Consider the following 72,089-nt stretch of genomic DNA (forward strand, 5'->3'; position numbering starts at 1 on the left):
AATTGATCGACTCTTTGAATATGGAGACTGTAGTACCTTTTGTAAGGGAATACTTCTTTATTTAGGATCTAAACAATGTCATCTCAAACTATATACATCTACCTACAAGTAAAAATACTATACGACTCTGCAGAACACTAAATATCATTATCTCAAATTACTACTGCCACCAGTAAACCATATAAGTTTATCTCGAACATTACAGCTTTCACATCAATACAATAAAAATATCAAGAAGCCATGAATTATTACATGTGGGAAGCAGATACCATAACCCAAAGACTTTTTTGTACATTGTGCTTAGTAGATACTTTCATCTATAATATGTGCGGAAGACCAAAATACATCGTCTTTTAGAGCTATCCATATTTAAGTATTTTTAAACATATATGCAAAAAAAAAAAAAAAAAAAAATTGTATGTTCAAGCACATATCACAACTACACCCAATTCATCATTCCCACTAAGCATGAGTTGTAACCCCACGCTTAGTAGTCAGCCATTTCCATTCCAAACCACATTATATGGAGAGGATTCGAGGTACCTTCACAAAGCAAGTGAACACCAACCAACTAAAGAAACTGATATTGAGAGGAGCGCAAATATAGGTATTAGCGGGTCATAAAGTAGGAGTTAAGAGCTGTTCCAAAACATCTCATATATAATTTTTCCAGAGAGAATAAGATCAAGATTTAGCTAATTGTCTCATCTGGTATTTGGATGAGTCGAGTTTCCGTAATCTTCACTATATGCACTCTATCAACGGCCTAGTTTGTCTATGGAATTACAAGGGAGATGTTGCTATTTGTAATCCTTTCATAAAAGAACATGTCTTTCTTCTTTAAGTACAACCTGGGGCAAAAGTTTCCAATTTAATGCCCAATAACTATTCTGCACAATTTGTTTTCTGTTTTCAGGATCCTTTTTAGGAGTGAAATCCAATAAATCTGGAAAACATACTTGGTTAAAAAGGACTCTCCGTAACATATTCAGAAGAACCATGCCAAAATATAAATACAAACCACAGTTGGTGCTCCACATTTTTTTCACGCAAAAGATAGAATGAAGAATTGTAGCAGTATAGTGTGTTCTCCCATTATTAATATTGCACTGAATTGAAAGAATCAAAAGAACAAATTAAGAATTTCTTAAGACAAAAGTAGACATAACATCTATGGAGCATCATGCACTGACTTTTTTTTAGATAACATCTTTTGTCCCACTTTTCATTTGAACGGTTTTTTTTATATTTTAGCATTAGGGTAATAAGTTCTTCCTCAGCATAGAAATGTAGGTTACTATAGCATGACACAAATACATGCTAGTACCGGGGGGGGGGGGGGGGGGTAGAAATCATTTTCTTTAATACAGGAAAGAAGGTCATTTTTTTCCTTTGTCCACACAATGAAAATAACTTATTTTTCAATAAAGCAAAGAGAAAATATTCTTAGAACATAAAAAAAAAAAAAACAGTAGTTACTACTTGTTAAATGATAAAATCATCGTCATATTCTTGAATTAGAAATAGAGAAAATCCTAAAAACTATTCTAAGAACCTCAACCATATCCTTGAGATATGAGCATTAGAAAAATTTAAGCAATATAAACTTCAAACTCTAGAGAGTTGCACAAGGAAATAACTTCAAAGTTAAGATTCCCTGTCAAGAAATAGATCTTCAACTTTATATGATCACAAAAAACTCAACAGTTACGAAATAGCAGTACGGTCAATCAGAAAACGAATAGGAGAGATAATATATCTGGCCTTATATGCTTCAGAAGCCTACCCAACGTAAACTGTTTTGCCTCCGGAAAGCCTGTATGATCTGTCGAACAGCGCAAATGCTTCACTGCTCTGCTGATGAATTGAAGCTGCCACAGTCCATCTCTGGATAGACATGGTAGCTTTTGTATTGAGAAGAATGCTGAGACACTGTCACAAAATACATAAAGTTTAAGCTCATTTCATATATTTAACACTGTTAATTAAGTGATCTATTCTTATGCACATTACTTGTCTAGTCCACTTGTCGGTTCATCAAGAAAGAGTAATCTAGTCCTCGTTAGAATCTCAAGTTCAATACTAACCCTCTTCTTTTCTCCTCAGTGATACCACGCAAGTGCCAATTCCCAATACACGTATCAGTACAATCTTGTAAGCCCATTTAAACAATTGTGTTCTCAACCAGTGTCTGTTTCCCTGATAATGACATCCTATTGGGGAGACACAATTGAGCCGAATAGTAAGTCGACTCCCGAACTGTTAGCTTCCAATCAACACATCACGACGTGTTACATATGCCTGTGTATATCAGTTTAATAGTTGTACTCTCTCTGTTTTCAAAGAAAGGAAGTATAAGAGTAGAATTAACTACTTACTGCAGTTCCAATTTTATTTAAAATTTATGATGATATATGATTAATTCATAGAATTAAGCTTAGAGTATGTCACGACCCAACCCGCCATAAATGGCAGCCAACTAAATCCTAGTGGGCGAACCAACACTCAAGGCATCTATTCCTTCCAATCCGATTTTATATTAACCAAGCTAATCAGTTATTACTCATTCAAACATCAAACGAACAAAATAAATCATGCCATAAAATACTGAAATAAGTGCGGAAGTTCTAACTATTACAAAATTCCCAAAATCCGAAAGTCATCATACAAGACTCTAATCTAAAACATGTCTATGGAATGAAGTCTGACTAATAAATCCATAATGTCCAGAATAAGAAAAGACATCATAAGAAGAAGATCTTCGGGCGGCCTGGCATGGAAGAAACTCACCTTAAATCTATCAGCAAACGTCCTCCACGCTAGATGTGGGGGCGGGTAGCAGTTTCTGTGTCACAATCTGCACTCAAAAGAATGGAGCAAGGTAGTATCAGTACAAACACTATGTACAGGTAGATATCATAGGCCGACTAAGCCAGTCGACAGACATGAATATCGATAACCACAACAAGTCAACCCAGGATAATCATAATCAAAATCACGAAGAATGTCAAGAATCACAATCACGTAAGCCACAACATAGATAAGTTACCACAATGACCACACTCACTGTACACACATGCTAACTGATTTCATTGCTCAGTAGTCATGACCTGCAGGGGACCCATGGTTTTCATGTACCACTCGTTCCGGAACACTCCTCGGCGAGCACAAACCTCCACTCCGGAACGAACCTCGGACGCGGGACATATCAATGTATCTCTCGTTTTCGAAACTAACCTCTGACCACGAGCCCATAATCTAGGTCACATAAGTGCCTTTCCATACCTCTTACAGAACAGTGTTACTTACCTTCTCAATATCAATACTCAAATCATCATTCCATGTCACAATACCGCAGAGAAGATCATATTAGTTTCTCATCAAAATACATTCACTGCAGAATCAACACACAGGAATAGTGGCACGAAGCCCACACAATCACTTATTCACAATCACATAGGAGTTCAGTCACACAATATCATGCATGAAAACTAGACATGCTTTCTCCTAAAAAAATTCACAAACATACAATCAATTAACCAAAGTCTAACTCAAGAGATCGTAACCTACCTCAATGTAGAGCTGGGACAACGCAAGTCACTTCTACAACCTTTCCTATCCTTAAAGCCTCAGACCGCTCAAAGTCTAGAAATATAAGGCTCAATGAGTCATAATTACTCAAAGCACAAGCATCAATGCAACAATCCCCTTCCCTTTAACCCATTCCAAGGGGTGAATGATTTTCTAGGTGTTAAGCAACCTACCAAAGTCCTTAGTAATCATTACTCATCAAATATAAACAACATTCTATCAATATCCCCATTACAAGCAATTCTTATGGTCAAAACACCATTTTTATAGAACCCTATGTCTCCATTCACTTAGTTTATGACTCTAAGTATGCAATTCATGATTACGAGAACTACCCAAGCCTTTAGATGATAACCATGTGATAATAACCATAACCCATCAAGTTTAGAAGGTTTATTAATATATCTAGGGTTTCTATTTCACTTTAACCATTAAGGACCCACTAAGGGGATAACAATCATGAGGGAGAATGGAATAGATGAGACTTACCTCTCAAGAGTTTCTTGCCTTAGCTTGAAATTTCACCATAGGTGCTTATTGGGAAGTGTGTTGGTGTTTTGTGAATAGAGAATATAAGACTAAAGTGTAAAAATCCCGGGCCACTGTTTTCCGTCGACCGCTGCACGGGTCATAACGTCGCTACAACGGTCAAGTGACCACTATGCCGATCCCAAAGGAATCTGCCTGGCTGCTATGGCGATCTGTCCACCGCTATAGCGGTGACGCCATAGCGGTCCACCGCCCGCCACAACGGCCATAGAGGACATGAATGGCTACTAGCAGCGGTCAAGCCGCCACTATAGCGGTACTTCCACCACCGCAGAGGTCAATTTTTTTCCAGTGAGCCCGACTTTTGTCCAGTTTTTCCCCCACTCACCCAACATTTCATCCGAGGCCTCAAAAGCACAAAACAAACATGTACATACACATAAAAACGCCCTACGAATCCACGCACGGCCTCGGAATTCCCAACGGAGTTCTAATTTCCCACGTCACCCCCGGACGAACTCAATACTATAAAACAATAATCACAAGTAAGTCGAATTTCAGCTCTGAAGCTTACAAAATTGAGTTTATACTGCATCGTTCTACCCTTGAAAAAGGTTCTATTTGGTGGGGTGACCTTATATTTTTTATAACGACCGAAAGGGTCGTTACACCAGGTACAAATTAAAACACCTTTCATCCCCGAACGGACAAAGATGAGAAATCTAGGCAGGGGTTACCTGTCTTGGCGAAAAGCTGAGGGTACTTGCTACGCATATCTGATTCTGTTTCCCAAGTAGCTTCTTTCACCAGACGATTCTTCCACCAAACTTTCACAGAGGCTATTTCCTTAGACCTCAACTTCTGAACAACCCTGTCTAAGATAGCAATGGGTTCTTCTTCATACGACAAATTCTCATCTAGCAAAATCGAATCCCAATGGATTATATAGGAACCATCACTGTGGTACCTCTTCAACAGCGACACATGGAACACCGGATGAACGCCTGATAGACCCGGAGGTAAAGCCAACTTGTAAGCCACTTCTCCCACACGTTTGAGGATCTCAAATGGCCCAATATACTTCAGGCTAAGCTTGCCCTTCTTCTCAAACCTCATCATACCCTTCATGGGTGAGACCTTCAACAACACTTGTTCTCCTTCTGCAAACTCAAGATCTCGGACCTTGCGGTCTGCATACTCCTTATGCAGGACTCTCTCAGAAGCTTGGCTGGAATTACCTTTACCTTCTCTAGGGACTCTCTCAGAAGGTCGGTAACCCACAGCCTCACCTCGAACGCATCAACCCATCCAATAAGAGACCTACACCTCCTTCCATACAACGCCTCAAATTGGGCCATATCAGTACTCGAGTGATGGCTATTATTATAGGCGAACTTGGTCAAAGGCAAAAATTGATCCCAATGCCCCCCAAAATCTATCACACATACACGAAGCATATCCTCAAGAACCCGAATAGTGTATTAAGATCTAACTTCATACCCAACTCCTCGTGCGAACACTTCCAAAACCTGGATGTGAAAGTGGTGCCACTGTCGGACAGGATAGAGATAGGAACCCCGTGAAGTCTAAGCACATCACGAATGTAGACTTTAGCCAATATTTTCACATCATAAGTTATCTTCACCGGAATGACGTGAGCAGACTTAGTCAACCTGTCAACAATAACCCAGATAGAGTCAAACTTTCCTAGCATCTTCGGAAAACCCACCACGAAATCCATGGCTATCCTTTCCCACTTCCACTTAGGAATGGGCATCCTCTGCAGTGTATCTCCAGGTTTATGATGTTCATACTTCACCTGTTGGCACTTCAGACACGGAGCAATGAACTTTACTATATCACGCTTCATCCCAGTCCACCAGTAATGTTGCCTCAAATCACGATACATCTTAGTGACATCAGGATGGATAGAATACCTCCAAGTATAAGCCTCTGTCAGAATGATCTTAATCAAGTCGCCTACACGTGGCACACATACTCACCCTTTGATTCGCAGCATGCCTTCCTCGTCAATCACAGCTTCTTTAGCCTCACCACGCAACACCTTATCACGTATTTTGCAGAACTTTGCATCCTCAAACTGCTTAGCCTTAATCTGCTCCAAGAATGACGATCGAGCCTCAACACAAGACAACACCTTGCATGTGTTTGAAATATCCAGCCTCACAAAACTGTTAGCCAGAGTCTGAACCTCTCTAGCTAACGGATGCTCCGAAGAAATCAAACGAGCCAAACTTCCCATACTAGCCGACTTCCTGCTCAAAGCGTCAGTTACGACATTTGCCTTACCAGGATGATACAGGATGGTGATATCATAGTCTTTCAACAGTTCCATCTATCTTTGTTGCCTAGAGTTCAGATCCCTCTAAGTGAACACATGTTGTAAACTGCGATTGTCTGTGTACACCTCACAATAGACACCATACAAGTAGTGCCTCCAGATTTTCAATGCAAACACCACCACTGGCAACTCTAGATCATGAGTAGGATAGTTCTTCTCATGCACCTTCAACGGCAGAGAAGCATAAGCGATCACATTTTTGTCCTGCATCAAAACAGCACCCAAACCAGAACATAAGCATCACAATAAACAACAAAATCCTTGCCCTCCACGGGCAATGCTATAATCGGTGTTGTAGTCAGTAATGTTTTGAGCTTTTGAAAGCTCTCCTCACACTCGTCAAACCACTGAAACGGTGCCTATTTCTGAGTCAAACGGGTCAAATGAGAAGCAATAAAGGCAAACCCTTTCACAAACCGACGATACTAGCTAGCCAGACCCACAAAACTACGGATCTCAGTCACTGATGTGGGCCTAGCCCATTCCCTGACTGCCTGAATTTTCTGAAGATCTACTATAATACCCTCTTTCGAAATAACATGCCCCAAGAAATGCACAGAAGACAACCAGAATTCACACTTGGAGAATTTAGCGTGTAGCTTCTTCTCTCACAATACCCCAAGATCAATTCTCAAATGTTTCTCATGCTCTTCCTTACTTCTAGAGTATACTGGGATATCATCAATGAACACTATTACGAATGAGTCTAAATAAGGCTTAAAGACACTGTTCATTAAATCCATCAATGCAGCTGGGGCATTTGTAAGCCCAAAAGACATAACCAAAAACGCATAGTGCCCATACCTGGTCCGAAAAGCGGTTTTAGGAACATCCTCTGCTCGAATCTTCAACTGATGGTGCCCTGACCTTAAGTCAATTTTTGAGAACACAGAAGCTCCATGTAACTGATTAAACAAGTCATCAATATGGGGAATGGGATACTTGTTTCGGATAGTTACCTTATTCAATTGACGGCAATCAATACACATACGCATAAACCCATCATTCTTCTTAACAAACAACACAGGAGCACCTCACGGAGAGGCACTCGGGCAAATAAATCCCTTACTCAGAAGATCTTGCAACTGCTCTTTCAATTCCTTGAGTTCTGCAGGCGCCATCCTGTAAGGTGGGATAGAAATAGGACGAGTCCCTAGGTCTAAGTCAATCCTGAAGCCAAAGTCACGATCCGGTGGCATACCAGACAAGTCCGTGGGGAACACATCCGCAAATTCGCATACCACTGGAACTGAATCAAGGGATGAAATATCTGCACTGGTGTCCCGAATATGTGCCAGATAAGCTAGACAACCCTTCTCTACTAGCTTCCTAGCACGAACAAAGGATATTACTTTCTTAGGGAAGGGACTAAGGTTATCCTTCCACTCGAGTCTAGGTGCCCCGGGCATGGCTAGTGTAACAGTTTTAGAATGGTAATCTAGTATAGCATAATGCGGGGACAACTAACTCATACCCAATATAACATCGAAATCTACCATGTCTAAGATCATCAAATCCGCCCAAGTACTATACCCCATAAAAGTAATTGCACACGAAGGGTAGACGCTATCCACCACCACAGAGTCCCCAATAGGAGTAGATACATAAATAGAGGCATCAAAGGTATCACACATCATATCCATAACCACAGCAAAATAGGTAAATACATAAGAAAAAGTAGAGCCCAGATCAAACAAAACAGAAGCCATCTGATCATAGGCTGAGATAGTACCTGTAATAACTGCATCGAAGGCCTCAGTCTCTGGTCTACCTAGGAAAGCGTAAAAATGATTGCGCCCTCCCGTCGCTTGTGAACCACCGCGATTACCAGTACCAGTCTGAGCCCTGCCCATGTCGGGCTGCCGTCCGCCTCTACTTGCCTGAGGACCGCCTCGGTTAGGCTGGGCACCACCCTTACCCGTGGTGTGGCCGCCCCGCCCTGCCGATGCGCGATCCTTACCCCCTCAGTCTGGTGCAAACAGATTTCGGGGAGCCTGATTGAGTCCCCTGCCCACTCTGTCTAAGTCTGGGATAATACCTCTTGAGATGCCCTATCTCACCACACTCGATGGAAGCACGGTCTAGCGTAGGCCGCTGAACATAAGCTGATAAAGCAGTGTAGCCTCCATGCTGACCGGAAGCCTAATAATTTTCCCCTGATGGGCCCTCAGCTGGCACCTGCATCGCGGATTGAATCGGACTCCCTGAATACACCTGTGAATGATACGCTCAAATTACACCTATTAATGGTATAACACGGACGTTGTCAAATATAGTAACCTAACAAGGTTGGGGTCGAATCCCACAGAGAACAATATGTAGGTGATTTAAGCAGATTAGGAATTATCACTAACAATAGCTATGCCCGAACGCATCAATGGTGGTTTTTGATAAGGTTTTGATAAAATATGAAAATATAAATTCTAATCTAGAAAGCAAGTAAATTGATCAATGACAACAAGAATGGAATAAAGGAAACTACTTCTCAAGTAACGATTCAATCTATTTCACGAATTATAAATAATAGCAAGTTTATGTTATTTAGCCTCGGATAATGACTCTAAATTAACTTCTTCCGAAGATTAACTAGACTACCCAATTGAAGATCCCTCAAGCAATTAGGAGCATTAAGAACACCCGAATATGGCTACAAGTGGTATTGCCTATTCCTAGGTCAATTTCCATTAGATGAGGGTTAACGCCCCAAATTCATGTTAATTATTCTATCCCAACTTCGTTCTTCCTCTTCCGAGTTTCAAACAAAGTAAATGGGCGAGTTCAAGGGTTAGTTAATCCATTGAAAACATTCAAGAACAAGAATAATTAAAATAGCAAAAACTTACTTGATTAAGAATAATGCAAATGAATAAATAAGCACAACAAGAGTGTCAATCTTAATTGTCACCAAGAGATTTCCATCAACAAGGATTAAATAGAAGAGAGAACATTTATGTAGGAACCCTAGCCTCCAACTTGTGAAAGCTGCCAAAGATATCTAATGTTTTGCCCTAGTTTTCTATTTATAGGAACTAGAATATCAAAAATCGTAAAAATCCGAGTTCTGTTCGGTCTGGCCCGAAATTCCTTCAACGCGATCGCGCCATGTTTCTGCGCGATCGCGTGGATGACGTCAGCTCCACTCGCCTTACTTCAGCGCGAACGCGTGTGTTCACTGAGCGTTCGCGCAGAGTCACGACGCGCGTGACCGCGAACGCGTGATATTCATGCGCGAACGCGCAGAGCAATATTTCGCCAATAATTTCCAGAACCTCCAGTTGTTTCCAGTTTTGCAGTTTTTTTGCTTGTTTTCCACACTTTGGCTCTAGAGACCCCGTATTACCTGAAACATACTAAAAACCACGTAAAATAACATAGACTTGCTTAAAAACAAGTAAAACTTATAGTTAAAAAGCATCGATTGTGGCGTAAAATCACGCCACATCAACACCCCCAACTTAAAGTATTTGCTTGTCCTCAAGCAAGCCATACAAAACCACGACTCAATCTAACACCTAGATATTATAGAATAACAATGTCTACATTGGTTTTGACTCTGAACTACCGGTATGTATGTTTTTCTTCCAAGGACCACCCCAATTTCTGTTTTAAAGCAATATACACAACTCAAGAACACTACGACTAACAATGAAGCTTCAATGAATGACATTACATTATCGAACATATTATGGTGCACACAAACGCTACTTTAGGCGGTCACTTTATTTTGTTCAATTCTCATCCTTATGCCCTCACATAGACCAAAGAATGTCCCAACACACATATATACGACAAGAATGGGACGAAGACGAAAGAGAAGAGTAAAACACTCACACTCACAAACAAATTCATATTTACACATGCAAATACCATAGGCTTGCCCTTATTTTCTATGTTCTCATCCTAAGATCGTTCGGTTGTGATCACATTAGGACTTGTTTCGGCTTGTAATGTAGGTTTAGGGACGGGTCGGATACTTTTTGGATACTAGTGACTCACCCTCCTTGAACACTACAACATCTTGTCACCTTAATTAGCCTCTTTTCTTTCCACCCCTTTATTTTCTTTCAGTTTTCGACCTCGATGTGGTTTTACTTCTAACCAACTTACAATTCTTTTTGCGTTACAATTTTCTGATTTTTTTTTTTTATGTATATATATATATGCAACTACCACATCGAATCTCCACTAGCAAACTCCACCACCCCCAACTTATGTTTTTAACATGTACTCCACATTTAATTCACCCCCAACTTAGGCATTTTGCCTCATCTAACTAGTAGCATCAAGGAGGGAACGAGTGCGAAGATGGATTAATTGCACAAAGGGTAAGGTTTCATAATTGGCTAGCCAAGAAAAAGGTCAAAAAGGCTCAAAATGGAAACTAGGGGTATTTAACACTTTTGGTAAGGCTTATTTAGGCAAAGTGACTATTTCAACAAAGAAAGCCTAAGATCATCTCACAACCAAACTAACTTTCGGATTTCATACAAGACCAACCGGGCAAGTTCTAAATTATACCTGCATAAACAGAATCAAACTAACAGCTCACATACACATTGGCATAAGGACAATTATTTTTGCACTTGTGACCTCCTAAGTAGTCATTTATCACATACAATACCCCAATAATAATAATGTCATATAAAGAATCAATCATGTTAATCAATCCTGTTCTAAGTATGCATTTTTCAAAATTTCGAGGGGTCCAAAATTTCCAACAAACAAAACAAACCACAATACATGCCATTAGTTACCAAGTAATACCAAATAAGCCAAAATTACTCTACTCAGCCTAAGCAACATCCTAAACATGCCAGTTTTAACAAAATAAAACCCCCCTCAGGAAAAGAACTCTGGCAAAGAAAAGTCGAGGAGGTTCCTACCCCCAACTAAAAAACTTGCAGTGTCCTCACTGCATGACATCAACATAGATTTTTTTTTTTTTTAAACATACCTCCTAGCACTGAGTGCTATGGTCATCTCTGCTCACCCTCGGAACTGGAGCTGCTGGGCTCTGGCAGGACAAAATCTTCCTCATTTTCCTCCTCTTCATGCTGTGCTCCGCATACACTCCTCAGAATACTCATCATCTTGTTCAGAAATTTGCTTTGCTTCTTGGCGTGCTCTCTTGACTTTTTCTGCCTCCTCTCTATCTTTCCCTGCTTTTCTTTTATATGCTTCATGTCCTCCACCACACCTGTTAATGTCAGACCACTAGGACCAGAGGGAGTTGTAGATGTGCCTTCTCCATGTGGGCTCGAAGGGAGACTAGCCACTAGCTGCTGAAGCCGATTGTCCACCCCATGGACCTGGGTGGAGATATATTGGAAAGTCCTGGCGGCTTCTTGCAGTGGTGGCAAGATTGGTATACCCATGGGAGGAGCAGGTGCCCCACCAATCGAATCTGATGCAGTAGAGGTAAACTGCCCAAATGACGGGGCTGCTATATCAATCCTCCTTTTCTTCTGCACATTTCCGGGCCCTCTCTTCTTCAACGGATGAATCGGTCCACCGGGGCCCTTTTCTTTGTCACCTGGCCTTGTGGGCACCCCATCAGTGGCGCACAAATACGTGATCAACGACCGGAAGAATAGACTCTTAGTCCTTTCATGCACCACCTCCCGTATTTCTTGCATAATCAGCCTCCCTTCCATCACAACACAAATTAATTTAGCCCTCTCAACAGGCACCTCTGAATCATGTTTGGAAGGTAGCACCCTCGATGTGACAATATCAAGCCAAGTTTTGGCCTCGGCAGTGAACTCTGCGGAGTCAATCTTTCTCTGCATTGTGGTTGTTATACCCCATTTTAACCGGGTTAAAGCGGAGTACAACATATTGGAGATTCCTATTTTTTTTTATTTTAAGGAGTCGCCACCTAATTAATTTAACGGTGAATTAGGACACCTAGATATTAACTAAGGTAAATCTAGCTAAACCTCCGTTAATAGTCTGCTTAATCAGTATGATTCTAGGTAAGGGTTCTATATTATCCTAAAGGGAAGGAGTTAGGCATCCTCTAGAATCCGTTAACTACGGTTGTCCGGTCAAACTTAGGTTAATAAATTAATGCTAAATAAGATGCTTTAAATTTTAAGAAAAAGGGTTAGGAAATGTTGCTAAGGTTTTTTTAGAAAAATATAAGAATGTTGTTTAAAATAAGACTTAAGAAATATGCTAAAACTTTAAATAAAAATGTTATTTAAAACAAAACTTGTAGGATAATTTGCACAAAAAAAGAGACCTCGAATGCCATTTAAAATAAACTATAAATGTTGCTAAGATTTAAAATAAAGAATGCTATTTTACCATGAAGCTTGCAAGAAATACGACATTTGCATATAAGTGATAACTTTTAAGAAAGGACTTAGCACATTTAAACTTTGAATAAAATCATGTGACATGCATATGGCAATGTAAAAAATCTAAACTTATTTTTTCTTTAAATGTGATGGAAAGGGTATGAGTTTTTCTTCTTCTTTTTCATTATCTTTTATTACATTGCTTTATAAATAAATAAATAAATAAATAAGTAAGAAAAATACATAATTGATCCAAACTTGAAAAGTTAAGGGAAATATGCTTGAATTTATATTCGCGTATTAGTGATGTTTTGAAATTAAGATAATAAGAAATAAATATGATTCCTTTAACTCAACAATATAAATTTATGCTATCAATTATTCTAGAAGTAATTATTATAGATACCGTAAATAGCTTTAATATAAAAGGGAAAAGAAATGAAATTTATGGGAGATTAATTGTGAGTTCCTCCCCTAAATTCACTACCCGTTATACTAGAGTTAACCCGCTAAATTCGCTAAGGGTTCATCTAAATCAGAAAATAAAACAAAGTAAAAGGTTAGTTGCATATACAAATCAAATGCATGAAAATGAGATAAAAGAGGCAAATCATATCAAATGGACCCGACCCATTTTGGGATAGCTGGATCTATTTGATGTTGGGCTTCGGCCCAACAACTTTTATATTGCTGCGGACTGGGCTGCTGCTGCTGGGAATGGGCTCGGCCCATTTCTAATACTATTCAGAACTGTTTGGGCTTGGCCCAGAATCTGTTTTCCATTATTTTTTGCCGCGGACACGAGCTGGACAGAGAATGACTCGGAGGATTTCGTTGGGCTTTTAGCCCAACTTCGAATGCGGGCGAAGAACGAGTCCCTCGGACTCATGTGCGATGGTCATGCATAAAATGAAAGGAAAAAGATTAGTGTGCAATCGATGAATTATGTTAAAACATGTAAAAATATAAACTCAAGCAAACTAACAGATTGTGTATATTCTATGTATATTTTAAGTATACACAGATCTATCTCCGAATCAGCTGGCACCAATCAAGCAAATTAACTAAAATCTTTACATCTTATGATATGCCCCAAATGGGGAGAATTAGATACTGCCTAACCATGGGAAATCAAAACAGGGAAAACGGTGATACCATGCACCCACATTAAACATGCTATACAAAGAAAAGGATTTGGACATAACAACCAGCCATGAAGAAACAAACAGGGGAAGTGATAAATCACAAACAGCAATGCAAAATTCAAGAAGTAAAACAGGACAAGGATGAAGTTTGATATTCATGATCAATAAGATATCCAAAATGAGATGCAATACCACAGAATTCACCAGGGAGAAACCAACTATGCAAGACTACTGAGAATGAAGTCTTAATACAGAATTCAGGCAATCCAAAAAAATCAAACTCAAGGTGCTGATGGTTTTAGTTATAGACTCAAATACCAAAGGTTAAAGACAGTAGCAGCTAGCTAATTAATGGATATTGTTTCGAAAATATGTATGTAGACATGTAATACTCATTAATGTTAAAGGTTAAAGACTGTAGCAGCTAGCCAATGGATTGATATGGCTTTGAAAACATGTGTGAACATATACAAGGAAATCCAATGCACTGCAGCAACAAAAGTAGAACTCCTCATCATCAAAGCATGACGATAAACTAACACCGAGTGCGAAAAATAGAACCATGTCCGAATAAACATTATAGATAATCCAAATTAACCAGAAACCTAACAAACTCCAAAAGATAAGAGCCATAAAGGACTCAAATCACCAACTGATGCGTTCTATATTACAATGATTTAAACCTTAGTCAAAAACATTGACAAACTAAATTAATGCATGAAGGTGTTTGACTGGTTGGACATGAACATGCTTACGGAACCGACGCATAAATAGTTTGAACTAGAAAGGGATCAGATAGATCGTTTAGAACCAATTCAGCCTGGCATATTCGATTACATGGAAGGGAGTTTAACGATGCTTGCAAGAAAGCTACTGTTTGAGTAATTGGGAAATCTAATGGGCTTGATAAGGGTTAAGTTGATATCCTATTCTTTAGCACAGATCGACAGTCCATAAAAAACTAAATCCCAAATGTCTTAGCCAAGCACAGATCAACTAGACAGGTAAACAATTTTACTGCTTCAACTGCATTAAAATATTTATAGCATACTAAGGCACGCAATTCGCACAGTAGCGACAGTAGACATCACAAGAAGAGCTACACCATATACTAAGGTAAATGACATTTACATAGAGATGACCGTTCGTTCCACAAAATTAACTAACTGCAGCGTATACTAAAATATAGAGATCTACCTAGCAAAGGCAGTGAAGTTCATAAAATTAACTGAAATCATGCTAAGACAATAGGATCTGCGAAGCAGGGGGCAATGGACTTCACAGAAAATGATAAAAAAAAAAAAAGAAACATGCCTAAGACACAAAAAATCTGAATGGCAAGGGCAGTAACAGGGGTCTGTAAGTTATGGGTGATTCATGAATCATGTAAGATGTTCTATTCCTTGAAGATTCACTAACCAGCTTCAAGAACAAAACTCCTACATTTGCTAAAAGGGTGGATTCATATAGATTCAGATTTCCAGGGAAAAACACAAGCTTTTACAGCCATGATTGAGAAGAGAAAAAGTTGACACACACACACTGGTTTAGAAAGAACCAGCTACGCAGTTCCAGTTTTAGCTTCAAAGAAAAAAAAACAAACCTTCACACAAAACTCAGACCAAGCATCACTATTGTAAACACACAGTTATCATCTTCTCAGGGAAATGAATCTCTAAACACAGATCTAAAGAGAAAGGGGAAGGGATAGTGTATTTTCAGACCTGTAACTAAACAAAATCAAGTGAAAATCTCTAATCATAGTAACACACCAACAACTATCCCCATAGACAAGATTCAGACCACATAGGGGAATTGACTTGGACTATGACCGATTGACACAGAAATTCAGTTAGACTAACAATCTCCGCTGAACTTAGCAAAATGGCTCAACAGGCATAAAATCAAACATTTTAATGTTAAAGCCTATGTGTGGATCTAAACACATAACCATATGAACATGCTTGTCGATCAACAAAAGGGTAAGGAAGGGACAAGCCTACATGAGCAGATTCAAAATGTAAGAAGAGGAAAAGAAAGTTCATGGGCACCTCATACACTCCAAACCAAAAACAAACACACCAACATATGCTTGAGTTTCAAATGCCTCTTTTCCGTCTATAGCATCAGAATCAATTTTAATGACACAATTTCCTTTTCATTTTTTTAGAAAAAAAAAGAATAAATTGTTCAGCAATAAGCTAATTAACGGTGACTGAAACAACACAACAAAGAACAAGCATCGGAAGAAACCACCACAGAACTAAACTTAACTAAGCACCTATACACAAATTCTACAAATCTAAACAGAAACTAGAAACTAAAAATTAGAGAGGAAAGAAAAGAAAATCAGGAATTTTACCTTTTTGTCGTGCAGCGAACGGGATTTTAAGTCTTTGATCTACCTCCGAACACTACCAAATCTAGCTTGCATATGCGCGGATTCGAAGCGATACCGAAGGCAACCGAAACAAAATCGATTTAATATTTGACTTGATAAAAAGATTATGACTACTAAAGGACTGATATTTAAGGAATTCTAGGCGGCTTATGCTTTGTTTAGGAGGATTTTGCGGCTCGAAAAAAAACTTGATTCTTAGGGGATTTCATGAATCGAAAACCCCCCGCCCCTCTTTCGAATCTCTCCCCTTTCTTTATAGTTGTTGAAGGAAGCGGGAGAGGGAAGAGCGTGGGGAACAGGAAGGTGTGGGGTGTCAGACGCGTGGGGAGACACGGTGAAGTGGGGGTGGCAGAGATCACGTGGGGGAGATGAAGGAGAGGAGAGAAGGGAGACGATGAAAGAAAGGAGTGGGGAACAGGAAAGTGTGGGGTGTCAGACGCGGTGGTGGTGACAGAGGGAGGTGGTGGCGACAGAGGGAGGTGGTGGCGACAGGGAAAAAGAGAAGGGGAGGTGCGGCGGAGGAGGGTTTGGGAAAGGGAAGAGGAGGCGGAGAGAAAAGAAGATGAAGAAATGAAGGGTAGGTTTCCCTTATTTTGAAAATGGTGCGGGTCGGACCCGTCAATTTTTAGACTGAGTAATAAAAGGATGGGCCAGTGAATTAAAACATAGACTGATCTAAAAATTGAGATAAAAGATATGGGCTAGCCCAAAAAATATTAGGAGTTAATCGGACTTTGATTTGAAGTCCGATAAATTAAAAATACGGACTGAGTGCACGAAATAGTTTGGCTTCTAAATTTAAATAAAAGGCCTGTTTAAACAACTTGTGTTAAAATATTGCTCAATATGAAATATGCAATCCTTAATGCTCAGATAAAAAAAATGGCGTTGCAATAGCCGTGCAATAATATTTCGAAAAATCCGCAATAAAATAAACACTATTATTTAATTATGCAAAGATACATGCGATGCGTGTGCCTGAGCTGGTAAAATGCCAAAATGATAAAAATTGTGAATTATAATAATAGTAATAAATAATAGTAATAATAATAATAATAATAATAATAATAATAATAATAATAATAATAATAATAATAATAATAATAATAATAATAATAATAAAATGATGGCTAGTGACTGTAATAGAAAAAATGAACACCGGTATTGATAAGAGGCTAGTAATTATAGTAAAATACAATATATATTTTTTTAATTTTTTCCAAAAATATTAGAAGCGTAAATAGGTATTTCGGAGGAGAGGCGGGACAAAATTGGGTGTCAACAGTGGTCAGCCACTTTGGTTGCTCCCCACCGTGGAGGTGGGTCACAAACCATTGTTGCCGCATTTGTTCGTACATCTGGGCCATCTCACTGTTATCACCATCCTGCAGATTGTAGTAGGCATTGATTCTAGAGGAATTGCACAGGACATCCACACCTCTGACTTTGACAATTGCCCTATGTGTAATGTCTACCTCTGCAACATTTGCATAGAATTCCCGCACAAGGGTATGATTTGCCCTGATTGGTTCATCCGCAAAGCGTATCCAGCCGCTTGTTACCAACCTTCCATAGAACTCGGGCATCTTTTTCCTCCAAATTTTCTGTTACAATGCCCTTCTCTTCGATGAAGCTCTTTCCCAGCAGTCTATCATATAGCTTCGAACATTTTGCTGACTGGAAGGTGGTGGTGTCATAGTATTCAATCAAGGGTACTTGGGCAGCATTGGATGATGAAGCCATTTTTTAAGTTTAAGTACCTACAAAACAAACACAATGCATATGAACACCTACAATGATGTATAATGAGGCAATTAGGTTAAGGAAATTGGCCACCCAAGTTTTGAGCAGCTCTGTGCGAGCATTCTGTTTGTGCACTGGCAATTTTCCTTCAGTGCGATCGCGCAAAGAACTGGCGCGACCGCGCCATTCTAAGCATTTTCTTCACCGCGATCGCGTAAGAACATGACGCGTTCGCGCATTTTTGACCCATTATTCAACGCGTTCGCGTCTATTATCGGCGCGATCGCGCTGAGTCGTTTCAGATTCTCAGAAACATTTTCACAAACAGGTTATGGGCATCATTTTTGGGGCTTCAATTCAATGATTTTTAGCACGTATTTTGCCCCATTTTTTTCTTTTCATATCAACACCCAACTCTCAACTCACATCACTCAACAACTAACAACAATTTTCATGACATAAAATTCAACAATTGTATCAAGTTTTTATGGTTAAACAAGTGAAAGTCAAGTTTCTTTCACAAATTCTAACATTAAAAGAGGATAAAAACAACCCTATGAACAAGAGAATGAGAGAATTACATACCTTGTGGTTGCAAGTTGAAGAATTTATCAAAAATTTGAAGTTGGGTTTGAGAGAGAATTTAGGGAAATGGGAGGAAAATGGGGGTTTATACCCCCTGGTCTTCTATTTTGTACCTGAAAAACGCGCGTCTGTGCGTTCGCGTGGACATACGGCGCGTTCGCGCAGAGTTATTTTATTTTTTATTTTTAACGCGTTCGCGTCAGTTTATCGCGCGATCGCGCAGAGGTAAATCAGGCCCCATTTTTCCAGAGTCAGAAATTAAGTACAGAAACCAGACTAACAACTTATAACTCATGTTTCAGCAGCAACTACTGACTTGTGGCTGTTCTGAAAACCCAACCTGCTCAAAACAATTCCAAAAATTTTAAAACTTTTCAGATTAGTCACAAATCATAAACTAAACTGTTCTAAAAAAAATCAAATTTCAAAAATGATTTAAAAATTTTAAAACGATGGGTTGCCTCCCACCAAGCGCTTAAGTTAATGTCGCGGCACGACGGATACCAACTTTACCGCTTTTCTCGCCATTTGGAGCTTATGAATTGGGCACCTAACTTGGAATCAAGTTTGTGACCACGAGCAGCGGGGGGTGGTAAATATCTGATCACGCCAAGTAAAATATTGTTCATCCTACACTTCTTGGCTTTCAAGTGAGGAATGTCATTTTGCCTTGTTGAATTTTCAAATTGCAAAATATAAAGCTCTTGAACTTTTTGAATTATGACATCCTATTTTTCCCCCGGATTGGGGTCAACACCAACCATATTGTTCAGAACAATGGTTGACTCCAATTCATTTTTTTGTTTGGCATTCCCAATTAACTCATCTTCATGATTTACCCTTTCATCTTGAGCATTGGGGAGTTCATAATGATTTGCCCATGAAGGATTTTCTTCATCTGTCATCAAACCAAGTTGGAGACTAGTTTCCAAGTATTCTTCCAAGGCTTTTTGATTTTCATTACCCTCACCTAGCAGGCACTCCATCATGAGTTTGAACTCACCAATTTGGCCATGCTCACAATAAAAGTCATTACTAAACAAGTTTTCATAGAAGGATGCCATTTTTTTATATATATAAAATAAGATAAAACACAGAAAATAACTACACAAATATTTACGGGTTCGGTTCAAAGCAAGTTAGCTTATTTCCTAGATTAGCCAAAATACGCCAATTGTTCCCCGGCAACGGCGCCAAAATTTGATACGCTCAAATTACACCTATTAATGGTATAACGCGGACGTTGTCAAATATAGTAACCCAACAAGGTTGGGGTCGAATCCCACAGAGAACAATATGTAGGTGATTTAAGCAGATTAGGAATTATCACTAACAATAGCTATGCCCGAACGCATCAATGGTGGTTTTTGATAAGGTTTTGATAAAATATGAAAATATAAATTCTAATCTAGAAAGCAAGTAAATTGATCAATGGCAACAAGAATGGAATAAAGGAAACTACTTCTCAAGTAACGATTCAATCTATTTCACGAATTATAAATAATAGCAAGTTTATGTTATTTAGCCTCGGATAATGACTCTAAATTAACTTCTTCCGAAGATTAACTAGACTACCCAATTGAAGATCCCTCAAGCAATTAGGAGCATTAAGAACACCCGAATATGGCTACAAGTGGTATTGCCTATTCCTAGGTCAATTTCCATTAGATGAGGGTTAACGCCCCAAATTCATGTTAATTATTCTATCCCAACTCCGTTCTTCCTCTTCCGAGTTTCAAACAAAGTAAATGGGCGAGTTCAAGGGTTAGCTAATCCATTGAAAACATTCAAGAACAAGAATAATTAAAATAGCAAAAACTTACTTGATTAAGAATAATGCAAATGAATAAATAAGCACAACAAGAGTGTCAATCTTAATTGTCACCAAGAGATTTCCATCAACAAGGATTAAATAGAAGAGAGAACATTTATGTAGGAACCCTAGCCTCCAACTTGTGAAAGCTGCCAAAGATATCTAATGTTTTGCCCTAGTTTTCTATTTATAGGAACTAGAATATCAAAAATCGTAAAAATCCGAGTTCTGTTCGGTCTGGCCCGAAATTCCTTCAACGCGATCGCGCCATGTTTCTGCGCGATCGCGTGGATGACGTCAGCTCCACTCGCCTTACTTCAGCGCGAACGCGTGTGTTCACTGAGCGTTCGCGCAGAGTCACGACGCGCGTGACCGCGAACGCGTGATATTCATGCGCGAACGCGCAGAGCAATATTTCGCCAATAATTTCCAGAACCTCCAGTTGTTTCCAGTTTTGCAGTTTTTTTGCTTGTTTTCCACACTTTGGCTCTAGAGACCCCGTATTACCTGAAACATACTAAAAACCACGTAAAATAACATAGACTTGCTTAAAAACAAGTAAAACTTATAGTTAAAAAGCATCGATTGTGGCGTAAAATCACGCCACATCAGTGAACTCTGACCCCTCTAGAAGGAATTGCTGAACATCACACCCCCTATGGGCCTTCTTCTCTACCCGCTGCCTCGTTAGGAACCAGTGGAGGCATGGGGTCAACCACTGGGACGCCGCCCCCAGCTAGGGCCGCCCCTCTGCCAACTTCTCTGCCTCCACCTCTAGCTCTAGCTGCTGCCGTGCGTGTTCTCGCCATCTGCGAGAGAATGAAGGATAGTCAGATACCATTTTGAATCAGCAGATACCAATTGAAATCAAGTTGCACGAAAGAAAGAAAGAAAAGGGAGTTTTTCTAGTGTCCGACAGCCTCTCAAAGATAAGTACAGACGTCTCCATACCGATCCGCAAGACTCTACTGTACATGTCCTTGTACGATGAGATCGACGAACCTAAAGCTCTGATACTAACTCTGTCATGACCCAACCTGCCATGACTGGCACCCAACTAAATCCTAGTGGGCAAACCAAGCTAATCAGTTATTACTCATTCAAACATCAAATAAACAAAATAAATCATGCCATAAAATACATAAATAAGTGCGAAAGTTCTAACTATTATAAAATTCCCAAAATTCGAAAGTCATCGTATATGACTCTAATCTAAAACATGTCTATGGAATGAAGTCTGACTAATAAATCCATAATGTCCAGAATAAGAAAAGACATCATAAGAAGAACATCTTCGGGCGGCCTGGCATGGGAAGAAGCTCACCCTAAATCTATCAGCAAACGTCCTCCACGCTAGATGTAGGGACGGGTAGCAGTCTATGTATCACAATCTGCACTCAAAAGATTGCAGCAAGGTAGTCTCAGTACAAACACTATGTACCGGTAGATATCATAGGCCGACTAAGATTAATATCATGCATATTTCATAAAATCAATAGAATAAACAAATCAGTCAACAGACATGAATATCAATAAACCATAGCAAGTCAACCCAGGATAATCACAATCACGTAAGCCACAACGGAGATAAGTTACCATAATGACCACACTCAATGTACACACATACTAACTGATGTCATTGCTCAGTAGTCATGACCTACAGGGGACCTATGGTGTTCATGTACCACTCATTCCAGAACACTCCTCGGACCCTAGCACAAACCTCCGCTCCGGAACGAACCTCGGACGGGGGACATATTAATGTACCTCTCAATTTCGGAACTAACCTCGGACCACGAGCCCATAATCTAGGTCACATAAGTGACTTTCCATACCTCTTACAGAACAGTGTTACTTACCTTCTCAATATCAATACTCAAATCATCATTCCATGTCACAATACCGTAGAAAAGATCATATTAGCTTCTCATCACAATACATTCACTGCAGAATCAACACACAGGAATAGTGGCACGAAGCCCACACAATCAATCATTCACAATCACATAGGAGTTCAGTCATACAATATCATGCATGAAAACAAGACATGCTTTCTTCTAAAGAATTCACAAACATACAATCAACTAACCAAAGTCTAACTCAAGTAGACCGTAACCTACCTCAATATAGAGTTAGGACAACGCAAGTCACTCCGTTACAACCTTTCCCTTCCTTAAAGCCTCAGAGCGCTCAAAGTCTAGAAATAGAAGGCTTAATGAGTCATAATTACTCAAATCACAAGCATCAATACAAGAATCCCCTTCTCTTTACCTCATTACAAGGGGTGGATGATTTTGTAGGTGTTAAGAAACCAACCAAAGGCCTTAGTAATCATTACTCATCAAATACAAACAATATTCTATCAATATCCCCATTACAAGCAGTTCTTATAGTCAAAATACCATTTTTGTAGAACCCTATGTCTCCATTCATTTAGTTTATGACTCTAAGTGTGCAATTCATGATTAAGAGAACTAACCCAAGCCTTTAGATGATAACTAGGTGATAATAACCATAACCCGTCAAGTTTAGAAGGTTTATTAATATTATAGGGTTTCTATTTCACTTTCACCATTAAAGACCCACGAAGGGGATACTAATCATGAGGGAGAATGGAATAGATGGGACTAATCTCTCAAGAGTTTCTTGCCCTAGCTTGGAATTTCACCCTACGTGCTTGTTGGGAAGTGTGTTGGTGTTTTGTAAATAGAGAATCTGAGACTAAATATAAAAATCCCGGGCCACTGTTTTCCGTCGACCGCTGCAACGATCATAACGCCGCTACAGCGGTCCTGCTATAGTGGTCAAGTGACCGCTATAGCGGTCCCAAAGGAATCCGCCTAGCCACTATGGCGGTCTGTCCACCGCTATAGCGGTGCCGCCATAGTGGTCCACCGCCCGCCACAACGGCCACCGAGGGCGTGGATGGCCGCTGGCAGCGGTCAAGCCGCCGCTATAGCAGTATCGCCGCAGCGGTCCATTTTGGCCAGTGAGCCGACTTTTGTCCAGTTTTTCCCCCCCTCACCCAACATTTTATCTGAGGCCTCAAAAACACAAAACAAACATGTACATACGCATAAAAACGCCCTACGAATCCACCCGAAGCCTCGGAATTCCCAACGGAGTTCTAATTTCCCATGTCACCCCCGATGAACTCAATACAATAAAACAACAATCACAAGTAAGTCGAATTTCAGCTCTTAAGCTTACAAACCAATAGCAATCCCTCCAAAAAATGGGAATTTTGGGAATTGAATCTTCCTCAGCTCCTTCACAGCTCATTTTTGCAATTCCTTTCTTCTCAAAGTAAATGCAATCGCTTTATGCTATAAATGAAAAACCACAATACCCAAGATTTCATTGAAGACAACCAAAAAAAAAAAAAAAAAAGAGTATCAATAACATGTAATAAATAATGATACCTCTCATCTTTAGAGTGTGGAAGACGATAAGAGGCAACTTGATGAACCAAATATTGAATCGTGGCTTCAAAACCTCAAGCTAAGATAAATGGACTTTCTTGCGGCAGTGTCCTCCGTACTCCTAGAAATTTTCCTGCTACAACCCAAAAAGTACAAAGACTACTTCAAAAAAAGATGACTCGGGCACCTCATCAAACACCATGAGTGCATAGTCTACTTACAAATTTCAGTCAAATTTGCTAGCTTAAATTTTCCATACGACGGTTTAATTCTGTAATAATTAGTTAATACCAAAGACAAAATTCATCAAAGAGATAGTACATATACAAATCAGGTATAATTGCTAACACAGACGTAAGAATTTCAGGAAGAATTTACATTTAAAAGAAGTATAAACCAATTTATACACAACAAATTGTGATTATGAGTAACAATAAAGCAAGAGCATGAAAAACCCAACCAATACTCACCCGAGTGATTCGCAAGCACAGACCAACTCTATCTAGAGACTCTAGACCAACTCTGCTGAACCAAAGAATGAGGATCTATGTTGCTCGAACTTTCAAAAAAGTCGCCGGATGCGTATCACATCTTCCAACAATTTAGAGGAATCAACACGCATCCGGTAATTATTTTTTTGAAGAGTCCGAGCAACATAAAATCTGATATCATCATCTATATTGCACAATTCACTGAAACCCAAATAAAGTATAATGAGTAAAATGGATAAGATATGAATTGAAATAACTGAGAATTTCTTTTTGCAGCATGGTCTAAATAAAATCTATGTATGGTTTTGTGACTCAATGCTAACTAATATCATGATTAGCAGAATCTTTGGCTTTATGTCAATACTGCCACGATGTGGAAAGGGGGCATTCCACATTGCAGCGACCTTCTAACGGATATGTGCTTCAAGGTAGGATTATTCTCATTTCTATATTTATATACTACTATAATTTATTTCTCTAAAGCATTTTTACAGGTGTAACTGTTCCTTGGAAATTAAAGCACTTGGAATGATAGTCATGTCTTTTCATCTTTGACGCCCTCTTAATTTAGATTTCAGTTTTTTTGATAGACTGACTTAATTTGTTTCAGCAAATATTTTAAAAGGAAAATATAAGAGGAAAAATAAGGTAACCTTTTTCTATATTTATGAATATTATTAATCAATTAAGAGTGGAAGTTATGAAGATGAAGAGGTGAGTTATAGAGATGACTTTTTAGAGTAAAATGATTAAGAAAAATACAAAAAATGAAAAAAAAAAAAACAAGATTCTTGGCCAAAGAAAGGTGTCATCTCATCTTTCTATTGCCTAGCTTTATATTAATAATAGATTGTCAAAAACATCATGAAAGCAATTCCTTAATTTTGTGACCATATCTTTACTTTTTTGTTTCCCTTTAGAAAAGAGAAAAGAAAAACACACCACCAACCCCTTTTTGATAAAAATATAAGAGAAAAATAAATACTCCTAATAAAAGAGAAACCACTGGATAATTAGCTTTAGATTCTGTTTTGACATTTTCAGTCAATCAGACACTTTGCCTATGGCGTAGGTAAAGTTTAAGTTATGGGTTCATCTAAACTTTGGACTTGATCTTGTATATATGATAAAAGATTCACTAAATTTATAAATAATTGATTTCGGGTTCAATAAATTAAATAATTTATAGTAAGATAGTAAGATCTTGAACTCAAACTCATAAATTAAGCTCATTTCTGAATTCGGCTTTGGAGCTAGCATCTTTGTTCAAACAAAAAAATATATCTATTTGACTAGAATGAGGTGGAGATTATGGACTAGACTACGATGATGGGTGAAACTTGTGGATTTATCAATTGCAGAAAGAATTGTTTTGGTATTACTTCCAAAATCAACTAAAAATTTGATCAACATCAGTTGTAGCGCAAATTTTAAACAAACTACTGATATAATTATAGTGACAACATATTTACATTTGTAAGAATTATCGGCATGTTGGCTACGAAGTCGCCTTTGTTAGAAAGCGTTTTACCCTCTCTATGTGGGACTTATGGCAAGAATTAGAATTATCGTTTTAAATGTTTACCAAATGCAAGATGGGCAATTTGTAGTTTTTAGTTTGCCAACAATTTGTAGTTCTTAGTTTGCCAAAGTCAAATTAGGAAAATCATTTTGGACCACGAGAAAAGGTGCGGGCGCACACACATTAAAGCATGTTTTATGGTTGACAAATTGGAGTTGATATGTTTTAGTCTTTGCTTCAACAATCAATATTAATGGCAATTTGGAACTTTTAAGGAGTGGTCCAGTGTTAGATTCTTTATATACTAATTTATGAGCACAACTTTTTTGAAAGCAATATTATCTAGAATGGCTTTTCCTAGCTTTCTCAAAGAAAAAGAAACAAGGACATGAGAACTAATTAAGAGTATTTGCACCAGTGGGCATTGGCCGAAGAAAAAGTCAATAAATTAAAGAAAGTTCCCTATGTTGGAATCCACTTTGGTAAGTCTCTTGAGTCACATTTATTGCTTACACCAACAAGGTTAAAATTAAACTCAAATTGGGAGGAAAAATCATTGGGCATATGGTGACAAGTGAATTGCGCGCAGAAGCCATGAACTAGATCTATTAGGTGATCGGTTGAAAATTCAAGGATTTTAACCCAAACTCCCAAAGGAGAGTGAATGATACGTACATCTTTTCGTTCTAGCTTTTCTTGAGAAACTCCTCCCACGGCACACAACAACAACAACATATCTAGTGTAATTCCATAGGTGGGGTCATGGGAAGGGTAGAGTGTACGTAAATCTTACCCCTACTTTGTAGAAATAGAGAGACTGTTTCCGACAGACCCTCGGCTTAAGTAAAAAGCAACACCACATCTTCACCTAAATGAGTATTTGGATATATATCACAAAAATCATTCGAATATTTGTTGAGATTAACTAAATCAAGGATACTCTTAATTTGGTGTATACTGGTGTGCACAATTTTCCCATAAGGCAGTCTTTTTTTTTTTTGCGTGTGCGCTCAAAACTATGGACAAAGTCATCACTCTGTTGAACCTATTTGTTAGCTCTTCATGGGTCGAAACATAAGAGCTAGTGAGCTACTCCTCGCCTTCTTCATGCACTTTTGTCGAATCATAGACTCTGATTCTAGGTTATTGGGCTAAATCAACCGGGTGGAAAAAAACTCTTCCGATAGTGTGATACTATGCTTGGGCCAATGCTGCATGATTCTTTTCGAAAGATCTCACGTCATTAAGAGTATTCTTACGCTTTATATATATGTAACTTCTTTTCTTTCTTAGCAACTTCTAATTGTTAGTTTTGTTTGCACACGCAACCCAATCATATTCTTCCTAGAAACAACAACAATCTTCTATTAGGAGTATCTTATTAGGGAACACGTAACACGATGAAGTTAGATTTGAAACGAACAAAGAAAGTAGAAACAAATAAAAGGATTTATCTTTGTTATTAAAGATGTCCACAATGTTGTAACGAGTTGATTTTTTGAGGTGTTTCCTCAAAATTTATGATTAATAACATCTTTCTAAACTACCTTATATTAACTACTATCCAAATATAATGGCTTTGACATTGAGAAAATTGGGTTGACCCAATGTGATTATTAATAAGGCAATAATCTATAAATATTAAAGCTTGATATAGCCATTCTTGATCATCCACTCCATACTCCAATGGTTGTTAACATTTTTTAATGTCCAATAAGCCCAACCAAATGTTGCACGTCCGAACACTTCCAATTGAGCCTTGGCAAATTTTTGGTAATCCTCCTTTGTTGCATTTCTAAGTTGCCATTCAGCAACCCATTCCCCTGAAAAATATTTAAAAGTAGATTAACATATATTAATTCCCATTTAAAAGATGCACTTGTTCAAAGTTATGGTACATATAATTCTTTTAAGATGAATCCATGATTTTTGTATCAAAAGATTGAAAACAAAAATTAACATTCATACAGTAAAATATAACCCTACAAAGATATCTCCTGAGTTTTAGTTGTAGAAGAATCAACCTAAATAGTTGCTCACCCAATGCTTTGGCGGAAGTATAATATATGTATAATCCATGTATAATATAGATGTATAACATTATATAATCAATGTATAATCTATATATACCAACTAAAAAAAGTAACCAATGAATCGGACTTGCTATTTGTGTAAACATCCCTTTGGATTACCGATCTCCTACAGCTTAATAGAAAGATCTCTTGTGAAATTGTAACTAACAATATTTGTAATGGGCCATATTATCAATGAACCTAAAAAATTTAATCAGAAATATAATATACTGATGATCTAAGCTGCAAACTTTCACTACTAAAAAGGCGAAATTCGATGGATTCCATATTTTCGATATCATTCTGACTGGATTGTTCGTCAGAAATTCGTGTTTTTAGTAGTGTTTAGCATACACTAAGAAAATCATGATCCCAATTTATTCAATTTGACAGAGGAAGGGACTATATGTGTTAGTGTCTTGCAATCAAGGAGGAAATTTAAGTAGAACTTATTGATGAAAAGATAAAAAAGAAACATACCAACAAAAGTGAGAGGACCATTAGATTGGGTAACAGTATTGAGCTCAGCAGAACGGTTAGTGTTGACAAAATCAAGATTTTGCTGGACAGACATGTTGTCAAACACGCTAGAGAAAAGGTTGTAGTAATGAACATCAATTACAGATCCCTTTAAGCCACTGGCAAATGTCAAAAGTTCAGTTGAATCTGCAGATCCTAATCTGTTGGACATAACCACATATGCTGTCGAAGAATGTTTACGGACTGCATTATATCCTGCTTGATAGTATTTTTTGACCATGTCTAATGTAACTTCAGGAGCTAGTGGCTCATTGATTAATTCCACTGCATATAGGCTTGGATTCTTGTCATACCTATAATGCATGAAAGAGAAAAGAAGAAAATGAATAAATAAGAAATAGTCTTTCTAATGAATTTTAACTTCTGTAAAAGAAATTGAAGAATGAACCTAAATAGTTGTTCATCCAATTGCTTAAACTACAAATAGGTGTATAATCAATGTATAATCTATGTATATCGGCTAGGAAAAGTGAACAGTGAATCCGGCTGCTATTTGTGGAAAGACCCCAAAGAAATTTTACATATTAAATCACCTAAATGATCAGAGGTGGATCTTTATATTTAATGTGGTCAACTTTTAAGATTCTTAATATTACTAGATGTTTTAGCAGTTTGTTACATTTATTTGTACTTTGTTTCAAAAGTTATAGGTTGAGATGAACCTGTAACCAAAAGGCTACATCTTCCCCTATAAATGATAACTATATGTAATAGTCCGTGAAAAGTACTATGATTAATAATAAAAAATAAAAAAATAAAAGTTACCTGCTACAACATATTAAACTAGTATAATTAAAAATTCTACACCATCAAGAAAGGCTTGGATTGCATCGTAAAGAAAAAGAGAAGAAGATGAAAAGGAACATTCACTCTAATGAATTTTAACTTATTGATACGAACATCAGATCACATGATGATAACTATATATAGTCGATCATGAAAAGTAACTAATTTGACTACCAAATAGGGAAGATAAAACAGGTTACATGCTACATTACTACAGTAAGTTAAAATACACAAATAGATTATCAGTGATGGCATAATTGTTTAAACGTTCTATACTGTCAATATCTGTAAATTAATTCTATTGTTTTTACCTGGCAGTTAGGAAATCAATTACTTCAACTGTTTGTTGAATGGTTTCATCAGTTTTTCCCCATTCTATAGTACCATCTCTGTTGGAACTGTGCTCCCAAGGATTTTGAGAACCAGGTGCAGCATGCAGATCTATTATTACTTTAAGTCCATATTTCCTGCATAAAATTTCACTTTCAATTAAAACCTAATATAGCATCAAGTATGCCAGCTTATTATGGATATAACTTTTTTTTTTTTTTTGGATATAACTTTATATACTGATAATGTGAATAATCCTTAGACTATCAGTGTAATTTAACGTTATAATAGGTGGTCTACTTTATTTTTATTAGGTAACCTGTTCTGCTTATTATGGACAATTACCAATGTTACTTTTAGGTGATTTAATTATGTAAATACTTTTTACCATAATGAAAAATTTGCACAGGCAGCCTATCTATACAGTTCCATTTAAGGCGCAACCACCTTTTTTTTTTTTTTTTTTACATCCATTTAAGCTTGTAGGTCTCGAATATGAAAATTGAGCTTAAATCAATTGGATATTATTGGAGAAGCTTGAAAACACCGACAAAGATGAGGATTGATAGTTCAAGCTTCACAAAAGTTACTTTCAGTTTCGGACCTGTACGACTGAAACTTAAATATACGTGTTTGAAGTTTGGCCGTGACAAGTCAAACTCCGGCCAAAAATATTAGAAGTTTACCCTTGGCAAGCCAAACTTTAAGCATAAGAGTCGGAAACTTATATTGCCAAACTTCAAACATAAATTTTGCAACTTCGGCACGTCTATGTGAAGTTGGTTACGAAGTGACTAAATTTGGCAATTTTATACATTGTGGCTATAACTTAAATTGTGATCCTGAAATTGGCTATCAGTGAAAATGTATACCTGGCCCAGAGAAAGGCATTGTCTAAGGCTTGCAATGAGCCTCCAACATAGGGCTTTGGGGGTGTTGGGTCACTAGCAATCCACCATCCAACTGGAATTCTCACTGCATTCAGTCCATTGCTTTTTATGAAACTGAAATCTTCTTCTACTACAAATGTGTTCCAGTGTTCCTGTGAAACGAATATATGTTTTTTCAAATTTAAATACAGTTAAAATTATATTATTTCTAAATATAGTCAAATATTTCTATAACTGCATTGTTTATCTAGATATTCTTCAGCTGCTAGAGCGAATTGAACTGGTCTTATAGAGCACACACATATAATACAACAAAACATAAAAAAATCGGTTAAAAAAAAGAAACCATTACAGTGAAATGTTATTATAGAGGATGGTTATTATAGAGAGGACTGATATATAAACGTGTCATGTGTGGAGCTAGGGTATCAGAAGGGGGTCGTTGAAAAATTATACTAGTACTATATATAAGGTCAAAATGATTATTTAAGTTTATGCAGTGGATGAATCCCCTTGATTTCTTCCTATGAAATATATATATTTTTTTTAAATTCTGACTTCGACGCTAAAACGTGTCATCCTTTTTCGATTATATTAAAAGGGAAAGGTGTACATGCCCTCATAACTTGTGGTGCCATGATTGGACCATAGCCATTAGTTATTTGAAATTCTCCTTCAAGCTTTCCACTAGTTTTCATGATGAAAACAGAGGGATCATCATCACCCCATCCTCCATTTCCTCCATTATGATCAGCTGTTACAAGCTCCTCTGTTTTTACCTGCAGTTTAATAGTAATTTTTAGTGTTACTTTCCAAGGCTAGCTTTAGAATATACAGTACACTAATAATACATGCTTAAAGGCCATAATTAATTACTCTATGCTCATTGTTTATGCAGTTTCGAAGTTATTATTGGAAAAAGAAAGAAGATTTAGTAGAGCTTGATATGCTTCGAGGTAGATATAAGAAAAAAAAATTCTCTCATTTGTGTCAATAAGATGTGAACTTGGTATAACATCAATTTATGTAAATCTTTTACTATTTGGGGAGTCCACTAGGTGGTTCTTGTTCTTTGACCACGTCTTCTTCATGGTTTTCAAAATTGTTTAAATTATAACTTGTCATGATTTATATAATAGTAATTTTGAAACGGAGGTAGTAAATTTTATTTTTACAAACTTTAAAAATATATGTCAAAATTTACGATCAAAGTTATATAGTTTAATCCTCGTGCTCTGAAAAAGTTTATATAAATTAAAAAGGAGAAATTATATCTTTTTCTTAAAAAAGCCTCACAACTTGTGACGGTGGTATGAGGCGCAACATAAAGTTTCTGAAACATAAATGGATCAGCTTGTTCTTTGGAAAACAATATTCGATAGGAGATATTTTCATTGCCAATAGCAGCACTCACATTTAGTGGATGAAGTCCACTAACATTATCTATCATATGGCCCTTTGAAAGCACTTGCGGTACCAAATATTTGGTCCAAAGTGAGCCCTCTAAAAAATAGCTTACTAGTTACTACCACAACCTTATATGTCCGTTTGAGTTTGATTTTAGAACTTAATTTTGAATAAATTGATCTATAAGAGTTTATCTTTATCTGGATTTTTATAAAAGCAACATTATTAAAACCTTAAAACATTGGCATCACTGTTGTATGGTCAAATCAAGAGAAATAATTTCCACACTGCTGAAAAGTAAAAGATAGTAAAAAAGATTCATATCTCTTTTGGCTGTGTGGACCTAAAAGAAGTCAACGTAAATAAAAATAAAGAAAAGGAGGATGGATGTGTAACCATATGATCCAAACAGTACCAATTCCATAACTCAAAGCTAATCCCAATACCAATTGGGTTGGTTTAGAAACTAACGCCCAAAATAACTAGTCCTGATGATGGTTCTTATATGGTTAAATTAATTACACAGTCAAATCATTTACTACTATATACTAATTATCAGCAAATTCTTACATCTGGTAACATGATATATGTTAACTAATAACTTGCTAAACATGTTAACTTATAATGATAGTACTGAAAAAAATATTTACAGTGTCTATGTATAGTACGTAACAACTTAAGAGATCTAGACGGATTCAGTGTTGTTCACTCATTAAAGCCGGTATATATAGATCATACACAACTATGCACATATATAATATGAAGTGTATATATATATATATATATATATATACATCTATCGGTTTTTAAATTTAAAAGGTAGGGTATGCTGCTATTTAGGTTAATTCTTTATTTTTGAGTTATGTATATAGCCAATCAAACAGTATTATTCAAACATTATTGTATCTCAAGATTATCACAAAGACCAATATTTCAAGAACTCACCTGCAGGAAGAAACCATTTGTTGATTTTATCCTAACACGGCTTGGATCATCTGAATTTCTCACAATCTCGAATGTCCCTGAAAGGCCAGGTTTGTTTTCCGCTGCTACCACATTTCCACTTCCATCAATTCCCACAAATTCTTTGTTAAATACCCTAAAGTTAAAAGTTGTGCTGTTTATCCTCCAAATCTGCAATAAAATAGTGCAATAACCCAAAAAATAGCCCACGTTAATCCGCTAATAATCATTAAAATAAGGTTTTTTTTTTTACTCCATTAGTTATCATGAAGAGTTGAAGCTACAATGTGAGTTTTAGAGTCTTAAAAACAAATACAACATGGGCCAAAGTTTCTGAGTTCTACCAATTCGTAAGCAGAACTGTAGCTCCACCCATGAAGGGTGTAGCCTAATTAATCAAAAAAAGGTTGAAAACCATAGTCGATTAACGTTAAATCTCAACAGAGACGGAAAGTTGCTAGATGATTTTTTTCTGTCTACCTAACTTCTACATTGGTTGAAGGTGCATAGCGCAGATAATCGATAGAATAATTGAGGTATACACAAATTAACCCGAACCCCACCATTTATAAAAAGATTAAAAATCTATCTCTGAAATTCTTGAAAGCAAATTAAAGGATACCTACTTTGAATGTTTCCCATCCAGAAGCAGCTGTTCTGTTAGCAACAATAATATTTCCTCCTCCTAACTCAGCACACAAATATTTCCCCACAGTTACTGATTTGAATTGCAATCCTGTTCCATCCTACATATCAACGTCATATTTTACACTATCAGTATATATAAGTTAAATATAGAAGTGAGGTTGTAATAATTATAAAGTACGAGCAAATCTTTGTTGGGGATGCCATCAAAAAGTGAAGGTTTAATCCATCCTTCAGTAAGAAGCCAGCCTCCAAGATTAACAGCTTTAACTCTGAAACTAGTGTTGATATCTCTTCCATGTGAAAAACTAAATTTGCAACAAGAAGAGATAATGAACAAGTAGTAGACTACAAGTAATTTCCTTGCACATAATGAATAGGTTGCCATATTTCCTCAATGGAGTAGTATTATTTTTGAGGTACATGATTCTCTACTTGATAATGCCTTTATATAGAAAAAAAATGTTTGACCAACTAGTTTCAAACAATCTAAACTCAAAATAAAGAATTTGAGAAAATGGATACTATTTCTTGATTTTGTATCAATGATGAGCTGCTTATTCAACCTTTTGACTTTTTAAATAATAACAGAATTGGTTTTATGATATTTTTTTCTTTCGTATCTTGGTGCATTTTAATTAGACTTAGTCACTGATCCTAAATTAATAACTTTGTCCTTTTAGTAATTGTATCAATTAACTTAAGCAAATTAAATTGTATCAACTTCACTCTTAATTACTAGCTTTATTTGTTGTAATGATAAAATAAATAAAAGTAAGACATTTTTAACTATACGGAATTCAAAGCTTACTGGCCTGACTAATCAGGAATGACAAATGAACAGGTTAGACTAAATTTTATCGGGTCAAAATGAGCTAACTTATAAATGGATCATAGCTCAACTCAATTAGTTGGACTAAATGGGCTAAGCAATGTAGAGGTTTTCGCTATTTTTTTTTTTTTTTTTTTTTTTTTTTTTTTTTTTTTTTTGTCTTTGTCTTGCAATTTATGGCTCTTTTAGACCATGTTTTGAAAATTTTTTTGTGCAAACTGAAAATCTTACAATAAAAAGTTAGATCACGGACTAAAATTTTATAATTTGTTGCATATATTAGACGATATATAGTCTAATATTTTATCTATAAAATTAAGTAATATATGAGCAAACATTAAATTCGTCTAACATTATCTAGAAGGATAATTTCTCAAAGGCTATTTGCACAACTTTCGGAAACGGGGACAAAGCTAAATGGTAGATGTTCCCTTTATTCTTTATTAATACTTGGACTTTTCAAAGGTTCAACTCCGACAAATCACCTTCATTCTTCCCTTTCCCACTGAGGTCTTCCATTTGATTGTGGGCTGACTCAGATTAGCATCATATACTCCCTTCATCTCAAAATATTTATTACATTTCTATTTACACGCCTATTAAAAAAGTATTTATAAGAGTATCATTTTAATTATTTTATCCTCTTAACATATTTCATCATGTTCTATCTCAATAAATATTTATTCTATTAATAATGAAACATTTTAAATGTTAGTATGTGAACTCACAAAATCAACCCATTAATATAATTAATACAAAGGTAAAATGAGAAAAAAAAAACTACTTAATTTTATCTTGAATAAATAAAACGACAAATATTTTGAGACAAATATATTTAATAAAGACGACAAATATTTTGAGACGTAGGGAGTATATTGCATGAATATTCTTTGCCAAACTAAATCAGGTATCATTTCAATTAAATATTCTTTATGTTTCAATCTATGTGATATAAATTTTTTAAACTTGTAATCTAAGTGTGGTTGCAAATCAGTTCATTAAAGATAAAAGAGGAAGTTCAAAGTTAAATTATTTTTAAATATAATTTTTTTTTTTAGATATACTAAAACGAAAAATATATCACATAAATTGGCAGGAGGTTCCCAAATTACTAAAATAAGAAATGCATGTATATGGCTTTAGCCTTTAGTTACTCATAGCATATAAAATAGTTGCAAAAAATGACGAAGCAGAAGACTTTTATCATTCGGTCAAGACTTCCAGAGATTGAAGCTGACGTGCACTTCACCATTACACAGCTAAGGTTGGCCAATTGTTATCAAATTAAATATATATATATATATCTGATCGATTATCTTTTAAATGAGATGGTAACCATCACACATTATCCAAAAAAAAATCATGCTCCTGACCCAAAAAAAAAAAAAAAAAAAAAATCAGCCCCGCACGTGAGGGATGTGTTAGAAAATATAATTAAGAAAATAAAAAGTGTGCTCTCTCTAACAACTTAGTTTTTAAATGAGATGATTACAAATTTCAACAATCCTAAGCTCATGAAGATTTTGGAGATAAAAGCATTTTCTATCACATAAGACGACTTTATTTAGGGCTCGAACCTTAGACACTAGGTAAAAGATGGAAGGATACTTACCACTCAATCACAATCTACCATTCAATTTTTCCAGGTAGTAGGTAGGATTGTATTAATTTGCTATTTCCACTCTATGGGTATAACTAAATTTTGGCATGTCATAAAGGTTCAATTTAAATGAGTATGTTCATCATTTGGAGTTTAAATTTATGATAACTTAGATAGCTTGTTGTAATTTTCTGGATTGCTAAGTAAATTATGCTCCATGACTTCACAAATGTATATAATTAAGCAGAATAATTCAGGAAGTTAGCTTTATTAAGAGAAAAGAAATTAAACTGATTCTGAAGAGTTTATTTAATTGTTTTAGGCGATATATTGTGTTTAAGTTTTTAGTGCACAACTTGCCGTGAGTGGCACATTAACGAGAAGTGCCTATGGCTGCGGATTAAGTAACATCCAAAACTTCTATTCCTAATGCTAAATTACGTGCTTTAGTTCTAATTAAGACATTGATAAATCCCAACTTGGCTTCGTCAATTTCGGCACAAACCAACAAGAACCCATTTTTTTCTAGAAGACAAAATGCGTACCTAACATGATGAGACTAATACCCAGTTGCAGTTTTTTTTGGGGATGATTTCTAGTGGAAGTAAGCTTAATGAAAATATCAATTAGGTTATTTGATAAAGAAAATGAACCATGAGTCTAATTCTATTTCAAAATTTAGTGTTGAAGATCATACAAGGAGACTCATTTTAAATTTCAAACTGGTGTGGGACTCAACATCCCTCACAGGCAATGCTGGATATCTAGAGCGCGGATAGTATAAAATGGCTGGCCAACATTGAATAAATCAAGAATTGGGATGAATCGAGCTCTGATACCATGATTAAAAAAAAAGAAGGGAAAACTACACAAGCTGCCCATTTAAGGCAATCTATTTACCCGAAATTGCTCATCTAGTGACTAATTTTCACTTATTCACAAATCACAAATTTATTACTCAAATATACACTCTGTTGTTGAATTTATTACCTAAATGCACAGTCACGGTAGTAGCAATTAATGCACATTGACAAAACTATTTTAGTTCCTTTCTTCCCAACAATTAATACACTTGCCAAGTTTTCTCTTGTACTTTCTTCCTCACAATTATTTTCTTATTGCAAATATTATAAATGTGGATGTCCATAACTTTTACATGCTATTCCATCATTAAGTGTAGTAATACTCACACCTCTACTACCCCCTCACTAATCTCCCACAACCCCATAATCTTTCCTACCTTCTCAAGGGTTAATGCAATGTTTATGACACCCTTTCATGTTACTTAATATAACCCTAAATAGAGACATTGATAATGATGTTTTTTTGGTAACTAATCTCGTATATTAATCACCAGTGCAAAAATTACAAAACCATAGCTTAGCAACATACTCAGCTAGCTATCCTACTACAACATACTAGCTAATAAACTCAAAGCTACACTAACTTATTGTAGCAGGTCTATTTTTTCCGATTCGGATTTGTACTTGCCTCATTTAAAAGGAAAAGTGTCCCGGGGAAGTACGGTTGTCAATCGTACCGGAAGAAAGGAAAAAATATACTTCTACATGGATGGTACTCTAAATGGACATTATTTTTTAGAGTCGCCACCTAACTTATCGGTAAGTTAGAAAAACCAGTTCGAAAGAGTTCATTTAAAACAATTAACTTTTAAAAGAAACCAATCTGTACCAAAGTTTGGGTAAGGGTTCTGGTAATTCCCCGGGGAAGGTGTTAGGCACCCCGATATTAAGGATCCGTAAAATACGATTGACCGACGGGTTCTAATAGTATGTGTTGTAGATATAAGTTGTTTATGATAAAAACTGCTTTTGTTTATATTTCCGCAAATCAAGATGTGTCATCTATGCAAAAATACTCACCTTTCAAGAAATGAAAATGGTAGAATTTGACCCAAAATTGGGTGTTTTGGGTTTCAAACTAGAACACCTAGGTTAAAACCCGAAGGCGTTAACCTAAGTAGAACGCTACCTAAGCCCACCCGAGTTTAGAAAAAGGGTTGGCATACTATTATTATCCGTACTAGGTAATTTGCCCGCGCTTCGCGCGGTTATAAATAATCTCATGAAACTTATGAATAATTCTTTACTAATATCCTAATATTAAAAATAACGAAAAAGTAGATTCTTGTAAAAGGTAAGAATAATAAAAATAACGAAAAAGTAGATTCTTGTAAAAGGTAAGAATAATAAGCGCATTCTAACATATGTCAGAAGGTTTGACATTATAGCATATATTAGAAACCTCTAATGAATGATTGGAAATCTTCTATTTTGTTCAACTTTATCTTCTTCATTTTTTCTACAGAACGATATGTATAGTAAACAAATAATTCAAAGTAACATAACTGATAGTGCAATGACTATTTAAATTACAGCTATACAAATACTTGTTTAATGTAATTGATGACCCTTTCATCCGTTAACTTGTTCAGCTCAAGTCACTAACGTGAAAAATTGTACTATGAAAGAAGCAAAGCATCAAGGACCAATTAAAAAAAAAAAGTTCAAAAAAAAAAAAAAAAAAACTCTTGAACCTCAACATTCAATGAATTGAGTTAGCTTCTCCATAAACCACCGACCATCAAAAGAGATGTAAGCTTTCTGGATTGAAAGATCTTTAAAACTTGATAGCTTCCAAAAGAATTTCTATGTTGTCTTTCACTATCAATCTGAACATTATCACAACATCAAAACAAAAGAGATTAGGACTAATAAAAATGTATAGAAGTTTATTTTTAAAGAATTTTTTGTCAAAAATTGAAATGTACATATGTAATATTTGTATAATATAACCAATTCTGCAGATTAGTTGAATAATTGACCTCAACTATTTCGAGATTAAGACGTAATTAACTGACTGGATAAGAAACATTCGAGGACTCCAAACAAAGGGGGCTTATAATTACCATAATGCGAGTGGCATTTGATGACACATTTGTCCGTTAACTTATTCAGCTCAAGTCCTCTTTAAAAAGCTACTTTCAGAAGTTCCTCAGCTTATTTCCACTTATGCTTTTCACATTGAGAAACTATAAATTTAGATACTTCAGATATGAGAGGAATGAACCCTCTTCCTATCAAGTCTTTCAACAAACTGCTAACTTCTGATGGATTTTCATTGAATAGGACACTCATGAAGGCACTATATCATTTGTCACATGATGAAAATATTTCTCTCAAGTAACATGTTATACCTCCAAATAGCAACTGCAGTTTTACCTTCCTTAGAGAATGCCCTAAGCATAGAGCCATTAGTATTGCCTTGTATCTTAATTCTTTTTTCAGAAGCTTCCCTGAAAAACAATTCAACTACATGTGTTTTTCCTATATCAGAGAACTTTTGATACACAATCGAGCATCACAACCCTCGGGAGATGTCCTTTTCCAACGTGGAACTCATCACTAATTCAATCATTTTTACATTTTGATATTTGCAAGAACCACCAAGGCACACATACGCTTGATGTTGTCCAGGACAATCTCCAGCATTAGTAATTAGAGTACTGGCAGTCTACTGCTCTTCTAGCAGCAACACTTTCAAAGGGCCTCAAAACAAAACAAACTTTACTATAATACCCAAAAATCCAACAGAAACAAAGCTCAAAAGAGCCAATAGATATTCCCAAAAGTAAACGTCTTAAGATAGAATCATGAAAAATCAAAGAGATATAACTGTATGTAAGCTGCTTCTTCACTATACTTATTAGGTGAAGACTTGAAGTATGTAAGCTGCTTCTTCACTATACTTATTAGGTGAAGACTTGAAGTATGTAAGCTGCTTCTTCACTATCTTTGACCAATGAATCTATTCAAATCCTATCACACTCAAGAAATATGTGCAGTTAAACTAATAGACAGAACATGGAAACAATATTTGATAGAACTCATGAAAATTAAATTGATACTCCTACTGAGTAGTTCTGCAGTTTGGTTAAATTTAATGCTCTAACCATATTCTGTAGTTCCCTTTTCAATCTAAAATGAATAAAACAGCTTGATTTTACTACCTAATGAATAAAAGTAGATTGGAACATTTGATTAACAAAGTCATACTAAATGAGTTAGTATATTATACCCGATGAAACTTAGTATAAATGAGAACAAAAGGAAAAAGAAATGAGTGATGAGAATAAAATCATGAACGTAACAAAGTCAAAAGAGATAAATAATTAAATAAGATGGTCAATTATTTGATGATTGTGAGATGTTTTGAGAAACTGATTGAATAATGTATTTAGTTACGTTTCTGTTAATACTTTTATACTGCTTCTGAAGATCGTAAGAAGCCAATGACTTATCCCACTTTAAGTATTTGATATATTGACATTGAAACCTCTTTATATTCTTTTCCACCCCATCCCCTTACCCTCCCCTTGCCACTTAATCTCCCTTATTTTTCCTTGTCACTTTGTCTCACTTCTTTTACTTTCTTCATCTAATATTTACGTTATTCACTATTTGAATTTTTGCCTGGAGGAGAGGAGAAGAGGGAGACCATTTGAGTCCCTAAAACTTAGGATAGCTAAACCTGCTCGCTGAAAAATACAAATTTACAATAAGAAGCACTCTGATTAAGAATCTAAACCCTACAAAAGCTGAACAAAGTAACATATGTAGAAGTGTTTTTTTAATTTATTATTATTTCTAATTAAAAGCATATCCTTAGTCTCAAGTGGTAGTTGATGTAACTCCAGTATGTATATGTGGCATGTGTATTTTATTTCTGAAAAAGAGATGTGCGAGAAAGAAGAAGAAGAAGAAGAAGAGAGGGAGAAAGAAGAAGAGAGGGAGACATTACCAACAAAGTTTTTTGGTAATGTAAACTTTGGCAGCTACTTGTTCCCAACAACTATTACACCTTTCATTGAAGGCCTATAATAGAAAAAAATTCAAAATAACATTGTAACAATCTTTAGCGAAGTTAGAGCATTCAAAGGCCATGAATTGCTAGGAAACTTAGTACCAAAGGCATCAACTTTCACCGATATTCTTAACTGATGTGTTATAAAGCAGTCACAAAGCCATTTAGGCCTATACAACAACAACAACAACAACATCCCAGTGAAATCCCACATCTTGGGGTCTGGGGAGGGTATAATGTACGCAGACCTTACTCCTACCAAGGTAGGATGGCTGTTTCCGAGAGACCCTCGGCTCAATAGAAGCATAAAAAGGGGGTCACAAAGCCATTTAGGCCTATAAATACCATAAATAAATTTCCAGCTCTATAAACCTTTAAATACCATAAATAGTAATCACAAAAAGCCATTTAGGCCTATAAATACCATAAGCAAATTCCAACACAAACAATAATATCTTACATCCAAATCAATAAAACAAAGAAGAATAGTGGTATACAATAAGATCAGAACCCGATGTCATCTAAAATTAACAACAAAAAAATGATAACGAAAACGAAACCTTGATGACTATGTGAAATTTGACATTATCATAATACCATATCGAAGCAAGCTCCATGAACTCACGGAAAGTTTTTGGTACATACTTGTGATGCATCTACTCTCAAAGTTCGTATTTTTTTCCTCATTACAAACAGGTTTTCCACAACAAAATAAGTCACTAACAACCTGAAAATCAAGAGTTTCAATCAATTGAGCCAAAAGGTAATACAAAAGCATGTGCATCATGTGCCAACAGAAAGGAAAACATGAAATCATATTTGAGCTATAAAATCTGCAGCAAAGAGAAGCCAACATTAAGTACAATTTGAAGGAAAAAGTACTAAGGGAATTTTATGACTATGCCTAAATAATGATATACTACCACCAACCACCCACAATTGGAGATGAGCCCAATTTTAGACAGAAAAACTTACATGAACACTATTTGACTTGCTCTTTATTTGTTATCTTAGCGTATTTCAACTGGTAGCAGATAAGTATATCATCTTTTCTTTTGAATTGTCCTGTGGCAGCAGATATGAGGTATATGTTTCTTTCAATTCCGCGACTAAGCTGGAAAAATCTCAGGGCATCAGGGATGCAGTGGAATGTTGAAGCATCTTATAATGCATCTAATTTTAGGGTAGGAATTTCAAGTTTTCCCTCGGTACTAACCCTGAATACACAATGATAAAAACAAAGAGGTAGAAGAATATAATACCTCAAGTGTAAACCATTAGAAGTTTCAAGAGTGATCTCTGTAGGCCCTGATTCTGCACTCCTTCACTTGTCTGATACAAAGCTATAAATAATCAGAAGAAAATAGGGAATGAAAAATTATTCAATGGATAATAATAAGTGAAGTGTTTCAACAAAATAACTAAATTTAGAAAGAGCAGTTGAAGAAGAGGCCCTTTTCCCCTTCATTTATTCATTTGTTATTTGAAAAATCGCTTAATCGCGTCTCTTCCCCTTATGTGTTCCATACATCGCTACTTCTTCTTTCACTTCAATAAAAACAATAAAATAACCAACACCTACAATCAGGAAATAATCAACTGCAAAGTAAAGCAAAACTTTACAGAGCAAGTCCATGATTCTTGGGAAAAAAGAACATATACAAGTCTCAACTTTGATTCTCCGCATACGCCTTTTGGGCTCTTCTTCACACTTTAGCACCTTATACATGAAAACTTTATAATGCAACCCTAAATCAAGCAGGAATTCTAGAGTAAAGAATACATAGGTACATGAACCATTAACAAAAATGTAAGGGAAACCAACAAAAAAAAAAAAAAAAGAGAGAAAGATGGAGTTTACCTTGGGTGGCGTAGAGTAATTGTGCCCCCTAATCGTCTTTGGGGATGAGTCGTTAGTGAAAAAGGGTGATAGAAGGAGAGAAGTTAAAGAAGAGACATTTCTGAAAGTATGGGAAGATGAAAAGAACACGACTGTTACCCAAATTCCAGTGAATCAAATATGCAAACATAATCGGGACAATGGGGCCAGAAAAGGCTTTTTTCAAATAGGAAACGGAAAAGAAAAGACTACCGGCATTCGAATCGATTAAGGAAAACTCCGGTTGATATCGTGATTCATGCGTTCTGCCTGTTGAGGAAGGCATGTTATTGGAAGGACGGCTCGTATATGCCGATAGTTCTCAATATATTCCTATATATATGTGGCTATATATATGGTTGGGTTGTATCTAATAGTTGATGACTTGAAAACATTTTTGGAAGAATAAGAAATCTCTCCTTTCTGTCTCTCTATTTCTATTGTTTACATCATTTACTATTATTACTCTTTTAGCTTAATTTTACAACACGTTATCAGCACGACTCTAATCTTCTTCAAGTTAAGTTTCAATTTCTTCTATCGGCCGGGTATATTTCAATCCTCCTTATCTTTATGCTGGTACCTTATTTACATCACTATATGCTCTAGATCTTACTATCAAAACATTCCCCTCATATTAATTTCTGGAAGAGAAAAACATATTTGTTGGTATTAGATCTGTTACTGGTCCACCGTGACCAAAATTTGCTAGTTTATGACTATATATTGCATGAATCTTTAATTGGATTGTTATGCACGTCAATTCTTTAAAGTTCTTGTTCTGGTTTAAGTATTCTTTTGTCTCTGTTAATGTAATCTGATTTATTTACATTTACTTTTTGGATAAACTTTAGTGTTATATTATTATCAGTTTATAATTTCTAACCAATTGATCAGCTCAAAGTTGTGTTAAAACTTCTCTTCGGAACAAGTAGCCATGATCAAAAGTTAATTTTCGATGGGCGGTGAGAAGTCTCTTATTTTCCTATTATATTTTATGCGAGGTATGTATCTATGATCTAGTTCTAAAATTATCAGATTTAGTTGTTGACTCTTTTGGATTCTGATTGCTATGACACATGCTTAGCTATTCCAATGAATAAAATTGTGAAAATTGTGTTGTTCATCTTCACATAAAACTTTTAAGTGGTAATGATGTGTCTAATGTTGTTTTGCCTTATTAGTGTTTACAATTTTTTAAGCTTTGAAATCAAAATAAAATGTGATTGTAGACACAGGAGACTATTTTTAAGTGCAATCGTTATCATTAGTTGTGTGGTATAAAGAAAGAATAAAATTATACATTAAATAGGCACTGCTAACTCTTTGTCCTTGCAAACAGTGGGGTCTTAATTTTTACTTTGTGAATTGCTATGGACCACAGAAATTTTCTTCATCTGATTCAATATTTAATTTAAGATCAAATCTGGATTCTATGCAATGTTCCCTCTAAATAGGCCTATATCCAAAATATTTTCTTTGTCTTTTTATAAGGCTTGACAATTGAATGTTTATTTGCTTTAACTATTTGTTGTGTTAAGATGCAAAAACATTTTTGGTTAAGGTAACATTTTTAACAGCTCAAGGGTAAGTTCTATTGCACATTGGTTCAGGGTAAGACTGTTGATTCAGGTCTCATCGCACTATGAGAGTAAGACATTGGTTTGAGTCCCAGTGCAATGTGATGACAATATAATATTTTGGGTTGAAGTCTCATTGATTTATGGCAAATACACCTTTATATGGATAAGATGTTGGGTTTGAGTCTCAATGCATTATATTGATGAGTAAGGCAAACTAATGTGCATTTGATGTAAAATCGTGAAGCCCGTCCTACTTGATATGCTCCATTCCGTGAGAGTAATGTGGTAGCGGTGCATAATATGTCTAAATGAAAACAAGTGGTAAAACGAATGAACATGGGTGGCAAGGGACAAAATAATATTAATCATCATTGTTCTCCAAATGGTCCTTCAAAAGGTGAAGGTAATATTTGTCATCAATATGGTATAAAAGGTCATTGCACATGTGGTTGTTGTCCGACCTAATTTGATAAAATTTTAAATCCTCCATCAAAAGAAAGGAATACAATTTCAAAGTGATGTTGAGGTTGGTCTATTATATGATAAGGACAATGGGCTTATGATTAAAATTTATGAAGCATATATATATGATTATATTATAGTCTATGCCTTGAAGAGAACGTGACTTGTGATAAGCACCGTGAATGTTCGCCCATTTTCTTAAAGCAAAAATGCGTAAGATTATGGATAAGGACGTGCTCATGTATGGTTGAATAAATACCACAACTCACCTCTACGGGAGGTTGGGGAGAAACGAATAAATTTTTATTTGGCATAAATGGCCATTGGTCATGTATGCTTAATACGTCACAAATATTGTGGTATGTCTTATCATGAATTACCAAAGGGTAAAAGTAAGAAATAAGTCTTGCTTATAAAGGTTTTGGCCATGACCATAATGACAATAATTTTCTCTCTAAAAGGAGATGTTCACCATGTGGATGGTGTTATGAAATGTTTGGTAGTACAAAATATTGGTGTTGTAGTAAGTCTCAAAAGAAAGTTTTAAAGTTTCAAAGACATTGGTCAAATGTGGATTAGATTGAGAGTATAAATTATGAAAAGTTTTAATATCTTCATATTACTACAATTAAAGCGCGTAAACAAAATATATGTGAAATATTACCCGTCTTTTCTCCAAATTTGTACCACATAAATACAAGCATGATGGAATCACATGCTGCGGAGGTTGGCATGACCGGTTGGCCATCCCGATTCAAATATGATGCAAAAATAATTGAGCATTCACGTGGTTATATATTGAAGAAATATAAAATTCTTCACGATCTCTTGTGCTTTTTGTTCTCATGCAAAATTAATTATTGTACCAGCTAAAGTTGGGATTGTATCCCCTAGTTTTGGAACATATAAAAGGTGATATATATATATATATATATATATATATATATATATATAAGGGCCCAGTCACCTGCCATGTGGACCGGTTTACTATTATATGGTTTTAAAAGATGCATCTATGTTATGGTTGTCACACCCCTTTTTTTTACCTCGGGGGTTAAAGTTAGAAGTATGACGTATTGAAGATTCCTATTTTTTGTTTGTTTATTTTGTTTTAAGGAGTCGCTACCTAATTATTTTATGGTGAATTAGGACACCTAAAGTTTATTAAAGTTACTTTTAAAGTTAGCTCTGTTTAGGGTCTGCGAAAATTAAGATTCTAGGTAAGGGTTCAATTAGTCTAAAGGGAAGGTATTAGGCATCCTTTAAGACCCATTAACAATGGTTAACCGACCGGACTTGTAATTAATTAGGCTAAGTGTAAATATAGTATTATAGAAAAAAGAAAGTAGCTTTATAAGTATGGCTAAAGTTATAGATAGACACGTAAGAATGCTATTTAAAATAGAACTTGTAGAAAATAATAATTTGTATAAAAGAATACTTCTAATGCTATTTTGAAATACGACTTATAAATGTTATTAAGGTTTTAAACGAAAGTATAATAGTGTTGTTTAAAGTAATACTTGTAGAAAACATAATAATTTGCGTAAAAGAAGATTCTAAATGTTAAATGAGACTTAAAGATATTGCTAAGGCCTTAAATGAAAAATATAGTAATGTTATTCAAAAATAAGATTTGTAGAAAATAGAATGATTTGCCTATGAATAATAGTCTTTTAAAAGATAATGTGGCAAATGTGATCTTTAAGTAAAAATGATATTATATGAATATGATGGTATGAAAATGCCTGAACTTATGTTCTTAAATATGATGAAAAGGCCATGAATTTCTTTCTATTTTTTTTATTTACTCTTTATTTAACCAATTTCAGCTAAAAATATGTATAATTTGAGTAAATCTTGAAAATGCTTATAAAATACAATTGGATTCATATTTTGTGTGTTAGTGACATTTTGAAATTCCTAAGATGGTAATAATGAGAAATGATTCCTTTAACCCAAAAGTATATAGGCATACTATTTTGAAAATTAATTACTCAAATAAATATTATAGATACCATGAATAGTTTAGAAAATAGAAGTGAATGTAATTTGTAGAATTAACTACCCATTACTAAACTAAACCCTTAATGTCACTAAGGTTTATCTAAATTAACAAGCAAAAAAAAAATGTTAGTCATACAATACAAGTTAAATATACAGAAGAAATAAAATGGAGAAGTAAGATGATTTAAATGGGCTCAGCCGCTGCAAACTGTTCACGTTATTGGGCTTAAGCCCAACAAATCTCTTTATATTGCTGCTGTGGGCTGTCCCTGTTTATTGGGCTTTGGCCCACATTTTGTACTTTTATTGGGCTGCAGGCAGGGGCTGGACACGAGAGGAGTCATGTTGGACTTTCAGCCCAACGCCAAATGTGGAAGGAGATGAGTCCGAGAGACTCGTATGCAATGGTCATGCACAAAAAAACGAAAGGAAACGATTAGTATGTAATCAATGAATATGTAAAATATACACTCAAAACAGATCAGTAGATTGTATATATTGTGTATATTTAAGTATACCTCATATATATACATACATATTGTCTCATAAACAAAAAACAGCTCATGGTATGCACATATACATTATTGGGCCTTATGTGTTACTACCTGTTTTAATCATATACACAATATACCTAAGATATACACACCACGATGCATATATCAGGTGTATATCGAATGTATACCTTCTTCTTACCTTGATAACTTAATTGTATATCATGTGTATATTCGGTTTTAGACAGGTTCTAAGTCCTGAAAATTCAGTCTGAGTATCCAAACTACAGTAAGCATCTTTCAAATTCATTTAGCGTAGATATCTATCATAACTCCGAATTGATTTAGCTTTGAAGTTTATTATTAACTTTCAAATAATTTCTCGGCTTTGTGTCAAAAAAAAAAGGGAGCAGTTGAAGAACACTGAATAGGAGAAGAGACAAAACAGCGTATTATATTTTAGTATTCCTCCATATATCATGTGCAGTTAAAAAAGAAAAAAATCATAGGAGGGCTATATACTCAGTCAAGATAGGCATCAAATGCGCACAGAAAAGGGCAATAAACAGTGGTGCACTAATCTGGTTAGACATTATAACCAGCGTCTAATGACGAAGTCATGAGCATTTGGCGTAATCCACTGAATGTGTACAGATAGAGATGGGATATATAAGCTGAGTAATTGGGTTTTGATGACTTAAAGGGAAACAATCTCTTTGCGGGTTCATACAATGTATTTAAGACAGCAAACAAGGATTTTCTGAAGAAGAAACATGTAAGCTACAGCAAAAACAAGGTTCATACAATTCTTGATTTTATTCTAGGCAAGACACATGTAGCATATTTGCATAGTATTCTCCACAAGATTATTTATAAGTTTAGAAACTAAGAAACTGGTTGATGGAACAAGATGTATGCATATTTAATACTAATGAAGATGAGACAAAGATCATATGCAATGATAGGTTCAAATCCTCCAAATTCGATACACAAATAATGCTAGCAGGTATATAATGCAAGCAAGTTTGTCATAAGCTTTGAATAACATGACTTGTATTCTTTAAGTCTACTCGATTTGCTACAGCCTCAAACTGGTTTTCTTTGCTAATTTCAACAACATGCTCTTCGTACATTACATGATGGCACAAGATGGATTCGAGATATTCAAACAAACAGCACAACTATATCGTCGTATATTTCAGTTAACTCGAAGTCTCAGTTACAATAACTCCCCTGAATTCTTTTGATCAAGATAGACTCGACACATGCGTATTCTTATCTTTTGGACCCCAAATGGTATATTTAGACGGACTCGAGTAACAAATCATTCATATCCAAATAGATTCACATACATCTGGCTTGTCTAGTATTCCCAGATTTCTTCAGACACTGAAATCAGACTTTAAACATATTCAGCAGATTTAAACGACATCCAAGGACCATTTAAAGGGGATATTTCAGTCTGTAGCATTCTAGTTAACAGATTATACTACCAGGATTGAGCTTAAATAACCATGTATCATTGTACGTTCTCTAAACTGCTAAGACAAGAGCTGAAACTTAACTAATTATTCGTAACATATTCCTTTGATCCCAACTGCTTAGGATACACACTAGGACAATAATTTATGCTTAAAACTCAAGTCTATACTACTCTTATTAGACAAAAACAGAAGGGGACCAGATTATCCACCAAAACAGCATCTGCATACTAAAACTTAAACCAAATATGAACTAAACCAATAACCAACCCCAGTTCACACAAAACAGACGCATTCGACAAGGATATTCATGTTTGCAAATGGACATATTTAATGACATAGAGATGAAAAACATAACAGGGCAACAAAAATCCATACTTCGCATACATGTTGTAAACTGAAACGACATTAAATATCTAAATTCGTAAAAAAATTCAACCTTGCTTGATTAGTTCTAGATTCCTAATAAACAAGATAAAACCCGAATGATACCCACGACATTCAAGATATAGAAACCAATAATGAACAATCCAATGAAACAAACAATTAAAGTTCAGATCCAACTTAATATCATTATGACGCACAAGCTAATAATTCAGAGTCTACATAACTGATCTACACGATATATACTCCAATATACAAATTCTTATAGCTCAAATTCATGCAGGAACTGTATACATCTAGTATATTTTAGGTATATCTCCCATACTCTCAAACAGAAAATCAACACTTACACAAATAAGGCACGCTTGAACATTATGATTACCAGCAAACGTCTTTGGCTATACTAACATACCCGAGTGCCGCAATCATTGAGAATACGCTATATTAACTAATCTAAGTTCGACTAAACCAAATCACTGCCAACCCAGTTGTTAACTAACACATCATCATAAATTAAAACCCAACACGCAGAATACTGAAATTAAAGAAAAGGGAAAGGTTTACTGACCTTTTGTAGGTGCAATGAACGGGGCGTCGGCGCCTCGAATCTATTCTCGAATACAACGAACGATTTTGAAACTCGAATTACCACAACCCAACAGTTTTTCTTCTCCAAAAAAAATCAGAAGCAGACCCGAATGATTTTGTCGAATCTTATATCTTTGTAGGGGAATTTGTAGATTCCCGATTGGTTGTTTTTTTAGGGGATTTCGGGGTTTTCGATCTTGTTTGTCTAAAGTCGATTCGGCTTTTTGCTCCAAAAAAATCCTCCCCTCAAACGACTTAACTTCTCTTCTCTTTATAGGGTTTCGCTTGTTAGATTAAAGAGAGGAGCGTGGGAGAGAGACGGCGTGGGGAGACAGAGGTGAGTGGAGAGGAAGAGGAAAGAGGGGAGTGATGTCGGGTGAGTGGAGGTACAAAGGAACGTGGGGGACATGAGGAAATGGAGGAGGGCGTGAGAGGAAGGTGATGAGGATGGAAGAGAGAGACGAGGGAGGCGGCTAGAAGAAGGAGAAAGAGAGAAGGGGAGGGGCGGCTAGGGTTAGGTCAAGAAGAGAAGGGGAGGAAAATGAAAGAGGAAGAGAGTTTTAGGGGTTTTAATTGTAGTGGGCCGCCGGGTCAAAAAATGGGTAATGGGCTGGACGGGTATTGTGATGTGGGCCGAAAATATGGGTTGAAAATGTGGGTTGGGTATTGAAATGTGGGGTTGTTTATTTGGGTAGGGAAATAATATTAAATTTGTATTTTGGGCCATTAATTTGGCTGAAAATTGTTGATCCTTCCTCCGCTATTTGAATTATTTTTAGGCTTCTAGTTTAATAACTGGTATAATATATATTATGTAAATATAATAAATAATTAATATGTAGAAAAAATAAATATTTTGCAAAGTGTTGTCTTGTAATTAATTTAACGATTCCAAACCCGAAAATGAAACGATGACTAACCGTTTAAAATCTGTGATAAAGTAATACTTATAATGTTAAAAAATAAAAGTAGCGAAAATAATAGTAGTGAAAATAAAGTATTTAGCTCGTCAGTAAATTTAGAAAACCGGGTAAATTAAATAGGAGAGGGACAAAATTGGTTGTCAACAGATGCCCCTCTTCGACCGGAGATGATGTAAGAATCTTCGGGCGAAGAAGTTGACGTAGTAGCCAATTTTGTTTGGACCAACGAATATGAATTTATAAGAAAGTACGATTTAGGAAAATTGATGGCAAATATTATGAGGACCGAAGGAATTATGGAAAATTATGACCGAATCTCGGGTTCGAGTTGCCTACATACCTCGGGCTGCACGAGAATCAGGCCATGTGTAGTTCGAAAGTTTTTTGTGGATTCACAATGTTGCAGAGGTTGTAGACAGGTGACGAGAATATTCAAGAATGGAACACATGCTTCTAGCCTCCTAATTATAAATGTGGCGCGCAACACACCTTTGTGTAGGATTCTAATGGGCACGATGTAAATTCTTCAAAGATGCCCCAGTGTCGAGTTATGGAGACACTGGGTGTAGAAAGGAATATGAGGTTGTGAGAAGAGTAGATTTAGTAGAGTTTTAGCGGAGGATGTGAAAGAGAATTTTAAGCTACGTATCACGTGTTTGTGGACATAGGCGGAATTGAGTTCGAGAGTAGATTCGTGACCTTTGCTTGTGAGTTTGGTATTCCTCTTTAGCAAATTTGCCCCAGTTCACTGCGTAAGATAAAGTTCCACGTTGTGTTGCGTCTCTGCGGGTTGTACTTTCTGCCAAAACTGAAATTCATGTCAAAATTAGTAATAAAGTTGAAATTATAAAGAGTGTAAAATGATAGTAAATATGAGTGTGGGAATGAAAATGTAGTCGTGTGGCTAATGTTGTCTCTGGTTGTCTTCAGGGACTTGAATGAATGTGTGACGCGTATGCTGAGGATGTGATAATATCTCTAGTTGCATTTGAAAACGATAGTGATAAGGTCTCCGGCTTTCTTCCGGGACTATATGATAAATGATATGTTCGGCTTATGCAGGTGAGGCCGTGTAGCCATGCGATGTCTCTGGTTGTCTTCGGGGACTTGATGATATGTCTCCGGTTGTCTTCGGGGACTTGATGCTACGTCTCCGGTTGTTTTCGGGGACTTGATGCCACGTCTCCAATTGTTTTCGGGGACTTGATGCTATGATGTAGCCGTTTGGCTTATGCGGATGAGGCTGTGTAGCCATGTGATGTCTCCGGTTGTCTTCGGGACTCAATGATATGTCTCTGGTTGTCTTCGGAGGCTTAATGATAATTTTTGTAAGGTTCAATGTAAATTCGTTAGCATTGGTAAAGTGAATGATAAGGTGGAGAGTAGTGTCATAGTGTAGCCGTCTGGCTTATGCATATGAGACTGTATAGCCGAATGATGCCCCCGGTTGTCTTCGGTGACTCGACGCCAATCCTGTAAAATTCAAGATAAATATGTGAATTCTTATTTTAAGGTAGAATGACCCAATATGTCCTATTTTAGGGTGGACGAACCCGAGTATCCTATTTTAGGGTGGACGAACCCAAGCATCCTATTTTAGGGTGGAAGAACCCAAGTATCCTATTTTTAGGGTGGAAGAACCCGATATCCTATTTTAGGGTGGAAGAACCCAATATCCTATTTTAGGGTGGAAGAACCCAATATGTACTATTTTAAGGTGGACGAACCCAAGCATGTCTCCGGTTGTTTTCGAGGACATGATGCATATGCCGTGTGAGGCATTTAAAGAAATGATATCCTATTAAAGGCGGACGAGCCTAAAATGTCCTATTTTAGGGTGGACGAACCCAAGTATGTCTCCGGTTGTTTTCGAGGACATGATGCATATGCTGTGTAAGGCATTTTAAAGAAATGATATCCAATTAAAGGCGGACGAGCCTAAAATGTCCTATTTTAGGGTGGACGAACCCAAGCTTGTCTCCGGTTGTTTTCGAGGACATGATGCATATGCCGTGTGAAGGATTTAAAGAAATGATATCCTATTAAAGGCGGACGAGCCTAAAGTGTCCTATTAAAGGCGGACGAGCCTAAAGTGTCCTATTAAAGGCGGACAATCCTAGAGTGTCCTATTAAAGGCGGACGAGCCTAAATGCTGTGCGTTTGCGAACAATGATGTTGTCCCTTTGTCGGGCATTTGAAATCAGTAGTGCATATGCAATGCGATGCTTTTGAAAAAATGATGTCCTATTAAAGGCGGACGAGCCTAAAATGTATAGTTATCCTCGGGGTGTGATATTGATGCCTCCAGCGGTCTTGGGAGATGCCTTCAGCTGTCTTCGGAAACTTAACAATGATTCCTGCAAAGTTCAGAGTAAAATGGTTAAAGCTGGTAAAGTATATGATAAAATAATTGATAAAGTATGGAGTAAAGCGGTGGAATAGCCGTCTGGCTCATGATGTTGATGGTATCGTGACAGGCCAAATTTAGGACACGTAATCCTGATTTAATTCGCCTTCAATCTCGTCAACCTACAAAAACAGGTGTATAAAGTTATAAAATTATTTTGATAAAAATAAATTAAAAGATAAGGTTGGAAGTAAAGCCGTATGGCTTTTGAGGCGAGGCCACAATGAGCCAAATGATGCTTTTGGCCTCGATTGATAGACTTGACTGTTGATCTCGCGATTTTAGGTTCCTGCGCTCAAAGAAAAATTCTTAGTTTGGGAGGGGGAAGTTGATTCGTGTTGACTCGAAGCTTGACGTTGTTGGCTGCTCCATTCGTCTTATTTGTTTGGATCTTGTGATCTCCATTCAAGCCTCGGTAGATGAACAGTAGTGAAACAATTGAAAGAAAGTGTTTCATTTGAAAGGCATGTATGTAAGTATATGTATAAGGAAAGAAATATACGTAAGTATATGTATATAAGAAAAGATATATGTGTAAATGTATATATATGTAAGTTGTAAAATATTCTACCAACTTTAGATTGTGACACTTCTAAAGTAATCGGTTCATAATACTTCCTGTCTGGTAGCCTTAATCTTGTCGATGCACAATTGTTGTTTTGTCTATATCTTTTCAAAATATGCCCCAGTTTTGGGTTCAGAAGAGTATACTAAATTTATGTTGTGGTATGTCCGAACCTTATATAGGTTGCCTACGTATCCCACCAAGGGAATCAGGTCGGCGTAGTTCTGCTATATAAATGGTAAAAGGTTTGTTGGATTCTATCTAGGTGTGACAGATCTGTATGTTAATAGTCTACGAATCCCGCCAAAGGAGTCAGGCCATATGTGTAGTTCTGTTATATAAATGGTAAAAGATTTGTTGGATTTTTATCTAGCTGTGACGGACCGGTATGTTGATAGTCTACGAATCCCACCGAGGGAATCAGGCCATGTAGTTCTCCTTGTATAAGGATTTTTGGATTTTTGTTGTAATGCAACCGAACCCTATGTGGGCTGCCTACGTATCCCGCCACGGGAATCAGGTCAGCGACCGAACCCTATGTGGGCTGCCTACGTATCCCGCCGAGGGAATCAGGTCAGCGTAGTTCGTACGCTTGTTCAAGGAAAGGTTGCAAACTAGGTTGTCTAACCTAATGTCGTCCTTTGATTTCTTCTTGAATTGCTAGCTTTCAGGCTTATGTCATCACCCATCGGCTATTTCAATTTCTTCCGAGTGGAATCTTGTCTTGTCCCCTAGTTTTCTTTGCTACTCTCTCGGGATGTATGTTGTTTATTCGTTCATTTCATGTCACAATCGTAGAGTTGGCAGTTTTGATAAATAAAGTAGAAAATAACAATAATGGATGATTAAGGAAAATCAGAAATGCATTCATAGTTTTTGCAATTTAAGCTTCCAAAAGATGAAGCAAAACAAACAAAAGTTTTGAGCATGATTCAAGCTTTTAAAAATAGAAGTTCACTACATGTTCAGTCTACCAAAACTATCGGCGAATCGGGGACGGAGTACAAGTCCGATTCTTCAAAGTCTCTCCTAATTCGGCATCCCGGATGGTCGGTGTCTCGGTGTCGACACGAATCAACTCTTTTTGGGGATATAAGAAAAAATGCAAAATGATGTTAGTCTCATAACATAGAGTCAAGTAGGTAAAGTCATGGTCACATAGAGTCAAGTAAGTCATGTAGCAAATAATTCATCAAATAAAGTCAAACAAATGTAAACGATTATATCAAACAATAATAACGCGTCCTAATATGCATGTGACCTCTTTGTGCCAGAGGTAGGCTTATCATTTGTTTGAAGGGTAAAGTGTGTCATAATACGTCATCCCATTGCTTTTGATTAATTAGACAAATTCTATTTCCCAAAAGATAAAGTACAAAAAATTGTGTAACATTTATTACATATCAAATGAATACAACATGAAGTGTTTCCTAATCTGAGTAAAGTAAATACAATTTCCTATGTCTAACTTCTAGCTCCGTTTTTTATGTCCTTGATCTTCGTCATTTGTTGTACTCCAATGTAAATCCATACCTGTCATAGAAACGTTAGTCATCCCCTCCTTCCTAAAGTTTAATTAATTAGAGCAAATAGTCAATATTTAGGCACGATTATCCTTCAAACATGCACATAGAGTGCGATTGGTGTCACTCGGGGTCGTGAACCCGCTTGGACGTTTGGATAAAGTCATCTAATGGATTTAATACACCAAGGGTATTAAACCTCCTAGGATATGAAATGTATGCCCTTAATAAAAGGTGTTGATTTAGCTCTATTTTAGGCTGACTAAGAGTGGGTTTACTAGACGCAAGGTTCCCGAGCGGACTACTCGAGTGAGAAGGCTACGCGGTCCCCGTTACTCGGGCACCCCGCGCATACGCCAACTCTCCTAAAATTTGGATTCTACGAAAGAAATTTGCGGGTGCGCAAAACACACCTCGCGTGTACGTGTGATAGTGTGAGTTTTCCAGAAGTGGAAGAAATATGAACGGAATGACAATTTATCAAAGCAGTAACACTTAGACAGTTTATATCAAACAACAATTAATAACGCACACAATTTGTAGCATGTAAAACAGTTTAGGCAAATAAAGTAACTAAGTTAGCACACAAAGCCTAATTAAATCTAAGTCCGTTATGGTTAGAACCTAGGTTTACATCCCCAGCGGAGTCGCCAAGCTGTCACACCCCTTTTTTTTACCTCGGGGGTTAAAGTTAGAAGTATGACGTATTGGAGATTCCTATTTTTTGTTTGTTTATTTTGTTTTAAGGAGTCGCCACCTAATTATTTTATGGTGAATTAGGACACCTAAAGTTTATTAAAGTTACTTTTAAAGTTAGCTCTGTTTAGGGTCTGCGAAAATTAAGATTCTAGGTAAGGGTTCAATTAGTCTAAAGGGAAGGTATTAGGCATCCTTTAAGACCCATTAACAATGGTTAACCGACCGGACTTGTAATTAATTAAGCTAAGTGTAAATATAGTATTATAGAAAAAAAGAAAGTAGCTTTGTAAGTATGGCTAAAGTTATAGATAGACACGTAAGAATGCTATTTAAAATAGAACTTGTAGAAAATAATAATTTGTATAAAAGAATACTTCTAATGCTATTTTGAAATACGACTTATAAATGTTATTAAGGTTTTAAACGAAAGTATAATAGTGTTGTTTAAAGTAATACTTGTAGAAAACATAATAATTTGCGTAAAAGAAGATTCTAAATGTTAAATGAGACTTAAAGATATTGCTAAGGCCTTAAATGAAAAATATAGTAATGTTATTCAAAAATAAGATTTGTAGAAAATAGAATGATTTGCCTATGAATAATAGTCTTTTAAAAGATAATGTGGCAAATGTGATCTTTAAGTAAAAATGATATTATATGAATATGATGGTATGAAAATGCCTGAACTTATGTTCTTAAATATGATGAAAAGGCCATGAATTTCTTTCTATTTTTTTTATTTACTCTTTATTTAACCAATTTCAGCTAAAAATATGTATAATTTGAGTAAATCTTGAAAATGCTTATAAAATACAATTGGATTCATATTTTGTGTGTTAGTGACATTTTGAAATTCCTAAGATGGTAATAATGAGAAATGATTCCTTTAACCCAAAAGTATATAGGCATACTATTTTGAAAATTAATTACTCAAATAAATATTATAGATACCATGAATAGTTTAGAAAATAGAAGTGAATGTAATTTGTAGAATTAACTACCCATTACTAAACTAAACCCTCAATGTCACTAAGGTTTATCTAAATTAACAAGCAAAAAAAAAATGTTAGTCATACAATACAAGTTAAATATACAGAAGAAATAAAATGGAGAAGTAAGATGATTTAAATGGGCTCAGCCGCTGCAAACTGTTCACGTTATTGGGCTTAAGCCCAACAAATCTCTTTATATTGCTGCTGTGGGCTGTCCCTGTTTATTGGGCTTTGGCCCACATTTTGTACTTTTATTGGGCTGCAGGCAGGGGCTGGACACGAGAGGAGTCATGTTGGACTTTCAGCCCAACGCCAAATGTGGAAGGAGATGAGTCCGAGAGACTCGTATGCAATGGTCATGCACAAAAAAACGAAAGGAAACGATTAGTATGTAATCAATGAATATGTAAAATATACACTCAAAACAGATCAGTAGATTGTATATATTGTGTATATTTAAGTATACCTCATATATATACATACATATTGTCTCATAAACAAAAAACAGCTCATGGTATGCACATATACATTATTGGGCCTTATGTGTTACTACCTGTTTTAATCATATACACAATATACCTAAGATATACACACCACGATGCATATATCAGGTGTATATCGAATGTATACCTTCTTCTTACCTTGATAACTTAATTGTATATCATGTGTATATTCGGTTTTAGACAGGTTCTAAGTCCTGAAAATTCAGTCTGAGTATCCAAACTACAGTAAGCATCTTTCAAATTCATTTAGCGTAGATATCTATCATAACTCCGAATTGATTTAGCTTTGAAGTTTATTATTAACTTTCAAATAATTTCTCGGCTTTGTGTCAAAAAAAAAAGGGAGCAGTTGAAGAACACTGAATAGGAGAAGAGACAAAACAGCGTATTATATTTTAGTATTCCTCCATATATCATGTGCAGTTAAAAAAGAAAAAAATCATAGGAGGGCTATATACTCAGTCAAGATAGGCATCAAATGCGCACAGAAAAGGGCAATAAACAGTGGTGCACTAATCTGGTTAGACATTATAACCAGCGTCTAATGACGAAGTCATGAGCATTTGGCGTAATCCACTGAATGTGTACAGATAGAGATGGGATATATAAGCTGAGTAATTGGGTTTTGATGACTTAAAGGGAAACAATCTCTTTGCGGGTTCATACAATGTATTTAAGACAGCAAACAAGGATTTTCTGAAGAAGAAACATGTAAGCTACAGCAAAAACAAGGTTCATACAATTCTTGATTTTATTCTAGGCAAGACACATGTAGCATATTTGCATAGTATTCTCCACAAGATTATTTATAAGTTTAGAAACTAAGAAACTGGTTGATGGAACAAGATGTATGCATATTTAATACTAATGAAGATGAGACAAAGATCATATGCAATGATAGGTTCAAATCCTCCAAATTCGATACACAAATAATGCTAGCAGGTATATAATGCAAGCAAGTTTGTCATAAGCTTTGAATAACATGACTTGTATTCTTTAAGTCTACTCGATTTGCTACAGCCTCAAACTGGTTTTCTTTGCTAATTTCAACAACATGCTCTTCGTACATTACATGATGGCACAAGATGGATTCGAGATATTCAAACAAACAGCACAACTATATCGTCGTATATTTCAGTTAACTCGAAGTCTCAGTTACAATAACTCCCCTGAATTCTTTTGATCAAGATAGACTCGACACATGCGTATTCTTATCTTTTGGACCCCAAATGGTATATTTAGACGGACTCGAGTAACAAATCATTCATATCCAAATAGATTCACATACATCTGGCTTGTCTAGTATTCCCAGATTTCTTCAGACACTGAAATCAGACTTTAAACATATTCAGCAGATTTAAACGACATCCAAGGACCATTTAAAGGGGATATTTCAGTCTGTAGCATTCTAGTTAACAGATTATACTACCAGGATTGAGCTTAAATAACCATGTATCATTGTACGTTCTCTAAACTGCTAAGACAAGAGCTGAAACTTAACTAATTATTCGTAACATATTCCTTTGATCCCAACTGCTTAGGATACACACTAGGACAATAATTTATGCTTAAAACTCAAGTCTATACTACTCTTATTAGACAAAAACAGAAGGGGACCAGATTATCCTCCAAAACAGCATCTGCATACTAAAACTTAAACCAAATATGAACTAAACCAATAACCAACCCCAGTTCACACAAAACAGACGCATTCGACAAGGATATTCATGTTTGCAAATGGACATATTTAATGACATAGAGATGAAAAACATAACAGGGCAACAAAAATCCATACTTCGCATACATGTTGTAAACTGAAACGACATTAAATATCTAAATTCGTAAAAAAACTCAGCCTTGCTTGATTAGTTCTAGATTCCTAATAAACAAGACAAAACCCGAATGATACCCACGACATTCAAGATATAGAAACCAATAATGAACAATTCAATGAAACAAACAATTAAAGTTCAGATCCAACTTAATATCATTATGACGCACAAGCTAATAATTCAGAGTCTACATAACTGATCTACACGATATATACTCCAATATACAAATTCTTATAGCTCAAATTCATGCAGGAACTGTATACATCTAGTATATTTTAGGTATATCTCCCATACTCTCAAACAGAAAATCAACACTTACACAAATAAGGCACGCTTGAACATTATGATTACCAGCAAATGTCTTTGGCTATACTAACATACCCGAGTGCCGCAATCATTGAGAATACGCTATATTAACTAATCTAAGTTCGACTAAACCAAATCACTGCCAACCCAGTTGTTAACTAACACATCATCATAAATTAAAACCCAACACGCAGAATACTGAAATTAAAGAAAAGGGAAAGGTTTACTGACCTATTGTAGGTGCAATCAACGGGGCGTCGGCGCCTCGAATCTATTCTCGAATACAACGAACGATTTTGAAACTCGAATTACCACAACCCAACAGTTTTTCTTCTCCAAAAAAAATCAGAAGCAGACCCGAATGATTTTGTCGAATCTTATATCTTTGTAGGGGAATTTGTAGATTCCCGATTGGTTGTTTTTTTAGGGGATTTCGGGGTTTTCGATCTTGTTTGTCTAAAGTCGATTCGGCTTTTTGCTCCAAAAAAATCCTCCCCTCAAACGACTTAACTTCTCTTCTCTTTATAGGGTTTCGCTTGTTAGATTAAAGAGAGGAGCGTGGGAGAGAGACGGCGTGAGGAGACAGAGGTGAGTGGAGAGGAAGAGGAAAGAGGGGAGTGATGTCGGGTGAGTGGAGGTACAAAGGAACGTGGGGGACAGGAGGAAATGGAGGAGAGCGTGAGAGGAAGGTGATGAGGATGGAAGAGAGAGACGAGGGAGGCGGCTAGAAGAAGGAGAAAGAGAGAAGGGGAGGGGCGGCTAGGGTTAGGTCAAGAAGAGAAGGGGAGGAAAATGAAAGAGGAAGAGAGTTTTAGGGGTTTTAATTGTAGTGGGCCGCCGGGTCAAAAAATGGGTAATGGGCTGGACGGGTATTGTGATGTGGGCCGAAAATATGGGTTGAAAATGTGGGTTGGGTATTGAAATGTGGGGTTGTTTATTTGGGTAGGGAAATAATATTAAATTTGTATTTTGGGCCATTAATTTGGCTGAAAATTGTTGATCCTTCCTCCGCTATTTGAATTATTTTTGGGCTTCTATTTAATAACTGGTATAATATATATTATGTAAATATAATAAATAATTAATATGTATAAAAAATAAATATTTTGCAAAGTGTTGTCTTGTAATTAATTTAACGATTCCAAACCCGAAAATGAAACGATGACTAACCGTTTAAAATCTGTGATAAAGTAATACTTATAATGTTAAAAAATAAAAGTAGCGAAAATAATAGTAGTGAAAATAAAGTATTTAGCTCGTCAGTAAATTTAGAAAACCGGGTAAATTAAATAGGAGAGGGACAAAATTGGGTGTCAACAATGGTCACATGTGCTTTGGTATCAATTTGCAATTTGGTTTTTGCAAGGTTGTTTGCTCAAAATTAAGAGCACGATCCCAAATTATGAAATGATGTTGATAATGCTGGTTTATATCCAAGTTGGTTTATCAGAAATTGTATGCCTCCAATTATAGCTAAACAATTGGTTATCAGAACAAACTCCCAAAATGAAATTTGGGATGAGATATGTTATATGTAGCAGCACTTGTACGCATCAAGCCAACAAGTTATAATAAGTTCCCCTATCATAATTGGTTCAGGGTTAGGAACCAAATAGTTCCCATCTAAAAATTTGAATGTGCAGTATATGATTTAATTGCTCCACCACAACGCATAAAGATGGGTCCCCAAATAATTTTGAGAAGTAAATGTTAGGTTTCCTAACATTAGGGGGAGGGACGATAAGTGGCTGGAAAATAAGGTATATTTAATGAATTATCACTGGTATGATTCTCGTTGAAATGATAATTCAAGTTAATTGTCAGACGCATTTACTGACCCAAAAAGTATATATTATATTCCAGGTGCAAATGCTCCAATTTCAATTAAAGTCCTTGAAGAATAGAGTCTATGGCGATAGACCGATCGGTTCCAAAGATAAAACTCCTGAAAAAGGAGAGGATCAAATGATAAAGATGGTCATACTAATGAGGCAAGTGCTCTAAAATAGCATCACAACATAATATTTCTTACAACCTTTGGATAGGTTCAGGTACTTGAAAATGATAAAAAAATAAAGAGATCTCGATAATTTATGTCATTGTGGAACTGATACCAAATGACCGTCGATGGTATCTTTTGATATAATGTAGCGCTCAATATTATAAACGGTGACGAAAATCTTGAATTTAAATCTGTCAAATAGTGGACAAATAAATGATTGGCCAAATAAATACTTAATTCAAGCATATTTTGTTTCACTTGGAAAAGTGATATTTTGGATCTATAGTCCAAGGACTTCAAGATATAATTTCAGTGGGGTACAAATAAATTATTGTACGAAAAGTAAAATGAAAAATAAAGTCATAAGATATAAAGTACGACTTGTGCCTTGTGGCATTAAGGTTTTTCGCGAAAAACCTGGCATTATTTTATGGAGATAAGTTCTCCTGTGGTGGATGCAATGAGGTTTCTTATCAGTCTGGAAATACATGAAAAATTTGAATGTGTATAATAAATTGTTGTCATGTCTAGCTAGACAATGAAGTTTATATGAAAATCCTTGAAGGATTTAAAAGGTTTTAAAGCGATTCCACTGAGTACCCCAATGGCCATGACATCGCTTAACATTAAGAAAGATCAATTTCGATCTCATGAAAATGGTCAGAAAGTACCATGTATTTGTGTAAATGGTGCACTTATATTTCTTGCTCTTATAATTCATGAGATAATATTTTTATTAATGTGCTGACAAGGTATAATTTTACTTCTACACGGTGATACTCGAGTAAAATCAAATATTTATAGATTTATTATTTCTAACCATATTGTCAAGGGTTTGTTGGTTAAGGGTTTGTTGGTTATGCAAATGCAGGAAAATTATATGTTCTATGTAACGTTTGATGGCAGGCAAGTTATTTATTTACATATAGGTGCTGCCATATTATATTGTTCTGCTAAAAGTCAATTATTTGCTATTTACGCAAATTGTGCAAAGATAACAATGATCGTAAAGTAAGCAAATGACATATTGATATCGGGATGAGCTTAAGGATGTAACATCTTTATGGATGTGAGTTGGTCACAAAGACATGGCCAATATCAACACTTGGAAAGCTGGTGTATAAGATCATTAGAAAGCGTCATCTACAAGAATTGATACGTTGAAGGTGGAATAGAATAAAACACATCTCGCCGAAAGTTATTTTCACACAGGATGTTCAAAGGAATGATGAAAACATATTCAAGAAATTCAAGTGACAATTTAGCAGATTTGTTAACGACAACATGGTGAACCTCATCATTTGAGAAGTTGATGTACAAGATTTGAATGTGTTGTCTTCAAAATATCAAATGATGTTATTATCAGGAGGAGTAAAATGCGCACTGCACTCTTTTTTCCTTAGTCGAGGTTTTGTCCCACTGGGTTTTCCTGGCAAGGTTTTTAATGAGGCAGCTGATAAGCGTATTGCAAGATATGTGTACTCTTTTTCCTTCACTACGATTTTTCCCACTGGGTTTTTCCTAATAAGGTTTTAACGAAGCATATTATCTAACAATAGACATCCAAGGGGGAGTGTTATGAAAATATTAATGTGTGGATGTCTATTAATCCTCTACATATAACTCTCACTACTTCATGTTCATAACTCTTGTAGAAGTAACCCTCATTACTTTATGACACTACTCCCACACTTTATTTCTATAACCCCCAAATAGTTATTACCCATGTTTATGACACACCCTTTGGTGTTCTCAATGTGTTCCTTTATATAGTTGGGTTGTATGTAATAGTTGGTGATTTGAACACATTTTTGAATGAATAAGAAATCTCTCATCTCTTGTCTCTCTATTTCTATTGTTTACATCTTTTACTATTGTTACTCTTTTAGCTTAATTTTACAACAATTTTATATTTTTTAGATTTTTTAGTCTTTTTAGTCCAATATCAGTCCTAGGTCATTTTAAGTCCATTTGTCCAAATTGTCCATAGGTACGGTCTCAATTTGTCTCAATGTCCATAAATTGCCAAGTCCTTTTTGTCCAAAAAATTATATTTTTAAGTTTGAGAAAATGTCCATTTTTTGCCTACACTCAAAAATCAATTTTACACGCCAATTATTATCAAAAATCAGTTTTGTTACAGAGAAATGATTTTTAGCAACTCTAAATTTGTGACAATTATTAAAGGGTTCCAATAAGCATATAGTAACAAATAAACAATGTAAAGTAGGGAGTTGGGCCTACCAAGCCCAACAGAAAAAATAAAATAATGCAATTGACTTATTCTGCTCCAGTATTTTTTTGCTCCAATGCTAGGCTCGTCCATGATTGAAGTCGACTTGATCTAGAAAAGTTAGTGGGCCTCATTGAGGCCACCAACGGGTTTGGGTGGACAAGGATGCAAATGAGTGTACATGATATTAGTACATGTTCATAAAATAGACTAAGTAAAAAAATTAAAGGGCTATAATAATTATTACAATGCCAAAAATGAATTATAACTTTATCGGGCCAGGCCCATGTATAATCAACAGATAACAAAATAGGCTAAAAACTGTAACAGTAGTTGTCCAAGTGTAGGAACGAGTGACAGGCCCAGTCCTAGGCCCAAAACCATTCTTCTTCTCAATTTGTTTTAAGTGTCAAAGCTGTGGTATACACAATATACTACTTGGTTTTCTTCTTAAATTTCTAAGTGTCAAGACTCTAGTATACATGATATACTACCGGTATACTACTAAAATATGAAGAGCAAAACCCTTTAAAGGGCATACCCTCCATATACACTTGATATACACTACAAATTCAGTTAACCTTGACTCTAAACACCATATTCAAGTCATGTACAGGCCATAAATTCCCTAGAAATCCACAGAATTTCAAATTCAAGTTTTTGGCTACTGATCAAAGCTTAAACAATCAAGCACATATGCAAGGCTAGTTATCACAAAAACAAAAATGCCACAGAGTAATTCATCAAACACAAGGTGAAGAAAACACACAGCTTTAGGCAATGCAAGGATAACTAAGGCAAGGCACAACAAGTGTTTGAGACTCAGAAGATGGCAATGGCACATTTAGGAAGAGCATGACAGGTTTAACATGAATGTAGGATCAAACAGAATCTAACTAGGGTGTAATGGATAGTCAAGACAGGATCAACAAGTCCTTAAGAGGGTGAAGCTAACATAGGTGCAAGCATAGTTCAAACTGCAGTCATAGCAAATAACAAATGATAGGAGGCTTATATGAGAGCAATTACAGATCCAAAGAGTCCTAAATTGTGGCCATAATGGGTTCATGATACTGTCTTAGGCTCAAAATACCATACTAAACATGCCATGGTCACAAGCAAGCAGGCAGAGGTGGGAAATCATGTATATGGGCCACAGAAATTCACAAGCCAGCTACAGAGGCAGGTACAAGTAAGCAGGTACTATATTTGTTCTTGTAAAAGTAGTTTTGATTTCAGTTTTAGCATGGCATTGAGTGTCAAAGTTCAGAACCAAACATAGCATAATCAAAGAGGGCATGGCACACTTTTTAGATGATAAAACTAGTGTTGATAGTGGAAAGGCAAGGAAGTGAAGCAGTACAAGATTGAGGTAAAGGAGACAGAAACCAGGCCAGGGGCCACACTCATAGTGTTTGTTTTTAAACTTTCTAGGGGGAATTCAGCAATCAAAGAAGACAGAGTGATGAATTGGCCAATCGTGAGTTCATTTTTAGTTAGCAAGAAACTAAATCAATGACAGGAACCATTCTTAAACTATTCTGTACTTATCCAAGGGTCAGAGTAGCAAGTAATAGGTCCAAAGTCATTTTCAGGCTAGTTTTAGTTTAAACAGGTCAAGGTATCAAGTAATGCAAGCCACAAGTTCGTCAATACTCCCAGGTTTTCAAGTTTAGTCAAGGTCCAGCATGATCACGGAGTGGTCTCAACTAGTCACAAAAATCATCTCAACACATAGTGAGTCTTATGTGGGCACTAACAGAGTCTCAAAAGATGGTCTAACTGATCTCATTACCAGAACTACATAAATAGGCCAAAAACACAGATAGAAATCCAAATAGGATCCAACAGGCCACAACAAGGGCAAAAGGGAGCATGATACTATCTTAGGTTTTTCAACGATGTATCAGACATGGTTCAGTTTCGAACAAGCAAATAAGGAACAAGAATAGACATGAGGCAATCTTAGATTTTACAAATGGACAGCAAAGGGAGGGATATCACAAAACAAACTTCTTCAAGCAGCTTTTAGTCTTGTTTTAATCTTCATACACTTAGTCTTTAGGTGATCATGTTAAATAAGAAGAACTAAACAAACTATAAGCAATACCAATATAAAGAAAGCACAAGTCACACAAGAACAGTCTCCTAGACACTACAAATAAGTAGAGCACAGGAATATACCAGGCATTCGGAGGCAAAGCAAAACAATCACCTATTGGCCAATCCCCAGACCCTCTTACTCCAATTTTAAGACAAGCAAACAGGTTCTATAACTCTCATATCTCATATCACTATTAACATTTCTCAAAACAAGATCAATATATGCACACAAGGCTCAAGACACTAAAAAACTCTTTATGAATTAGCAAGACAAGTTACAAATTACTCAAATTCTCATTTTTACCAGTTATTCAACTTGTATGGTCTTAGAGATCACTAAACAGTTCCAAGGAAATCATTTTTTTTTAATCTTTTCAAACACTCAACAAGGTTCAGAGGTAGTAAAACAGTACAAACCAGAACAAAGCAGTCATAGGGCACACAAGTTCTTCTTTTATACCTTTTTAAAGTCATTTAGCGAATGGGAAATTCAAATCTATTTTAGAGACTCTCAGAGTTAGCAAGGTTCTCTATTTCCATAGCAATATCCAAAGTCAAAATAACCAGTTTTTAGGAAAAATCTTCAACAAACTAGTTTTAAAAGAGTTTGAAAACCAGTTTTACAAATCTCCTGAACAGATTTTCAAGGGCAATGGTCTAAAACTAAGGTAACAGGCTCAACATGGATATGACAAACAAATAAATACCTCAATCCTTCTCTAGTTCAAGATAGGCAAAGTACAAAATCACACAGGACACATTTCAAGTTTTAAAATCATTTTTCAAGTTTAAAACAGTATGTAAAGGATGCTTCAAGATCCAAACATATATTAGGCTCCCACCTTGCTCTTAATACCAACAGGAGACTCACAGAAATACGCAAATAAGCCTAAGCACAAAACATCCTATATTCAAAATCATTTTTCATCCAGTTTTACACTCTCAGATTCTTAAGTTATTTCTAAACACCTCATGCCATCTTTAAGACAAACTTTAACTATCAGTAACAAGTAGAAGAGAAAAACAATTCCACTTTAACTCCAAAACAGTTTTAAGCTAAGATGATCAACCTCCAGGTACCAAAATAGCCTCATTCAAAACCAAAGGGCTTTATAACTCAATGAAACAATGACAACATAACAAGAAATCAAAGAAAAATACCTCCATAACCTTTAACACAACACTAAACTCCATAGAAAATCATATGGTAGGTCTATATCTCAAAAATCCAATGTAACAGTAAACTATAAACTAGAACATACCCTTCTTTACATCTCTTAACCATTTTAGAACACCAATAGCATCTAACAATATTTAAACTACATGATATCTACATCTTAACACAAATACACTATTTTAACAGTTCAAAAACAGATAACAGCCAAAACATGTTCCAAACTTTCACATAAACATTAACAGATATAAACAAGCTAGAATAGGGGAAAATAAAGTAGAATAGGAGTATTACCTTTTTGTAGGGCAACCTAAAGATCAAATGAGAGGGATTGGATCAACACTTCAACACCAACACTTAATCCTTGAAAAAACTGACCTTTGTTTTTGTTTTTTTTAAATATATTGTGGATAATATATGTGTAGTATTGATATATTGTAGTAATTTCAGTGGTATATATATAGTATACTTGATATATTAATAGGATTTTAGTAATGAGAGTTTGGAACCTTTTCCAATTCTCACAATGTTTTTTCAGAAAAGGCCCTAAAAATGACACTAAATTCTTCTATTTATAGCACAAAAATAAGGTTTAGAGATAAAAATGGAAAGTGAAAAGATCGAGTGGTGAGAATGAGAAAAAGAGATGGGGGAGGGGGGGTTGGGAGTTGGGTTGGTGGAAGTTTATTTTACTAAACTCCTCCCCCCCCCCCCCCCCCCCCCCCTTTTTTTTTTTAAATAAATTCCTCCTTAGTTTTTAAAATGTTTAAATGAACCCCCTTTTTAATGAAATCCCCTTTTCAAAACATTGTACTCATTTTTAAAATAAAATACATACTCCTAAAAACGTATTCGTCTAGAACTCCCTTGTAAAATAACTTCAGACGAAAACAAGACTTATAATACGTAGTCTTAAAATACGAACTTCAAGACGAGCCCAATATTGACATAGTTCCAAGCAATATTTTTAAACGTGAGAAACTGCGATCAAAAGTGAGTCGTAATTCATATGTCGTTTTAGTTATTAATTTTCTTGATTTAGACGGAGCGGGATTTTTATCTTCATTCCAACACATGTTTGTTAAAGTAAATAACTCGTAATCTCTCGTGCTTGTCAATTTTCGTGAAATAATAATTAAGTGTCGATTTGCAATTTTGTCAGGACTTTTAAAATTTTATTTTTTAAGGGTGCATCCTTGATCCGTATTTGACTCGGGAAATTTAAAAATTAAAATACGCATCTTATGAGGTGAAAATTAGGTGTCAATGCTTATCTATATATTATAGTCTTGTGTCAAAAAACAAAGCTATGTAGCAATAGTTGACAACCAGAGGGGCACCTAACATTACAAGCATAGGCAATTTCTCTAGCAAGACACTCTCCATCTCTATACCTCTTTCCAAAGATCCTCATATTCCTTTCGTTCCAAAGTGTATGAATAAATTCAGCAAAGACAAGTTTGAAAATGGTGGCACTCTGAGATTTACCTTTAGACTGAATAGCCCACTCTACATAATGTTTCCAATTCTGTCAGTCCTGTCCTGTTTTTTGTAACCATATAAAGATCCTTGACCATAGTTGCTTTGTAAAAGTACAGGCAGTGAATAGGTGCTCCTTTGTTTCATCTTCCTGGTAAAAAACACATTTTGGCTCAACTTTAAGGCCCCAGTTTAGCGGTAGATCAATAGTGAGAAGTCTTCTGTGACGGTGTATCGACATAGTAAACACAACTTTTGGCCTTTCATAGTTTTTGAACATCAAGACTTTCCAAGGCATCTTGTCATTATCTCCAAGTAGTTGCATATAAATCTGTCTAATCACACTCTTACTAGGTTTAAAATTTGCTTGAATTTGTGTTAGTGTCTCTCTAGCAGCTAAGATTGTCCTCACCATCCAACAAGTTCGGGGTGAAATGATCATGTACACCAGTACCTTCTTTTTGATGTAATAGGCCTGAATTCATTTGATCTATAACTTATCCTTCTTATTTGACAAATCCCAACATGTCTTTGTTATAGCAGCCTGGTTCTATATCGGAAGGTTAATTAAGTTGAGACCACCTAAGGTTTTAGGGAGGCAGACTCTAGACCATGCTATTAAAGATTTATTAGTAATCTCATTAGTTCCAGACCCTATATAATTCCTACAGTAGCCATCAATCAGTTTCAACACCTTTGTAGGGATAATGTATATCTGAGTCTAGAAAGCCTGAATCCCAGATATCATAGTTTGGACCAATTGAACTCTCGCAACATAAGAGTGTTTTATTTTATGCAGTCCATGATGATACTCTAGCAATAATCCTTTTAATAAGAGGTTTCCATTACATAATTGTGACTTTCTTAGTTGACAGAGAGATCCCAAGATATTTGAAGGGTAATTCACTAAGTCTCATTCCTAGATGATTAAGAATATCAACTTGAGTAGCTTGAGGAACACCACAAAAATACACAACACTTGTACCTAAGTTAGCTTGCAGACCCGAACCCTCTGAAAATTCCATGAAACATCTATATAGGGCTTGAACTGAGGGGAGATCACCTTTTGTGAAAATAAGGAGATCATCAACAAAACTGATATGAGCGATCCCTGGTTTTGCACATTTGGGATGAAAGTTGAACTTAAGATCATCTGTTAAACCATCCAAGCTTCTACTAAGATAATCCATGGCTATAGTAAAGAGAAAGGGGGACATAGGGTCCCCTTGCCTCAAACCTTAAGCAGTATCAATGGGTCTAGTAGTTTCCCCATTAAACAGAACAGTGTAGTTTACTTTTTTTATACATTCAAAAATCCAAGTTAGAAATATGTTTGTAAATCCAATCTCCACCATTATTTGGTGCAAATATATCCACTCTACAAAATCGTAGGTCTTTTGGAAATCCACTTTAAGCATACATCTTGCTAATATGTGTTCTTGGTATAGCACTGTACTAATTCATGGGCCAAGATGATGTTGTCACCAAGCTTCCTCCCTAGGATAAAACCAGTCTGGGCCTCAATAATGATTGAAGTCATAACTTTCTAGAGTCCGTTGACTATAATTTTTTAGATAAGTTTTTAAAGAATGGTGCAACATGCAACGGGTCAAAAATCCTTGACACTTAGGCTTATCAATATTTGGAATAAGGGTATTATTGGAGCAATTAACAGTCTTAAACATTTTGCCAGTAGCAAAGAATTCAAGGACAGGTTCCTTGACATCCTCTTAGATTATAGACCAAGTTTTCTTAAGAAACACAACATTGTATCCATCAATCGTTGGGGCTTTATCATCTACAAGCTCTCAGTAGTTTCCTGTTCAGTCATTAGAGCACAGAGTTTTTGTTGTTGAGTAAGGGAAGGACCATTGTGCATCAGTTGTCTATTTATAGCTGGTAAAGAGGGGACTGAGGATCCCATACGTGACTTATAAAAGTTTATGGTTTCCAGCTTTATCTCCTCGGGATTAGTAAGGACATTACTAATCAGTGAGGTAAGTTATGAAATTTGCTTCTTCTGGGCCCTTTCTTTCATGATAACTGAGAAGTATTTGGTATTTGAATCCCCCAGTCTGATCCAATGTGCTCTAGATTTCTGTTGTAAAACACTTTCCTCTATGAGTGACCACATTGTTCTAGATTTTGCAGTAAAATCTTCTCAAGTTCCAATAAAGAATCAGAATAAGTAGCTGCAATCTTGTTTTGGATATCAACCAGTTCCTCCCTTGCTAGTTCAATCCTGTGACTTATCCTTTTGAATTCATCATTATTCAGTTATTTTAATTGAGGTTGGAGAGCCTTCAATTTCAGCCAAATGTTTTGCATTTTCCAATATGTCTTATTTTTGTTCCATTGAGCTATGACCATAGTCAGAAATTAGGGTAATCAACCCAAACATTAAAGAATCTAAATGGAACTTTACCACTCCAAGGACTAGAGGATAGAGATATTATCTTAGGTGCATGATCAGAAATGGAAGGCAGTCCATAATTGGTCTCTATATGTCCCCAAGCCATCATCCACTAATAGTTACCAATAGCTCTATCAATTCTGCCTCTATCAATTCTGCTCCATACTTTGTCCTCACCTTGTTGACTATTGGACCAGGTGTTGTATTCACCTTTCCATGGCAACTCAGATAAAGATAGGTATTGCATACAGTCAGCAAAATCTTGGATCTCAGCATAACCAATCTGATTTCCCAAGAGTATCATCAAGATATAATACTGCATTAAAGTCACAAAAAATGAGCCAAGGGTGTGTAGTGCCTTAGCCAATATCTCGTAGTCTCCCATAAATATCTCTTCTGCTCCAAGGTGTTGTGCCCATACACAATAGTAAGTACCACTTTAATATCCCTTGTAATTCCTTTTACACGGCAATGTATAAACTGATCCCCTTTCCTAATAGGCCTGATCTAGTAATGTTTAGCATCCCACATGAGTCAAATTCTGTCATTTATTGCATACTCATAATTTGTTAAGACTTCTTATTTATCAGCTAGACTATTGGCTATCATGGAAGCCTTAGGTGCTTTGAATCTAGTTTCCACTATACTAGCTAGAGTAATGTGATTAGTAGTGATGCAGTTCCTTAATTCTTTATGCTTATACCTCTTATTAACTCCCCTTACATTCCAGAACAACCAAGACATTATAAAGGTTTAAGAGTACCTCCTTTATCATCAGGAGGATTTTGATGCAGGCTTTGATCATGTCTCAAAACCTCAAAGGGGTTCCTGCTTGGAGTATTTCCTAAAGCAGGAAAGTTTAACAAATTGAGAGCCAAGCTACTCTGCATTGCTTTGCCCTTAAGCTACTTTATTACCACCTCGGGAGAGGTTTGTTTGGCTTTGTTCAATCTATTTTCACTAGATTGAAATACCACCTTCTCAGGATTAGCATCCCCTTTTAAAATCAGAGTATGAGGGCTCAGTACATACCTCTTCCCTGATTGAGTTTGTAAAATAGGTTCCTTTTGGTGACTAGTTGATGAAATATGCTCCTGTACTGGAGCAGGATGTGTCACTCCGGTTTTTGACTTCCATTGCTGCATAACTCTTATAGGTGCGGTTCTCCTCCTCCTTTGTGATCTATCATGAACAGTTTTAGTGTTTGCCTTAGGACCACATTTGTTCCCTACTTCTAATCATTCA

The 72,089-nt window shown here is 35.9% G+C and overlaps 1 protein-coding gene and 1 long non-coding RNA gene across 8 annotated transcripts; both read right to left on the bottom strand.

The window, feature by feature from the left end:
- Window positions 1-20,142: 20,142 nt before the first annotated feature.
- Window positions 20,143-25,341, bottom strand: LOC132603951 (uncharacterized). 7 transcript variants are annotated; one of them, XR_009568596.1, is made up of 5 exons: window positions 24,324-25,341; window positions 23,854-23,989; window positions 21,756-21,822; window positions 21,383-21,495; window positions 20,143-21,240 (listed from the first exon to the last, which is right to left on the bottom strand). It is a non-coding gene; the product is annotated as an uncharacterized LOC132603951 (long non-coding RNA). The 7 variants fall into 7 exon arrangements; XR_009568595.1 differs by lacking the exon at window positions 21,383-21,495; XR_009568592.1 differs by having other exon boundaries at window positions 20,143-21,495.
- Window positions 25,342-27,297: 1,956 nt separating this feature from the next.
- LOC132603952 (probable glucan 1,3-beta-glucosidase A) lies at window positions 27,298-33,935 on the bottom strand. Its single transcript, XM_060317255.1, has 8 exons — window positions 33,681-33,935; window positions 33,481-33,600; window positions 32,837-33,025; window positions 31,102-31,263; window positions 30,467-30,636; window positions 29,576-29,731; window positions 28,419-28,771; window positions 27,298-27,689 (listed from the first exon to the last, which is right to left on the bottom strand). The coding sequence occupies exons 1-8, from the start codon at window positions 33,885-33,887 to the stop codon at window positions 27,508-27,510; spliced, it is 1,539 nt and encodes a 512-aa protein (XP_060173238.1). The 5' UTR covers window positions 33,888-33,935; the 3' UTR covers window positions 27,298-27,507.
- Between the last annotated feature and the right edge of the window lie 38,154 nt (window positions 33,936-72,089).

This window comes from Lycium barbarum, chromosome 7, assembly GCF_019175385.1.
Source record: "Lycium barbarum isolate Lr01 chromosome 7, ASM1917538v2, whole genome shotgun sequence".
Classification (NCBI taxonomy): Eukaryota; Viridiplantae; Streptophyta; class Magnoliopsida; order Solanales; family Solanaceae; genus Lycium; species Lycium barbarum.

Coding starts and splice junctions, on each gene's coding strand:
- LOC132603952 (XM_060317255.1), bottom strand. CDS start 33,887: ATGGCAACCTATTCATTATGTGCAAGGAAATTACTTGTAGTCTACTAC. Junction 33,601..33,680: donor TCCCCAACAAAGATTTGCTC/GTACTTTATAAT, acceptor GTTGATATGTAG/GATGGAACAGGATTGCAATT. Junction 33,026..33,480: donor CTGGATGGGAAACATTCAAA/GTAGGTATCCTT, acceptor ATTTTATTGCAG/ATTTGGAGGATAAACAGCAC.